The sequence below is a fragment of the Lactuca serriola genome, chromosome 1, assembly GCF_051521515.1.
Source record: "Lactuca serriola cultivar US96UC23 chromosome 1, Lser_US96UC23_V15, whole genome shotgun sequence".
Taxonomy (NCBI): Eukaryota; Viridiplantae; Streptophyta; class Magnoliopsida; order Asterales; family Asteraceae; genus Lactuca; species Lactuca serriola.
In genome coordinates, this window is record NC_136408.1 from 12,969,419 (window position 1) to 13,030,366 (window position 60,948).

A 60,948-nucleotide genomic window follows, 5' to 3' on the forward strand; every position below is an offset into this window, starting at 1 on the left:
AAGATGGAAGATAGTAGTGGTGGCGGATGGTGTTCAAACAGTGGTGGTGGTGAAAGATGATTTTGAATTTATGAAGATGTTCTTGGGTGTTTATCAAAGACATACCCAAATTGAGAGGGAGAGGTGGGCCCCATGTTTTTTTATTAATAAATCTTTTAATTAAATAGAAAAAAACATTAAAGAAAAATGAATCAAAGGGGCATTTTAGTCTTTTTTTTAATTTTCCGATTGACCAAAACCACATACAAACATGATCAAAATGATCACCAATTCAAAAAAGTTGTGGTTTGGACTAAATCCCGAAAAAATACATACCATATTGGACCATTTTTGCAGTTTTGTCTTTATTTTATTTATCAACATAGTAAGTTATATGAAAGAATTAAATTTAAACTTTTGAAGCCTTCAAAATGGAAAAATCATAAACAAGTTTAATCAAAATACATAGAAAAAATTGACCATGATAGCCATCTTTTCTAAAGATTTTTTCACAAATTAAACAAAAATTTGAAAAATAATAAAAATAGTCATGATTTCCGCAGGTGGCCTTGAGATTTTTATAGGTGGTGACCTACGAAAATGTAACGTCGAGGATTCGCCAGGTATTATATTGCTTCTTATTCAAGTTAATTATGAAATGTTGGGATTTTGGGGCGGAGTGTACGCTGGGCGTATAGGGTGTACGCACAACGTACATACAAGAGGCGCGAATCGAGGAGTCCCCATGCGTACGATGGGCGTAGGTTGATCAAATGCAAACCCTAAAATTTAGGGTTGCACCCTATTTAAACAACTTATAACCCTCTAAACCCTTATCCTCTCAACCTCCCTTGTCTTCTCAATGCCCAACTCGAACCCTAACCCCATTGCATGTATTTTGAGCTTACTTTGAGCATTTTGGTGTTATTTTGGTGGTTTTGAAGAAGAAGGAGATTGAAGAAGGAGCAAGAGCTTGGAGAATGTTTGTAGATCCAGAAGTTTGGCATCATTTCTGACCCATTAGAGGTATAAAGCTTTAAACTTGATCATTGCATGGTTAGATCTAGTTTTTTTTTTTTTGGGTATTTTATGTCACATTTTGGTCCCATACTTGAGGTCCTTTGAGTTTTAGAAGATTATGTCTAAATGAGTTGTCCTTTTTGGCTCTTGGAGGTGTTTAAAACCATAAAAAATCGGATCTTGATGGTTTAGCCTCAACCATTCAAGTGCTAGATGACCGCTAAGTGAGCCTAAGGACTTAATGTGTGTCTTAATCCCCATCCATGCATGTAAAAGCATAAAGTTCATAACTTTATGGTTTAGAATGTTGTTAGAAGCCTAGATCTATGTTTTGGACATTAGGACTTAATGGATTAAGTCAAAAGAAGAACTTTAGGATAACTGGAAGGAACGTTGGGCGTACCCCTAGTACGATGTACGTTCCGGTTCAGCTTTTCGTTTCTGGTCAAGGCCAGCGTACGTCGAGCATACGTGCTAGGTACGCCGTGCATACACATACATAATTGTTAACATGGGTTTTTGGGCCTTTGGAAGGTTGGGCCTGATATTATTGGGCCTCATGGCCCACTGTGGAGTAAGGCCTATGGACCTAGGACTAGGGTTTATTGTATTGGGCCTTAACGTTTAAAGTAATGGACTTGGGCCTTAAATTTATTATGGATTGGGCTTTAGGGAAAAAGGCCCATTAGGGCAAGGACTATGGAACCTTGCCTTGGGACATGAATTAGAAGTTGGGCCATGAAGGAGTCATACTTAGGCCCAATAAATAACTAAGGGACTTGCTATTCTTTAGGGAGAGGAGTCCCGAGCCATCTGAGGAGTACGATTTTGGCACACCCGGTTGAGGTGAGTTACCTTCTTGTATGAGTGGATAGAAGACACCAATGTCGGTCTACTAGTAGTTGTTTATTGTAGAGACGATTGCCTGGTATGCCACTATCTGTTATGGTCTATGTGTTTATTGCTATGTTATATGTGGTAGTGGTAGGGGTGAAATATACCTCGTAACCGGTTGGAATACACCGGAGGGTAGGTCGGGCACCCAGATATGCATGACAGTATGTTTACGCTATGTTATTATATGGTAGTGGTAGGGGTGAAATAGACCCCGTAACCGGTTGAAATATATCGGATGGTAGGTCGGGTACCCAGATATGCCTGACAAGGTAGGTCGGGCACCCAGATGTGCCTGACAGCGTAGGTCAAGCACCCAAATATGCTTGACATGATAGGTCGGGCACCCAAATATGCCTGACGATATGTGATTATGTGGTATGATAAGGGGGAGGAAACTCACTAAACTTTGTGCTTACGGTTTTCAGTTTTGGTTCCAGGTACTTCTTCTTCGAAAGGAAAGGAGTCGGCATGATTGTAGCGCATCACACCAAGTTTCCGCACATGAGATCTTTGGGAGTTATACTCTGATGTTGTTTTATTATGGCATGTTTTGATTATTGACATATTGGTTTTGACATGGGATGACACTATGGATGTTTTTAGACTATTGGTTTTATAACTGCTTTATTAAAAATGAAATTTTTGTTCTTGAATTTTTGGGATGTTACAGAAAATCTCATTTTTGTGTTAACTTCAAACTTTTATAATTTTTTCATTTGAACTTCATTTGAGTTGATTTTTTTATTATGTTATTTATGACAAGGCTTTCCATGAACATATTACACATAAAATTCGGATGTCGGGAAGTCATATTTTTTAACTCCAAAGTAGGTCACTCTGTAAAAATATGAAAAAAAAAACAACTTTGATCTTTCATAACTTTCGCACACGGACTTCATTTAGTTTTTTTTTGGATGTTGAAAAGTCATACTCCCTCTGTCCCAAATTGATAGTCCACTTTTCACTTTTTAAGTCTTTTTTCTTTAACTTTGACCTTAAATATTTTTATTTGTGTTATATATTACTTGATAAAACTTAAAACAATGAAAAAACATTTAAAATACAATCCATTCATATATTTTGTATCAAGTATTATCTATCAAAAACAAAAATATTTAAGGTCAAAGTTGAAGAAAAAAAGACTTCAAAATTCAAAAGTGGACTATCAATTTGGGACAGAGGTAGTATTTGTTTAACTCCAAATTCGGATGTCAATAAATCATATTTGTTTAGCACCAAAATAGATTATTCAGTGAAAATTTGGTTGTGGGGAAAGATGTTCTCGCATAGATGTGTCTAATTCATTACAAGGATTATATACAACCCGAAAGTTGGGTTGATATCGAAGAGCAATAAAAGATGGGATTGATGAAGACCTAAACATAGAAGCGGTTGGCCCATCTTTTTTTTTTTAAAAAAAGTGGTTATTGTTTAAGTTTGAATGACACTCCTTGTGTATCAAGTATAAATTGAAACTTATTATTTGTATCTAAGTTAGCGAATGTTGGCTATACTTTTACATTGGATACAATGATGTAACTATTAGTTTCAACTTCCCGTATTGTTGGTTATGATTGTTTGGAGGGAAACCTCTATAAATAATAACTCAACCACCATTTTGTGGAATCTTTAATATCTTTTAATATTGACGAGAACTTAAGTAAATGAAGTTGGGAAGTAGACACTTTATCTACGCGGTAGCTTTAATACTAAGGTTGCATATCACAAATTAGAATGATGTATCTCGCTTCTCTATCAAACACATATTAAAGCTTCCTAGACTCACCTTCTAGGATTCTTCTCATGCATATGCGATCTAGCATGTACTAACACTTTTTCTTAGTTCTCTTTGAACTCTACTTCTAATTCTGCATATTTCTTCCAACTGAGTGCCAATCTGTATGGTATACTATATATGAATGTACTCTAATGGTATGAAGACAAACGATATTCAATTATTTATACCACCTTTTAACACACGCAAGTCACTATGCACGTCCTTCTATGTCTTCAATTCATCATTATTTACTTTATAGGAGTCAATCCTAAAAAGTTTGTGTCTCAAACATGTGCCTTTCACGTCTATTTTAATATTAAGAAGTCTGCATTTCAGTTATATCTCAGCATGTTCTACTACTTTCCACTTATTTCTTTGTCATCTACTACAATACTATAGATGTATCACCTATTCATCTAAATACTCTAACTTTACTAAACGAGTAATTTATTTAGCACTTCCCAAACCAATAACTAATTTCACCATCCTAGTCATATATGTTAATATTAGGGTTGTGCATGCGTCAGTTTTAACCTAAAACTAAACCCAAACCGATAGCATAAGTTTTAAATAATTTGAACCCAAACCCAAACCGATGGGTTCAGTTTATGGGTCCAAAGTTTGGTTTTCGGTTTTCTGGGTTCAGTTCCGGGTTTAAAAAGCTTTCCAGGTTCGGTTCCACATCAGCAGGTCGCCACGTCGTAGCCTCCCATTGCCATGACATGGGAGGGAAACAACAAAATATACAGGTATCCCCCAGTCGCCACGTCGTGGGAATGGGGTCTCAACAACTTAAAGTATTAAGTTGTTTTCCTTCAACCTCAAGATCTCCAAAGCACCAGAGGCCTCACGGCAAAATGCAGCCGTTAGACATTCCCGTGTGGAAATGGGAGGACATCACCATGGATTTTGTCACCAAGCTTCCCAGGACCGCACGAGGAGTAGATTCGATATGGGTAGTAGTGGATCGGTTGACGAAGAGTGCTCATTTTATCCCGATTCAGGAGAGTATATCGGCAAAAAAGTTAGCCGATATCTATGTGCGAGAGATCGTGGCACGTCATGGAGTGTCGGTATCGGTGGTGTCAGACCGAGATGTCCGTTTTACATCCAGATTCTGGAAGAGGTTTCACGACGAGATGGGTACCCGTCTTCATTTCAGCACCGCTTTCCACCCTCAGACGGATGGGCAGAGCGAGAGGACGATTCAGACCCTCGAGGACATGATCAGGGCGTGTGTTCTAGACTTCGGTGGCAGTTGGGATACGTATCTTCCGTTAGCGGAATTTTCGTATAACAACAGTTATCATGCGAGCATTGATTGACCTCCCTTTGAGATGCTTTATGGGAGGAAGTGTAGGACCCCGATTTGTTGGGCGAGGTCGGTCAGCGAGTCGTTGGGAGCACAGAGGTGGTGCTCAAGACGACCGAGTTGATTCAGCAGGTCCGTAGTAGACTGCAGACTGCGCAGAGTCGGCAGAAGAGCTACGCCGACAGGAGGCGTTCAGACCTGGAATTTCGGGTGGGTGATATGGTCCTCCTGAAGGTCTCACCCTAGAAGAGTGTCATCAGGTTCCGGAAGAGGGGCAAGTTGGGCCCCAGATTCATTGGTCCCTTCAGGGTTTTGGCCCGAGTGGGTCGGGTTGCTTATCGGTTGGATCTTCCTGTAGAGCTTAGCCAGATCCACAACACTTTCCATGTGTCTCAGTTGAGGAAGTGTTTGGTGGATGAGTCAGCAGTTGTTCCCCTAGAGGATATTCAGGTTGATAGCAGCCTGAATTATATTGAGAGGCCGGTCGCGATTCTGGACCGGAAGACAAAGACCTTGAGGAACAAGGCAATTCAGTTAGTGAAGGTGCAGTGGCAACACCGGAAGGGGTCTGAGTGGGTGTGGGAGGCTGAGGAGGAGATGAGGGAGCACTACCCGGAGTTATTTGCAGATTCAGCCGCAGCAGACTTCGAGGACGAAGTCTGAGACAAGTGGGGGAGAATTGTAACGCCCCGTCTCTGGTATGTTGTTTTCGTGGCATTTATTTAGAAGTTTTATTGAGGGACTCAGCGAGTCTATGGCCCAACTCGTCGAGTAGGGTCGAGTTTTCGAGCACGTGTTAGTAGGCGACTCGGCGAGTCCATATTCGGGACTCGGCGAGTCTGCCTGTCTGGAAGAAACCCTAAATCCCCGGGTTGCTCACTATTTAAGCAATGCTTTGTGCCCCAAACTCGCCTCCTTCACCCTCAGAGAGCTGTGAGAAAACCCTAATCCATCCCTTATTTATTTTAAGTGCTTTTGTGTGGATTTTGAAGGCTTGAAGAAGAAGAAGAAGAAAGTAGCAAGGAGAAGAGGTGTAGAGCAAAGATCCAAGGGCAAAATCAGAGTTCATTGAGGTATTTCTCGGATTCCTTCTGTTTTATGCTTTAGATCTTCATTAGAACTCTTTTAGGGCTAGTTTGATGCATTCTCCAAGCCTTATAGTTGTTTGGATGCCTTAATAGGTCGAGATATCCCTAGATCTGTTCATTTAGGAATTGTAGAGCCCGGATCTATTGCCTTTTTGAAGATGCTTTGCATAAGAACCCTAGATCTACTCTTCTAAGTGCCTTTTTAGCCTTTATCTCCTTTTTCATGTGTATGTACACGTAAAGTTGGAAACTTTACGTGGTGAATCAGCTTATTGGACTCAGATCTATCATTTGTATGCAATGGATTCAAGCAGAATCGAGTTTAGAGTAGTTGCATGGATGTGACTCGGCGAGTCAAGTCGCGAGTCCCGTTTTTTCCCCTTTTTGAGTGATGGTGAGTGGAAGCCTGTGAGTAGTAGAGTGGACTTAGTGATTTGGAGAGCAGACTCAGTAATGGAGGGACTCGACGAGTTGTTCATACAACTCGGCGAGTCCAAGGCCATCTTCTTAGCTCAAGAACAACTCGTCAAGTTGTTCATATGACTCGGCGAGTCGGAAGAAGATTGTCTGAGTTCTTGGATCGAGAGGGTATTCGTCGAGTCAATGCCATACTCGACGAGTAGCCACGAGTAGGGTTGAGAAGTGAGACTAGAGACTCGGCGAGTTGGCGGCCCAACTCGGCGAGTCAGGTCAACTGTGGGTTGACTTTGACCGAGAGAGTTGACTTTGACCAAGGGTAAAAGAGTCATTTTACCCCAATACAGTGTGTAGCTTTTGATTGAGTGTGTTTATGGATTTGTAGCCGGGGAGATACCGGAGCAGCAGCAGTTAGCTTCCAGAGCCATTCTTACAGCAGCCAGTTCACGAGGTGAGTCTCCTTTCAGTAGGAACGGGTCTACGGCCACAATGCCGGCCCGTTTAGTTAGCAGTAGTCCCAGACTTTGGTCCGATGCAGTAGTTAGAGTGCTTGATGTCTTTGTGATTCAAGCATATTTGTGTTATGTGTTCCGGACTCTGTTCCGATGCAGTATGCAGTATATGTGATTATAATAGTTGATATGTGTTATGCTATGCCATGATCAGCCAGTTCCGAACTTCGGTCCGATGCAGGGGACAAGGTCCCAGTCAGTTCCGGACTTCAGTCCGATGCAGCTAGTTCCGGACTTCGGTCCGATGCAGTCAGTTCCGGACTTCGGTCCGATGCAGTTAGTTCCGGACTCTGGTCCGATGCAGGGGACAAGGTCCCAGTCAGTTCCGGACTTCGGTCCGATGCAGCTAGTTCCAGACTTCGGTCTGATGCAGTGGGCAAGGCCCAGTATGTGTTTTATATGTATTGTATGGTATATGGTAGTTTGGGGGAGCTCACTAAGCTTCGTGCCTACAGTTTCAGTTTTGGTTTCAGGTACTTCCGCAAGCAAAGGGAAGAGCTCGGGATGATGGCATCGCACACACCACAGCTTCAGTTTTATCCTGGGAGTTGATTCAGTTTTCTTAGACATGTTTTGATACAGTTGTGACACAGTTTTCTCACAGTATTTTAGTATGGTTTTGAGATACGCAACGCATGGTTTTATTATGTTATACACAGTTTATGATTTTTAGTTATATTAAAAATGAAATTTTCGGGTCGTATTTTTGGGTTGTTTCAAGTTGGTATGAGAGCCCTGGTTTGAGGGATTCGAATACACCTCCGGGTGCATCTGAACTCAAACTAAGGGAAAGATAAAAAGATTTTCAAAAAGAAAAATGTTTTCGAATGAGATTTTGAAAAGCACTTAGAAAGAAAAGAATTTTTAAACAAGATAAGGGTGTGGTGCATGCGATCAGCCGAGCTCAAGTAAGTACTCCCAAATTACCAATACAAGTTTTATTATTATGATTAATTGTTCCAGTTTCAGTAGAACAGCATGCTAGTATAGGACTAAGGATCTAGGAGGATGCCTTATGTGCCTGCTATATGTGTTACAGCTTTATGAGAATTGCATGCTAGTATTGAGTAGACAGCAGTAGGATAGCCTGTTTAGGTTATGCCTGGTAGCGCGAGATTAGCATTGTATACTAGTATAGTTTCTTGTTATGAGAATATTTTGCCTGAGTATGTTTCCTTTATCCGAATGCTGCTTGCTTTGTGCTTTGTGGGACTCTGAGTGGTGGGAGTTAGCCATTAGGTGAATACGTCACATCACATGTGAGCAGGGTTGAATAATCTCAGAGTTCTGGATTTGGCCCTATTGCGCAGCTCTTGTCTGAGTCCAACCGTTGTAGGGACGAGTCTTTTACTCGAAGGATTATCCGAGCCTCATTGCATGTGATGGTATTCAGGTGGTGGCTAATTAGCATTACAAGGACGCCTTCAGCAGCCGAGGACTGGTTTGAGTAGAGTCAGAGATTTCCCTAGGGCAAGCCTAGGATGAGAGTAGCAAAGATCAGTAGTAGTAGAAGTGACTTGGTGGAGTCACGGCGGTTCTTGAGGAAAGTACGGATAGATGTGGAAGGTAGTATGGGCCCGTACTACTGAAAGCAGAGGATCCGTACTCGAATCAAGGAAGGCCGAGACAAGACCAAGAAGCTAGTAGAAGTAACAATGATCCCTTAAGATATTTCAGTTTTCTGATATTGCTATGATGTGTTTTAGAATGGTGGTTTTGCGTCCGAGGACAGCAGCCGGCAGTGGAGGTGCCGGGGAGGGATCAGGATCAGCTACTACCAATAACCCGAAGTCTGATGATATGCCTCCATAGCTACTCTGACACAAAGCGGGATCTATTGGTCTTTGGAACCCAGTCCATTTTGAAACTGGGTCGACCTTTGTCATCCTTGCACGGTACTTTCTCCCATGACATATCCTGTTTATCACAAACAGAAGATGAAGAAATATTAGAGTCATTAGTTGATTTGGGAGGTTGAGCCTTTGGTACCCATTGGTAGTTGGGTTTAACCCATTTCTTTTTCGATCCGATGGGTGCCTCGGCACTTGATTTGGCACTTGAAGCCGATCTTCGAGATGACTTTGACTTAGTCGGTCTTTGTTTCACTGGAGCATCTCTTGGATTTGGCTTCGTAGCAGGCATTCCGATCTTGCCATTGGGATTCAGATTCTTTGCCTTGTGGGTTTGACTCTTGGCCTTCTGCACGTTCTAGTCACCATTGTCTGAACGTGACCTGGAAGGGTTTCTTTTGAGGTATCTCCCACTTGGTGCGTTTTGCCATCCTTGAGCATAGTAGGGAACGTATGCGCGATTTGGACAGTTTTTGGCAATATGTCCAGGTGTTCCACAGTGAAAACATGTATTTTTCTTCATTGGAAAGTTGTTTCTTCCTGCCCCTGGTGGCGTATCCATGCCTTGTCTCTTGCTTTTCCCACATGCACACTTGCCACAAGAACTCTGTTGCGTTGGAATTAGTGGCCTGTATTTACCAACGACAGGTTGACTAAAAGCAACAAATTCAGAGTTCAAGGGGTCGTTTGTTTGTTCAGAAGAACTCTCCTTGTTCTCATCCTCTGTTACTTTGCCTACGCAAGAAGTAGCAACGTTAGTATCTTCAATATTAATAACTCCTCGTGACACAAATCTCGTTCGTTTGCCATATTGAAGATGTGGCTCCCTGTCAGTTTCATCCTGTGTCATAGGGATGGATGTGTAGTTATGATTATAAGGAGGATGTACACTATCATACCCTAGACCCTTGTTTTGATTTTCTTTGAATTTTAATTGGGTTTCATATAAGGACTCGACTGTCTGACTTGACGCAGTATAATTTTTGAAACTGACATCTGTTTTTCCACACTTAATTTTTAAAGCGTCAAGTTCTTCAGTTACAGCAGCAAGTTGTCTCTTAATATAATCATAATTTTCACACTTGTTGCTATACTCTTCCTGAAGCTTCCTAAAGTCCTTGGTTTTTGCTTCTAATTCAGCCTTCAGGGGTTTCTGTCCTTTCCTGAGTTGATATCCTTCATATCTTAGGTCCTCAACTTCTCTTTTAAATAAATCAATTTGTTCCCGAAGAAATTTAATCGTGGCTTCACAAGCTGGAGTACATGTAACTTTAGTGTCCGGAATGTTTTCAGAACTCATTGTTTCTCTACACTTTAAAGCATCAAGTTCTTGAATAATATCAGCAAGACTAAGATGATTGAGATCTTTTGTCTTCTTGATGATGGCCACGTTCATATCCTACGATTTCGGAAGTGAATTCAATAGCTTTTTGTTTATCTCAGATTTGGACAAGAAGATCCCAGCTATATTCATCTCAGTAATGAGTGTAGTAAATCGTTGCAACTGAGTTTCGAGGGTTTCTCCAGGGATATAATCGAAAATGTTAAAATTTTGTCTTAACATATCCAGACGACTCTCTTTCATGTTTTCAACTCCCTTGTAGACCTTAAAATCAATTAAAAAACACAACTAAAAACCAAAATCAAACTTAAAAGTCAAAACCTTTGATTATAAACCTCAAAAGTCAACCTTAAAAGTCAAATTTAAAAGGTTAAACTCAAAAGTCAAACTTGAAAAGTCAAACCTAAAAGTCAAACCGAAAAACTAAATTTGAAAATTTGAAAATTAAACGAAAAAGTCAAAGTTTAAAGTCAAAGATCAAACTTGGAAGTCAAAGTCAAAATTTAAGGTCAAAAGTTAAAAAATAAAAGTCAAAAATTAAAATATAATTTTATTTATTAATTTTAATTTAATTTAATTTTTATTTATTTATTTATTATTATTATTATTTTTTTTTTTTTATTATTATTTTTTTATTTTGGATGAAAAAAAGAATTTAGAATTAAAAGGAATTATATTTTGGGCTGAAAGTGTAAAAAATGCGAAACGTTAAGCGAAAAAGACGGGTTATGTTTTAAATTTCGGAGGAATGACACAAGAAGCTTGCTAGTTGAGATGGAAAGATGTTGTGTTATGGAGCTGGAGGTCACATGTTCTATCCCCAGCACCTCCAAAGTCCCCTCCGATTTTTTTAAATGCGAAGCGAGGGTTGTTCTTGCGAAGCGACGTTTGCGAGGCCGAGTAAGCTGATGCGAGGACGCTGACCGCAAACCACCGAGGCCGAGTCCGACGCCGTAAACTCCGAGCCGCAAGCACCGTTCCGAACAGCCGCAAACTCCTCGCAAAAAACACCGATTTTTCGACTTTTTTGCTCCAAAACTCGATCAAAAACCTTTTTTTATGAAAAACACGAAGAACAAACCCCCCTTATTTTTGCGAGATCTATCCAAAAACGCAAAAATATTTCAAAAATAAGATCAAATAATGCCCCAAATCTGACAAAATTGACTGATACAACTTGGCTCTGATACCAATTGTAAGTCCCTAAATTGCCCGTGTATCAATCAGATCCGTTTGATGGTGCGGAATCTCAATCAAACGGATGATGTCAGATAAAAATAGAAGAGAGGGAGAAGAAGAAGATGATGAATCTCAATGTATTGATAATATGAATTAAATTCCTTACACAAGATTCACACACAAACACTCCTTTCTCTCTAGACCGTAAACTCTTTTTGTGTTCATCAATCTCTACTCCTCACCCTAACACCTCTATTTATACTTGGAATATGGGCCAGATAACTCTTGGGCCGTAAATGAGTTTACGGCCGTAAACTCAGCCGTAAACTAGACTATAAATTCATAAAATATTACACAAAAATATAATTGCCCAGAAAAGTAAAGTATAAACCATATTTTGACCCAACAATTGTTGGGTCAAAATATGGTTTATACTTTACTTTTCTAGGCAAATGTATTTTTCTGTAATATTTTTGGAGTTTACGATCATGTTTACGGTTGAGTTTACGGCCGTAAACCCATTTACGGCCCATGTTATCCGGCCCATGTTCTCCAAGTATAAATATAGGTGTTAGGGTGAGGAGTAGAGATTGATGAACCCTAGAGAGTTTACGGCCAGAGAGACAGAAGAACTATTGTGTGTTAGTGTGTGTGTGTGTGTGTGAATCTCTTGTATCCGGATCATCATTCTATTCATTAATACATTGAGATTCATCATCTACTTCTTTTTCTCTTCTATTTTATCTGACATCATCCGTTAGATTGGGATTCCGCACCATCAAACGAATCTGATTGATACACGGGCAAATTAGAGACTTACAATTGGTATCAGAGCCAAGTTGTATCAGTCAATTTTGTCAGATTTTGAGCATTATTTGATTTTATTTTCGAAATATTCTTGCGTTTTTGGATAGATCTCTGCAAAATAAGGGGGGTTTGTTCTTCATGTTTTTCATAAAAAAAATGGTTTTTGATCGAGTTTTGGAGCAAAAAATGGCAAAAATCGGTGTTTTTGGTCGTAATCAGCGAGGGGGTGGCGGCCAGCAGCTAGGGTTTCCGAAGTGTTTGCGGTCCGAGGCCTCGCACGTTTACGGTCCGAGCTTACGGCCTCGGAGTTCAAGGTTCGAGATTACGGGCCTCGCGGTTTCCGGTTCGCAACAGATCCTGGCATCGCGCGTCGCACCTCGGCCTCGCAACCAGCTTCGCATGTAAAAAATAAGACGCAACTTTGGAAGTGCTAGGGATCAAACCTGCGACCTCCAACTCCCAAAGACAGCACTTTACCATCTCAACTACCAAGCTTCATGTTTCACTCCTCCGAAATTTAAAACATAACCCGTCTTTTCCGCTTCAAGTTTCGCATTTTTGACACTTTTAACCCCAAAACTCAATTCCTTTTAATTTTAAATTTCTTTTTCATCCAAATAATAATAATAATAATAATAATAATAATAATAATAATAATAATAATAATAATAATAATAATAATAATAATAATAATAAATTAAAATTAATAAATAAAATTATATTTTAATTTTTGACTTTTTTTTTTACTTTTGACCTTAAATTTTGACTTTGACTTCCAAGTTTGACCTTTGACTTTAAACTTTGACTTTTTCGTTTAATTTTTAAATTTTCAAATTTAGTTTTTCGGTTTGACTTTTGAGTTTAACCTTTTAAATTTGACTTTTAAGTTTGATTTTGGCTTCTAGTTGTGCTTTTTAATTGATTTTAAGGTCTACAAGGGAGTTGAAAACATGAAAGAGAGTCGTTAGGATATGTTAAGACAAAATTTCAACATGTTCGATTATGTCCCTGGAGAAACCCTGGAAGCTCAGTTGCAGCGATTTACCACACTCACTACTGAGATGAATATAGTTGAGATCTTTTTGACCAAATCTGAGATAAACAAAAAGCTGTTGAATGCACTTCCGAAATCGTGGGATATGGAAGTGGCTGACATCAAGAAGACAAAAGATCTCAATCATCTTAGTCTGGCTGATATAATTGAAGAATTTAACGCTTTGAATTGTCGAAAAACAATGAGTTCAGCAAACCTTCCGGTCAATGAAGTGTCGTGTTCTCATTCATGTGAAGTTTCATGTTCTCAATCATGTGAAGATACGATTAAATTTCTTCGGGAACAAATTGATTTATTAAAAAGAGAAGCTGAGGACTTGAGATATAAAGGATATCAACTCAGGAAATGACAGAAACCCCTGAAGGCTGAATTAGAAGCAAAAACCAAGGATTTTAGGAAACTTCAGGAAGAGTATGACAACAAGTGTGAAAATTATGATTATATTAAGAGACAACTTGCTGCTGTAACTGAAGAACTTGACGCTTTAAAAATTAAGTGTGGAAAAACAGATGTGAGTTTCAAAAATTATATTGTGTCAAGTCAGACAGTCGAGTCCTTATATGAAACCCAATTAAAATTCAAAGAAAATCAAAACAAGGGTCTAGGGTATGATAGTGTACCTCCTCCGTATAATCATAACTGCACATCCATCCCTATGACACAGGACGAAACTGACAGGGAGCCATATCTTCAATATGGCAAACGAATGGGATTTGTGTCATGAGGAGTTATTAATATTGAAGATACTAATGTTGCTACTTCTTGTGCAGGCAAAGTAACAAAGGATGAGAACAAGAGAGAAAACCATTGAACAAACCAACATCTCCTTGAACTCTGAATATGTTGCTTCGAACTCAGCTGTTTCTGATCAACCTGCTGTTGAGAAATACAGGCCACCAATTCCAACGCAACAGAGTTCTTGTGGCAAGTGTGCATGTGGGAACAACAAGAGACAAGGCAAAGATACGCCACCAGGGGCAGGAAGAGATAACTTCACAGTGAAGAAAAAGACTTGTTTTCACTGTGGAACACCTGGACACATTGCCAGAAATTGTCCTAATCGCGCATATGTTGCCTACTATGCACAAGGCTGGCAGAACGCGCCAAGACGGAGATTTTTCAAAAGAAACCCCTCAAAGTCATGTTCAGACAATGCCGACTGGAATGCCATGAAGGCCAAGAATTCAACTCCCAAGGCCAAGCATCCTACTCCCAAGGTCAAGCATCCGAATCCCAAAGGAAAGAAGGAAATGTCGACCCAGAAGTCTAGTCCAAGAGATGCTCCTGAGAAGCCAAGACTGGTTAGGTTAACGTCATCTCGACAGCCGGCTTCAAGTTCCAAATCAAGTGTCGAGGCGCCCATCGGATCGAAAAAGAAATGGGTTAAACCCAACTACCAATGGGTTCCAAAGGCTCAATCTCCTAATGATTCTAATATTTTTACATCTTCTATTTTTGATAAACAGGACATGTCATGGGAGAAACTATTGTGTGTTGATGACAAAGGTCGACCCAGTTTCAAAATAGACTGGGTTCCAAAGACCAACTGATCTCGCTCTGTGTCAGAGCAGCTATGGAGGCATATCATCAGACTTCGGTTTGTCGGTAGTGACTGCTCCTGGCATATGATAGGGGACATCTCTCAAATATACAACACTCATAACTTTGTTCGAGAGTTTGTGTCCTTTGCGGGAAAGGAAAGAAGTGAAGAAAAGAAGGGATCACATGGGGTTAGTGCTTAATGATATGAAGAATTTTCGGATCTGTTCTGAGATTATGCGTGCTGTTCTCAGACCTTCTGAATGCAGATTCAATCGGTGAATTACGGTTTGCGTTTTTTTCTCTATACTCCTAAGTTTTTCTTAAGCTGATTCGCTTTAAAGACTAATTTTTGTTTTAGCATAGTTTAAATTTTTGCATTTACTTTCGTTTCTCTCCTATGCACAAATTTAGGGGGAGAAATAAAAACAAATCAAAAATTAGAAAATTTAAAAAAAAATATTCCAAAAACATTAGAAAATTTAAAAAAATAAAAAAAATATGTTGGTTATGAAAAGTGCTTGCAGGAGATGTTTTGGGAAATGAAATTAGCAAGTGATAACGGGCAATCTGAATCGGCGTAACGTACCTAAGTTGAATCGTCTACGCTCTGTGTTCGATGCGTTACTAGGCACGAAAAAAATCTTAAATGGACTTGACTAGGGAAAGTTGAACCTAATGAATTTAAGGACTTGACAAACTTTGACCTAGTTAGATCCGTTTAACCTGATGTCACGACGCTCGGATATGTTGAGCAGGGAGATATACATGGGAATCTACCCGTCACATTAATTAAACCCGTACTTGGAACCATGGCTTAACTTTTCCTCGATGTGCGGATTCTGTCCTTAATTCTGGTTGGATGGGGCGACTGGTAAATTCCGATAAATTAGGTCTGTAGAATATCATTTTCTTTCTTTCCGTCTGTTAGTCATATGTTGTCTCCTTTGCGTGACTTCCAATCCGACCTGGTACACAACATATGCAACTCTATTTCTCTGCAGGCTATATATGTGAAATACTTCTTATCTGTTAACCATATGCTGTGACTTCTAATCCGACCCGGTACACAACATATGCAACCTTCTTCTTCTCAACCCCTCTGAAGTAGTAAGTAATAGAATTCTGAATCTATCCTCTCTCTAAATGGTTGTCTGCTCACCCGGTGTAAGGAGTACTCTGGAAGTTCTTGATGGCTAGGGCATAACAAGAAGCGGGAATCACGTTCCAGTACACTTAAAATTGAACTCATACAGATTGTCTGTAGATCTCGCTGCTCGATTTAGGTGGACAACAATATCCCTGGTTGTAGTCAGTTAAATGGTCTTAAGAAAAATTTATTTAAGGATTAGGGCCAATCATGATAATAAATTTACAATTAGATATATGCTTGAATCATGTCATTGGTAAAATGTCCAAAACTGTCACAAATTTTTCGTGTTTAAGTGGACCACAATACTGGCGATCGGTCAAACGAAGATGTGAAGATAAGGGTACCGGCAAGCAGAATAAGACTGTCCAACAACTTTGATCCCAAATCACTCTTAAAGTTAGCTATCATTTTATTTTTGTTAAGTTTGTTCATAGTGTTCTTCTAATTTAAATATTAGGGGAGAATTAAAATAAAAAAAAATTCAAAATCAAAAATAGTGTTATTTCTGTTTTAATTTGTGTGCTCAGTTTTCTTTTAGTTTTGTTTTGTCTTGAAAAGTGATTTCAGGTATAGATAAGACTCATGGAGTTTGTGTTGAAGATTTCTGAGCCAAAGCCTCGTCCGTGAGCATCCAAGAATTCTCATTCGAAGGAGCAAGAAATGAAGATTATTCTTTCGACATTCAATCTTTCAACCCTAGAAGTAAGGTGAAGCTGAAATTGAAGAATATGTAACGGATTGCATTGAAGCCTCCTCAATCAGTTTGCTGCTATCTTTGTACCTGCTGAAGTGATCCAGAAGATTTGTTGTCTCTGATGTTCTCTCTGAAGATTCTAAAGCTGAAAGCACTATCTTTCAAGAATCAGTTCGTCAAGCCTCCTCACCCAACACGCGTTCAATGCCAAATTCTGAAGAAAAGCCCAACTGCTCAAGATGAAGTCATTCATTGAAGATTCATCAAGTTCATCTTGAAGTCGTGAAGAATTTAAAGATTAATGCTGAAGCCAAGTTCCCAATGAAGATTATCAAGAAAGCCAGCTACCTTTTAGGGGGAGCTTGTTGGATCAATTAAGAAAAGAAATATATAAACCAAGGGGGAGATTGTTTGGTCAAAATATGGTTTATACTTTACTTTTCTAGGCAAATGTATTTTTCTGTAATATTTTTGGAGTTTACGATCATGTTTACGGTTGAGTGTACGGCCGTAAACCCATTTACGGCCCATGTTATCCAGCCCATGTTCTCCAAGTATAAATATAGGTGTTAGGGTGAGGAGTAGAGATTGATGAACCCTAGAGAGTTTACGGCCAGAGAGACAGAAGAACTATTGTGTGTTAGTGTGTGTGTGAATCTCTTGTATCCGGATCATCATTCTATTCATTAATACATTGAGATTCATCATCTACTTCTTCTTCTTCTCTTCTATTTTATCTGACATCATCCATTTGATTGGTATTCTGCACCATCAAACGGATCTGATTGATACACAGGCAGCTTAAGGACTTACAGCGTCAAAGGCATCTTACAGTTGCGTATTTGTGCTTATCGTTCTTCACAGCGAAAAAGGGTTTTCGTTCCAGTTGAAATCTGAGATTTAAGAAGCTTTCGGTCCAAGCTTACGGCCGTAAACATCGAGTTCACGGCCGCAAGCTCTTCAAGCTCTTTCACCGCAAACAGAGTTCCTTACCAATGAATCAAGTTTTGATTTAAGACTGCTAATATTAAAGATCATAGTTAATCAATTAAATCATTAAAAATAAAATAAATTTTTGACAATAAATTTTTGACAGTAAACGATTGGCCGTAAATCGATTTCTGATTAATTACCGTTGAAAATTTTGTTCAGAAATGCCGAGTTTACGGACGCAATCTTTTTTCGACAGTAAACTGAGTTTTGCTCGACAATAAACAAATTTTTGGAAGTTAATTATTAACTTTCGGAAGTTGACTATTGGCAGCAAACGTTTTTTTTTTGAAAAATATTTTTTTTGGCAGCAAATTAATTTTTTTTAAAATTAAAATTAATTAGTTATTAATTAAAATAAAAATGGAATCACAAAATCACAATCAATATCAAGAACTCGATGTTGTGATGGGTACAACCACACGCATTCCAAGGCTTATGTCCGCTAATGGTTTCCCTGAGTGGAAATATAGAATTGAGAAATACATAAAGATGAAGGACTTTAAGATTTGGAAATGTGTCATAAAGGATCCAGTCAGAATCACCACTACAGTTGGGGGGCAGGTGGTTGACAAGAAAATCGAAAACTACACTAATGAAGATTTTGAGAGTGTAGAAGAACAAGAAAAGGCATTGGCCATTTTGACTATGGCCCTATCTCCAGACATTGCTCAAGGGTTCAGAGAGTACACTTCTGCTAAGGCTCTATGGGAAGCCCTTATTGAGGTGTATGAGGGAAATGAAGACATGCGAGAGAGTCGCCAAGATATGCTGAGGCAACGGTTTAACATGTTCAACTATGTGCCTGGAGAGACTCTTGAGGCTCAGCTGCAGCGATTCACAACTCTTAACACGGAGATGATTGTGGCAGGGATCTTCTATACAAAGTCAGAAATTAATAAGAAGCTACTAAATGCTCTCCCAAAATCTTGGGACATGAATGTAGCTGTCATTAAAAAGACTAAGGATCTCAATCGCCTTTCTCTAGCTGAAGTGATGGCTGTCATCAAAGCATGTGATATTGATGACAAGCAGCGAGAGATCAATCATGTGAACTCCTACTCAGCTGCCAACCTTGGCATTTCAACTAACAATGCTCTTTCTTCTCTCTCCTATTCATCTGCAGGTTTATCGTCCTCAGCACCAGTCACGCCCTACCCACAAAGTCAATCATTTCTGTATACTCAAACTGCTCCATCTTCAAATGTGGCCTCTTCTTCAAAAGGAAAGGAGGGTGATGAAAACCTTGTCTTTGCAGCAGGGCTAGTAAATTGCTACAATGCACTTGTAGCCGGGGAGCTTCCACCTCAATTGTCATTTGCAGATCTTGATCAAATCCATCCGGAGGACGTTGAGGAAATGGACATCACATGGCAAATTGCCATGGCAGTATTTAGGGAAAAACAATTTGCCAAACAGACAGGGAAGAATAATTGGGGAATGAGCATTGATAAGAAGGTTGGATTCAACAAGGGAAAGCTTCGGTGCTTCAATTGCCACGAGCCAGGGCATTTTGCTCATGATTGCCCACATCCCGATAGAAGAGCTAATAATGACAGAACAATGGTTGCAGTTAGGAACAGCCGAAGCAGTGGTCAAGCAAACAATGAAAAGGCTATGGTTACGTAATCTTTCGACTGGGATGATCAAATACAAGCTCTCAACTTATTTGGACCGGAAAATGCTCATCTGGCACAGGTAATGGATGATGCTCCGGCAGAGATTGTAGCAGCTGAAGACAGTGTGATGGAGCTACAGTTTGCTTTGATGGTATCCTCTTCTCATGAACCTAATTCGTCCAAGGTAAGTCTCCTATCATGCTCCAAGGCTTGTATAGATTATGTAAAAACTTTACATGACCAAATTGAGACATTAGGCAATGAAGTAGAAAATCTTAGGATTCTTCATGAACTTAATGAGAAATTAATAAGAGACGTAGAAGACCTTAGATATGAAGGATACCAACTTCGAAAAGGACAAAAACCACTCAAAGCTCAATTGGAATCGAAAATTAAGGACTTTAGGAGACTCCAGGAAGACTACAGTAACAAATGTGAAAAGTATGATTATGTAGTTAAACAAAATGCTGAGCTAGTGGCTGAAGTTGAATCTTTGAAAGGAAAGTTTGAAACCGCCAAACTTGATGTTAGAAAATATGATTTCTCAAGTGAGGTGGTTGCAAATATGATAGACCAAAGCATGCAGTTTAAAAGGAATCAATCGAAAGGTCTAGGGTATAACCATGTACCCCCTCCCTTCAATCATTCATATGTGTCCAAGCCTTTGTCCAAAGAAGAGATTGCCAATGAATCATTTATGGTTTATGGCAAGCCCTCCGGTTTTATTTCGGGAGGATTTATTAATGTTGAAAGTACTAACATTTCTACTTCTCCTGCAGATCAATCCTTGAATCAGTCAAAGCATGAAGTTGAAGGATGTGTTTCTGATAATAAAATCGTGTCTAAACATGAAGCTTTAGTTTTTAATAAAGACAATACGTTTTCTGATATTTCTAAAGACAATGTTTTTTGTGATGGTGTTTTTATGACTTCTGACACTAGTTTGAATGTTTTGAGAAAGTCTGGTTTGAACTTTGTGATTGACAAATTTAATGTTTGTGATAAAGATGTTGAAACACCACTAGTTTCACAACCCTCCCCATCTAATGCACCCTCACTTGCTTCACAACCTAATTTTATTGCTTGTTCTTGTGAGAAAAGCAATGGTGCAGATAGGGAAAACAAATCAGATCAATGCTGTACAAGTTCTAAAAATAACAAGCAGATTTGTTTTAATTGTGGCACTAGTGGTCATATTGCTAGAAAGTGTCTAAATCGCATGTTTGTGAGTTATAATCTTCCAAGAGGGGAGAACGAGTTCAGAGGAAGGCCTTTAAATAGAAACTCCTCTAGAAATCGTTCTCGAAATGATGATTGGGAAGATGAAAGAAATAGAAAACGGGCTATTTTTTAAAGACATAAAAAGGTTTCTAATCACCTTGTCTCAGGCAGTCTGCCGAAAACGAGCACAGCCAAGCCAAGGTCAAGCTCGTCACAAAGCAGCAGTGGGTGTTCAACTAACTCTGGTAGAAGTCACACATGTTTTGAGCAGACTGTCAAACACTCAATGACTAAATCAACTGGGACATTTACAAAACCTAATTATAAATGGTTGCCTAAACCTGCTCCCAATACATCATTTGTGTCATCAGAAAATTTTAAATGTGATAAATCTGAAAAGGCATCGGGATCACCCAGGAAGATAATGACTTGGGTGCCCAAATCTAATTAAACCCGCACATTTTGCAGGGACAGTTGCAGGGAAATGTCATCAGACCCTGGTTCGTCGACAGCGGCTGTTCCCAGCATATGACGGGAGATATCGCCCAACTGCACAACATTCAATCATTTAATGGGGGATATATCTCCTTTGCGGGTAGAGATGGTGGTAAAATCACTCAAAGAGGAACCATCTCAAATGGAGTTTTAAGTTTCGAAAACGTCAATTTTGCTCCCGAGTTGAAACATAGTCTGTTAAGCGTTTCTCAGATCTGTGACAAGGGCTATTCTACGTATTTCACTGACAAGGAATGCATGATTCTAAATCCAGGCTTTGTCATCCCAGAAGAATGGATTCTCGTAAAATCAAAACGGGATGGGAACGCCTATATCATTGACATGAATATCAATCTTCCAGAACAAGTTACGTGTCTTTTCTCCAAGATCTCCGAGCAAACTGCCATGCTGTGGCACCGAAGATTAGGTCATGCTAACGCCAAGAACCTAAATCGTCTTGCGAAGAATGAGATGGTCTGTGGGCTGCCCGTCAAGGACTTCATTACGTTCGAGAAATGAGTGTCGTGTGCTCAAGGAAAGCATCATAGAAAGCCGCACTTGCCAAAACAGGTCAATTCTATTAGCCAGGTTCTTCAATTACTTCATATGGATTTGTTTGGTCCAGTAAATGTTCTAAGCATAAACAGAAGCTCTTATTGTCTGGTTGTGATTGATGACTTCTCTCGATTTACGTGGGTCTTCTTTCTATCCAACAAAGTTGGCGTTTCTAAATTGATCAAGAAGTTCATAGTATTAGTTGAGAACCAGACCAACAATCGGGTGAAGGCACTACGTACCGATAACTAAACAGAGTTTAAGAATTCTGTTCTCGATTATTTCTGTGCGGAAAAGGGTATTTTGCATCAATTTAGTTCGGCTCATACACCTCAGCAAAATGGTGTTGCTGAAAGATGGAACAGAACATTAAAAGATGCTGCAAGAACAATGATGTGTGACTCAAAGCTGCCATTTTTCTTCTGGGATGAGGTGATAAACACTGCTTGTTATGTTCAGAATCGAGTGCTTATCAACAAAGCTCAGATGAAAACTCCGTATGAAATCTACTATGGACACAAGCCATCAGTCAGTTATTTCCGTGTATTTGGCTGTCCTTGCACCCTCCTTCACTTAGATGCCAACCCGAAGTTTAATGCCAAGGCCGATGACTGCTACTTTGTATGGTATGCTGCTCGCACTACATATAGAGTCTACAATAAGAAAACCAAACAGATTGTGGAATCGTATGACGTGCGTTGGTTGGAAGAAAATGAGACAGATGCTAGAGTGGGTCCGGATTGGTTGTTTGATTACACATAACTCTTCAAATCCTTAAATGTGTATTCAAGTGATATGTCTAGAACTGATTCGCACTGGAAGAGTATCTCTGAAGATGAACACGAAGAGAGTTTATGGTCTAGAGAGAAAGGAGTGTTTGTGTGTGTGAATCTTGTGTAAGGAATTATTGTAAGTCCCTAATTTGCCTGTGTATCAATCAGATCCGTTTGGTGGTGCGGAATCCCAATCAAACAGATGATTTCAGATCAAATAGAAAAGAAGGAGAAGAAGAATAATATGAATCTTTGTATGAATTGATTAGAATTGAAGTTACAGATACAAAAGATTCACACAAAATGCTCTCTGGCCGTAAACGCTCTTCTCTCTGGCCGTAAACTCCTTAGGGTTCATCAAATATGTACTCCTCACCCTAACACCTCTATTTATACTTGGAATATGGGACGGATAACACATGGGTCGTAAATGAGTTTACGGTCGTAAGGTGTTTACGGCCGTAAACTCAGCCGTAAACTAGACCATAAATTCATAAATATTATAGAAAAATACAATTGCCCAGAAAAGTAAAGTATAAACCATATTTTGACCCAACAATCTCCCCCTTGGTTTATAGCTTTCTTTTCTTAATTGACCCAACAAGCCCCCCCCCCCCTAAAAAGTAGCTAGCTCTTCTTGTCAATCTTCAATGAGAGCATGGTTTTAGCTTTAATTTTCGATTTCTTCACAGCATCAGGATGAACATATGAATCTGTTGGATTAATGTCTAAGTCCATAACTATAATTGGTAAGACTTGACCCGACCCGGCATGGTCCATTTGGGTTGCATGGCATCATGCATTTGAATAGACTCAAATGAGAGAAATAACACTTAAGGTTTGTTAATATATTATAAGTTCTAATATATTATAAGTTCTAATATATTAATAAGGTTATTTAATTAGTATTGATCAAGAATTAATTTGGAATTAATTAAGTAATCAAAAGGAGACTAATTAAATATATGGGTTGATTGTGTAAATCATTCATTCTTATATATGTGGGCTTGTGATCCAAGATTCCTTATGTTGGACTAAGTCCATTGGGTGACCCATGGATGCTCCATGGAGGTTAAAATCCATGGAGCATAAGGAATGGGTAAAGTCATGAGTTACATGGTGTAACCCTAATAGCCATCATATAAATGAATCCCATGGCTCAAGAAATCATGCACTATATGTGAGTGTGAGGGCTAAACGATTTCAAGGAGTGTTCTACATTTGTCTCAAGGTTATTCCAAAAGCAATTGATGTTGTGTGAACCATTTGAGGTGTCACACTTGGGGCATTAGGCACTCAAGCTTCATGAAGACTTTCTACATCAAAGATGTATGTATTCTATCTTGTTATATTTATTGTTTTTTGTATGCTAGATTAGGATAATACCTTGGAAAGTTCTTATTTGCATGTATAATAGAGAAAACATAGATCCAGGGTATTTAGGGTTACATGTACACTTAGGAGTGTTAGAATGCTCAAAACCCAACAGTGGTATCAGAGCCACATGTTGTTTTCTGTTATATTAATGCAATTTTTTTTTTCAAAGTTGAAAAAAAAGGAAAAAAAAACATGAAGTTTGTCAAATTTTAAAATAATTACTTGTTCTTGTGAAAAACTAGTTATTTGTAAAATTTGAATAATTTGCTTTATGAGGTGAATTAGGTCAAATTTAATAAAAGATAAAATGATATGATTATTTTATTAGTTTTAAAAGTTTGATCTAAAGAGTTTTATTTTTTGAAACCTCCATAAGTTATGGATATGAAAAGGTTTTAAAAAAAAAATTGATTCAAAGTTTTTATGGAGTTACAAAATTTGGTGTTAATGTTTTAAGGATTCCATAACTTAAGAATAAGTTTTGGATCACCAAAAGTTTTTTGTGTTAACTTGTTTTATGAGTGAATTTAGATTAATGAATAAAATTATGTGATAGTTGGTTTTAATCCAAATTAATCTAAAAGAAGTTCATAAAATGTGTTTATGTAACTTATAAGTCACATTTATGAATCTTAAAACTCATAAAAGTTGCCATAGGTTACAAAATGAAGAGTCTTTTTCCTCATTAAATTGTTTTATGACTTCATAACTTGTCCTCAAGTTATGGACGTTCAAGAGTCACTTCATTAAAGTTTTTAAAACTTTAATTAAACTCATAAGTTATAAAAATCCAAGAGTTTTGAATAGTTTCAAAACTTGCCCTCAAGTTTTGGAATTTGTAAAGTTTTCCCCATGAATACTTTAATTCCAAGTTAGCCCTTAGAATTTTAAAAGTTAAAACTCAACCCTTATACTTTATAATATTATAAGTTAATAATATATATATATATATATATATATATATATATATATATATATATATGTATAAGAATGAAGTCAGTCTTACCGTTAGTAGGCCTCATTCACGAAGTCGGTCTATAAGGGAGGTATAAGGTTACTGCCTATAAAATGGCAGTTTAATGGGAGTCCACTCTCACCCACCGCTTCCTTGACCGGTGGAGGGTCGTTAGCCGAACGGGTAGGACAAGGACTAGAATTCTCCCTTCATTAAAAGTATTAATGATAAATAGTAAGTAACTAAACTCTTATAAATACCCAATCTTAGTTACTTAGGAAAATGTGAATAAGGTGCTAATCCATGAAATTACACTTTGCACTTTGTTTAAGTCGGTTAGTGGAGCGTGTGTGGTTAACCAGCACACTAACTCATATTTAACAAGGTAGGAAAAAGATAACTTAATGTTTATCATAGTATCGATGGAGCGTGTGTGGTTAACCGGCACATCGAATGAGGGGTAAACACTTAAGGGTACCAAGTAATTTGCATGGTTACTTCACACCTTGTTTTGTGATCCTCGGCATCCCAGTCACAAAACCTGAAGGTCACACTCGAGATTGAAACATGCCATTGAAAGTTCAATGAATCTCAAAGATCTAGGAGTTTCAAAAACCAATTAAAACCTAATAATACATTTCGTTTATCTTGGTGGAAATTGGTGAATCGTCATTCACCTACCTTCGAATATTTTATAGCTTGGATTACGGCATCCCTCTTCTAAGTTATAAAATAGTTTGTTGGGTCCTGGCCTTAGTATTTCATATTGGGTGTCATATTAAGGACTTTAAATCAACTATCTTGAATATCTCCCAAAAAGATGTCTGGTTTAGACATTTATGATCTTCCTAAATCTCTTGAAACAAGCTTTCCTAAATGAAGATGATGTCCCATGGAAATCATACTTCTTTCACCTACTCCAATTATTCTCCCTAACCCACAAGTTCTTGAAAATTTTAAGGTCACTCAAGCCCTATTGGCAAGCAAAGGTCTATGTGTGATCACATCTTGGAGATGTAGTCAGATATTGACAAGCCGGGAGAGTCGGGTGTCAAAGTGTTGAGAAAGTTGGTGCCTCAACTACTTTTTAAGTCACATAGTGAGTTCCTTTGGGACTCCTATGAAACAGACTATGACAAGACCCTTAATGATCCTATCTATTTGCTAAGATCAACTTCCTAAAACTTGTGGACATTGACAATAATGACATTGGATATCCAATAAAGCTCTCTCTTTCCAATGGAAAGAGATCGGCCATAGTCAACTCGATTGACCAAATAGGAAAGAGAGAGGCTAAGTCTGAGATAGTCCCATTATCAAGGTTCCATAGGTAACTATTGCCAAAGGAAGGGGCATTGGTTGCGAAGCTGCCAAATTTACCTAAGGATGTTAGAGTCAATAAGTTTGGCTCTACTTCAGGTAAAGTCCATTGTCTAACTCTATTAAGTGCATGCTGATTCTGATCGCAAAGATGGATTTCAATCCCATGGTTCGGTGATCAGAATTTTGGGCTATTACTTAAGAGTTATGATATTTATATTGCTTAGGAATAGATAACAACAAGGTTTTCATATGGATTGTAAGGATAAGTTTTCCGTAAAGTTTTAAAATAAAAGAAAAAGGTTTTGATTTTATTTATTTTAAGTATCCTTACAATGGCATTTGCGAAAAGTTGTTGCTTATAAGATTCCACTGATAGCAATATTGGAAAGTGAATTTGATTCTTTCATTTGTGGTAGTGTCTAAATTTACCAAATAAGGAAAGATTCTCATCACCCAAGTTTCAGTTGGATAGAAACTTGGAATCATCCAAGTTGTATAGCATGATGAATGAGAACTTTCAAGCATTGAAAAAAAATTAAGACTAACTACTTGTTCACATGGATGTGTGAGTCAAGTGAAGGACTAAGGGATCGAGTACACATTCTTGTGCACTGGTTAAGTCCACCACAAAAGATCGATAAGACTATTTGTCATGGTTTACTAAAGCTCAGTAAATATGATTATACTTACAAGCTTAAGTGTAACTCTGAGACATTCGAAAAGGTTCCAATGTATGGCATAGCGAATAAGAAGAATCAAATTAGGCAGAAGGATAAAAGTTTCTCAAATCTGAAAAGATGGGAGAGTACTTTAGTATCAGTTTTGTGATCATCTTAATGATTAAGAAACCATAGCACAATTAGTTCTCTAAGGAAATCTTAGTGCATTCTTATGACTAAGACGAGGAATCTTGAATTGTTGAAATGGTTAAATCAAGAAGATGAGGTATACTTCGTTCCAATACAAGTCTTAAAGTCATACTCCAAGATTGTAATTTGAGTGACATGTCTTAAATAAGGTTTAAAACACTTGTCAAATGTAAGAGTAAAAGTTTCCTACTTTTGTACATTTGAAATTGGTAAGTTGTGATGTTTTGGATAAAACAAAGACCAACTAAGGCCAATTATGTGAAGTGTTTGTCTTGATTAGAATCCGCACTATCTCTTGGATGTTTGACAAGGGAGTCTTATAGGTCAAGAGGACAGTGGGAGTCTTAAAGGTCTTGAAAGTCTCAAGAACTAATCAAGAATAAAACCTGAAGTTCTTCACTAGCACACGACTTGAGGTTTATAACCTATCATGTTGACATATTATGTGCCCATTCCAGTTAAAGTTGGCTTTGAATATGAGTTTTTAGAGTTCTCAATTGGTTTCACAACAACTTGGAAGCAATGGCAGGCCCTTGAGCTGCCAGGTGGCAAGAAATTAAGATTGAGCTCAGTCTATATGAGTTTGGATTTGTCATTATCCTTGTCTTGTGATTATGGTTTTGACAAATTCATATGGGTAGGAACTCATACACCATAAAAATCTAAGTGTCATAAGGTTTCTCTCCGGTTCATGAAAATGATGGTGAGGAAACACTTTCACTAAGTAGATTTTAGCTAGATAGCAATTGCGATATTTGCATTCTCAAAGTCGTTAGTGGAGCGTGTGTGGTTAACCGGCACACTAACCTGGAATTTGTGAGAAGTGGCAAAAAGGTCTAACCATTATGATTACGGCATCCCTCTTCATAATTGTTTAGACACACCTATGAGCTATCTAAGGAAAGGTGTATGATTATGATAAAGTTTTATCAAAACAATCTAGTATCAGAAATCTGAACTTTGGTAAGAAAGTCACCTGATTTCTGAGTACATGTCAAAGCTAGTGGGAGCATAAGTGTCATGTTAATAATCATCATGTTAGTGGGAGCATGATAATTATGATAAGTATTGCAAGTTAGCAATGTTAATTATAGAAAAAAAAAAGTTTCAATTGGGAAAGAGTTGTTTTGCTATAATTAAGGGAGAGGAAATTATACTTCATCTCAAATCTAAAAGCTTAGATTGAGGTTTTAATCGTATTTAGTCTAGGATATATATATATATATATATATATATATATATATATATATATATATATATATATATATATATATATGAATTTCATGTTGGAATGGCTCAACATAAGGAAATTCTATATATGGGTCCATTATTTGCGTTCTAAAATTCGATTATGATTACGGCATCCCTTTTCATAATCTGAATTATGAGAACTTGGCAAATTGAAATGGAAATATTATAGCAAAAGACTGGTTTAGTCTTTATGTGAGACATCATGAATCGTGTCCCATATTCTTCGGATATAGGATCGATTACATGTGCTATATTCATCCTTTCTAAAATTTTCCAAATGCCTGGGGCATTAAGAAGGGAAAAGGTCTAGAATTGGATATGACTAAAAGGATTAATCAATTTTCAAGGACAATCTAAGTTTTACCAAAGATTGGTTGCTCAAGGACAGTTGGAAGTATAGTGATGATTCTGGAAGGACCATATTGACATAATCTGTAAGGAGGCAACTCTTGTTCAGAAGTGATAGTCAAAATGGAATCTGGAAATGTTTCAAAGTTAGAAATTTCAATCTGTGTAAGATTAAGGAAACTTAATGCAAGAAGGATATTTCCAAGGAGTTGATCTCCTTTGGAATGCTCTGTAATGGTTGTTGTCAAGTCTTTCTGACTTTGTGCATAATCATTACAAGAGGATCAATGCATATAAGTTTAGAATCTAACAGATTTTAGTAAATGACATGAATTTGGAATTCTTGCATTTGCAGTAAGGATTTGGGACTGTGAAAAGAGGATCATTGGAGTTATGTTCAGTTGATCTATTTCACAAAGTAAAGTCATAGACAAACATAGTATGCATACTTGGTGTGTGGCATGACTATAGTTTAGAAAACATAGTGTACATGCTTGGAGCATGGGACAACTATTGTTTTAAATTCAAGGATAAAGTTGATAGCTGAAACATTATATAATGAATAATGTGTAATCATATGGTGATAAATAAAAGGTGTTTTCTTTATGTTCATAGGTTTTGATACCATATTGGATTCAATTATTCTTGTGTTTCATTTTGCATGTTTTGACTTCCAGAATAAACTAGGTTATTCTTCCGGAATGACTAAGTTATTCAAACCATCCACAGTCGGTAGTATGTTAGAAGTAGATATGAATCAAGACTGTCATGGGTTGGCTTGTAGAGGTCTAAGGTGTTGGACAAAAAGCTACAACACTCATGAGTGCTCATAAGTTCTGAGTATTGGATTCAACCCGTGCTCATTGGAATCACTTCATGGATTTTATCACGAGTGATCATGAGACGATAATATCTTATATTCTTCAAAGCTAGAGATATGAGTTGTTACTATAAGTTGGTTGTACATTGATTGCACGAAAACTCATTCGGTAACTCGGTGTCATAAAACGTGCCTACGAGTCGAAGTTTATCCATTCCTTTTACCTTCGGGATAAAAGCGATATTTGTGGGCCCCTCGATGATTTGATGATGACAAATGGAAGTGCTCGGTCGGGCCATGACTGATTTGATTTGTTCAATTAGTTAGTCGTCATAAATCAGAAATCGGGAAACAAGAGAGAATGATTATAATCGATGTCTTAGTCCATATGATATCTAGAATGGAGGAATATATGATCCCTTATCTAATGGACAAGTCATTGACAAAGGTCAGAGTTCGACAGAAGCTTTTGAGAGCTACGATTGCCAGTCAGTTCTTGAAGTCATACGCAATAATAGTTTTAGACTTATCCAAGTGGGAGACTATTGGATTAATGTCTAAGTCCATAACTATAATTGGTAAGACTTGACCCGACCCGGCATGCTCCATTTGGGTTGCATGGCATCATGCATTTGGATAGACTAAAATGAGAGAAATAACACTTAAGGTTTGTTAATATATTATAAGTTCTAATATATTAATAAGGTTATTTAATTAGTATTGATCAAGAATTAATTTGGAATTAATTAAGTAATCAAAAGGAGACTAATTAAATATATGGGTTGATTGTGTAAATCATTCATTCTTATATATGTGGGCTTGTGATCCAAGATTCCTTATGTTGGACTAAGTCCATGGGGTGACCCATGGATGCTCCATGGAGGTTAAAATCCATGGAGCATAAGGAATAGGTAAAGTCATGAGTTACATGGTGTAACCCTAATAGCCACCATATAAATGAATCCCAGGGCTCAAGAAATCATGCACTATATGTGAGTGTGAGGGCTAAACAATTTCAAGGAGTGTTCTACATTTGTCTTGTGACATCCCCAAATTTCACGGCCAGAAAAGACCGATTTGTTTATGCTTTGTTTTATAAATCAGAGTGATCGTTTAAAGAAAACGGTTGCGGAATTTGTTCCCAAAATAAAATATGATAACCATTTATCAAAACATTTCTCAAAGAGAATGTATTTTCATTAAATAATAAAACCTCGGGATGTCATGTTCCGATACAGACCAAAAGCATAAACAATATAAAATAGACCATACAATAGTTATTTATAACTACTGATCTATAATCCAAAACCTCTCGCCAAGTCCACCAACTTATACTCTTGTATCATTACCTGTAATGCAAAGAAAACTGAGTGGGTCAGGCTTGGGAGCCTAGTGAGCATATAGGGTTTTCAACCCACAATAATACAATTATTATATTCAATCATTAAACAAACAACCCAATTACCCATCCCCATTATATTCTTTACTCTTAAGGTTTTACCCTAAGAATCAATTATCCTTTATTCATTCATTCCTAAGGATTGACCTAAGGAATTGGCACGAAGTCCATTGCTGCCAAAGTTTATCTATCAGCTACTAAATCCATAGTTATCAGACGCCAACTCCATAGTCGTCGGGGTTTACTTAAGCGGCGCTAACTCTATAGTCACCAAGGTTCACTTAACAGTAGGCGCTAACTCCATAGTTGTAACGCCCCGTCTCTAGTATGTTGCTTCCGTGGCTTTTATTTAGAAGTTTTATTGAGGGACTCGGCGAGTCTATGGCCTGACTCGTCGAGTAGGGTCGAGTTTTCGTGCATGTGTTAGTCGGTGACTCGGCGAGTCCATATTCGGGATTCGGCGAGTCTGCCTGTCTGGAAGAAACCCTAAATCCCCGGGTTGCTCACTATTTAAGCAATGTTTTGTGCCCCAAACCCGCCTCCTTCACCCTCAGAGAGCTGTGAGAAAACCCTAATACATCCCTTATTTATTTTATGTGATTTTGTGTGTGGATTTTGAAGGCTTGAAGAAGAAGAAGAAGAAAGGAGCAAAGAGAAGAGGTGTAGAGCAAAGATCCAAGGGCAAATCAGAGTTCATTGAGGTATTTCTCGGATTCCTTCTGTTTTATGCTTTAGACCTCCATTAGAACTTTTCTAGGGCTAGTTTGATGCTTTTTCTAAGCCCTATGGTTGTATGGATGCCTTAATAGGTCGAGATATCCTTAGATTTGTTCATTTAGGAGTTGTAGAGCCCGGATCGATTGCCTTTTTGGAGATGCCTTGCATAAGAACCCTAGATCTAGCCTTTATTATGCTTTTTGAGCCTTATTATCTTCTTGGTCGCTTTTGGGCACGTAAAGATAGAATCTTTACGTGCTAATCGAGTTAAGGAAGCCCAGATCTATAAGTTTCAGCCGCTGGATTCAAGGAGAATCGAGTTTAGAGTAGCTGCATGGCTATGACTCGGCGAGTCGGAAGAACGACTCGGCGAGTCAAGTCGCGAGTCCCGTTTTTCCCCTTTTTGAGTGATGACGAGTGGAAGCCTGTGAGTAGTAGAGTGGACTCAGTGAGTTGGAGAGCAGACTCAGTAATAGAGGGACTCGACGAGTTGTCCATACAACTCGGCGAGTCCAAGGCAATCTTCTTAGCTCAAGAACAACTCGTCGAGTTGTTCATAGGACTCGGCGAGTCGGATGAAGATTGTCTAAGTTCTTGGATCGAGAGGGTACTCGTCGAGTCGATGCCATACTCGACGAGTAGCCACGAGTAGGGTTGAGAAGTGAGACTAGAGACTCGGCGAGTTGGCGGCCCAACTCGGCGAGTCAGGTCAACTGTGGGTTGACTTTGACCGAGAGAGTTGACTTTGATCAAGGGTAAAAGAGTCATTTTACCCCAGTGCAGTGTTTAGCATTTGATTGAGTGTGTTTATGGACTTGTAGCCGGGGAGATACCGGAGCAGCAGCAGTTAGCTTCCAGAGCCATTCACCCAGCAGCCAGTTCACGAGGTGAGTCTCCTTTCAGTAGGAACGGGTCTACGGCCATAATGCCGGCCCGTTTAGTTAGCAGTAGTCCCGTACTTTGGTCCGATGCAGTAGTTAGAGTGCTTGATGTCTTTGTGATTCAAGCATGTTTGTGTTATGTGTTCCGGACTCTGTTCCGATGCAGTATGTAGTATATGTGATTATAATAGTTGATATGTGTTATGCTATGCCATGATCAGTCAGTTCCAGACTTCGGTCCGATGCAGCTAGTTCCGGACTTCGGTCCGATGCAGTCAGTTCCGGACTTCGGTCCGATGCAGTTAGTTCCGGACTCTGGTCCGATGCAGGGGACAAGGTCCCAGTCAGTTCCGGACTTCGGTCCGATGCAGCTAGTTCCAGACTTCGGTCTGATGCAGTGGGCAAGGCCCAGTATGTGCTTTATAGGTATTGTTTGGTATGTGGTAGTTTGGGGGAGCTCACTAAGCTTCGTGCTTACAGTTTCAGTTTTGGTTTCAGGTACTTCCGCAAGCAAAGGGAAGAGCTCGGGATGATGGCATCGCACACACCACAGCTTCAGTTTTGTCCTGGGAGTTGATTTAGTTTTCTTGATATGTTTGGATAACAGTTGTGATACAGTTTTTCTCATAGTATTTTATTATGGTTTTCGAAACACGCAGCATATGGTTTTGTTATGTGATACTCAGTCTCGTGGTTTTATTATAATAAAAATCGAAATTTTTGGGTGGTATTTTTGGGTCGTTTCAAGTTGGTATCAGAGCTCTGGTTTGAGGGATTCAGATACACCTCCGGGTGCATCTGAACTCAAACTAAGGGAAAGATAAAAAGATTTTCAAAAAGAAAAATGTTTTCGAATGAGATTTTGAAAAGCACTTAGAAGGAAAAGAATTTTTAAACAAGATAAGGGTGTGGTGCATGCGATCAGCCGAGCTCAAGTAAGTACTCCCAAATTACCAATACAAGCTTATTATTATGATTAATTGTTCCAGTAGAACAGCATGCTAGTATAGGACTAAGGATATAGGAGGATGCCTTATGTGCCTGCTATATGTGTTACAGCTTTATGAGAACTGCATGCTAGTATTGAGTAGACAGCAGTAGGATAGCCTGTTTAGGTTATGCCTGGTAGCGCGAGCTTAGCATTGTATGTTAGAGTAGCTTCTCGTTATGAGAATAGTTTTGCCTAAGTATGTTTCCTTTATCCGAATGCTGCTTGCTTCGTGCTTTGTGGGACTCTGAGTGGCGGGAGTTAGCCATTAGGTGAATACGTCGCATCACATGTGATCAGGGTTGAATAATCTCAGAGTGCTGGATTTGGCCCTATTGCGCAGCTCTTGTCTGAGTCCAACCGTTGTAGGGACGGGTCTTTTACTCGAAGGATTATCCGAGCCTCATTGCATGTGATGGTATTCAGGTGGTGGCTAATTAGCATTACAAGGAGGCCTTCAGCAGCTGAGGACTGGTTTGAGTAGAGTCAGAGATTTCCCTAGGGCAAGCCTAGGATGAGAGTAGCAAAGATCAGTAGTAGTAGAAGTGACTTGGTGGAGTCAAGGCAGTTCTTGAGGAAGGCACGGATAGATGTGGAAGGTAGTATTGGCCCGTACTACTGAAAGCAGAGGATCCGTACTCGAATCAAGGAAGGCCGAGACAAGACCAGGAAGCTAGTAGTAGTATCAATGATCCCTTGAGATATTTCAGTTTTCTGATGTCACTATGATGTGTTTCAGAATGGTGGTTTTGCGTCCGAGGACAGCAGCCGGCAGTGGAGGTGATGGGGAGGGATCAGGATCAGGCTCGGGGGACGAGCACATGGATGAGCATACCAGAGAGTTTCTTTCTTCAGAGATTACTCATATCATTTTAGAGCAGACTCCTGTGATCTTCGGTTCGATCAAGGAGGGTATCCTAGAGCTTATGGATGAGAGATTGGGCACCTTCCGTGCCGAGGTGGCGGCCATGATGGGGTCGCGCACACTTACCTTCAGGGAGTTCAGGGCATGTGGAGCTCCAGACTATCATGGGGCGCGGGACCCCATAGCGAGTACTAGATGGTTGGCGGATGTGGCCAACGTATTCCGCACTAGCAAGTGTCCCGAGGGGGACAAGGTCAGATTGGCGTCCTGTCTTCTGAAGGACATGGCACGGGATTGGTGGGAGGAGGTCGGACATACCATAGGAGATGATGCAGCATTGGATGCCATGACCTGGGCTGATTTCTCTACCAGGTTTGGGGCGGAGTTTGCACCAGTTATTGAGGTGCAGCAGTTAGCCAGAGAGTTTCAGGACCTCACCCAGACTACAGAGACCGTGGCGGAGATCACCGCCAAGTTCAGGGAGAGGGCTCTTCTTGTTCCCCAGTATGCGGCCGATGAGGAAATGAAGAAGGCCCGTTATCATGAGATGTTGCGGAGCGATATCCGCCAGTTTGTGAGCCGGTCCAGCCGTAAAACGCTGGATGACATGATTGCTAGGGCTCGGGAGAGGGAGATTGATCTCGAGATGGAGAAGAAGAGGAAACCGGAGGCGGTTTCGGGTTCAGACAGTTCGGGCAAAAAGCCCAAGGTTTCTGATCACAGATCCAGGAGTCAGCAGAGCCACGGTCGATATGGCAAGTGTGGGAGATTGCACGAGGGGGTGTGCAAGGCAGGGAGTTGCGGTTGCTACAAGTACGGTCAGACTGGGCATTTGAGCAGGGATTGTACGGCCCCTGCTACTGCCGTTGCAGCATCAGATCTGATTTGCTTTCAGTGCAATCAGAGGGGACATAAAAAGTCTCAGTGTCCGAGTTTAGCTGTAGTAGGGAAGGTGGCTGCACCTGCCCTTGCTACTTTGAGGATTACAGATGGCCGGCAGGGCCGAGCCGAGACGCCAGTGGCGAAGAGTAGGGCTTTTCAGATGACAGCAGAGGAGGCGCGAGCGACTCCTGATGTGGTGACGGGTATGTATCTTCCCTTCATCTCCTTATTATTATTGATTGATTATTGCTTATGATTGTATGTTTTATATAGGGTCGTTCTCTGTGAACGGCATTTCTGCTATGGTATTATTCGATTCGGGGGCTACCCGATCATTCGTATCGCTTGCGCTTAGCAAGAGATTTAGCAGAGCTCCAGGGGAGCTGGATTGTCCATTAGAGGTTGAGATAACAGATGACAGGACCGTGAGGGTCGGCAGAGTGCATAGAGGGTGTTCTCTTCAATTGTTTGATGAGCAGTTTTCGGTGGACCTGGTTCCTATTCCCTTGCGAGGGAATAAGGTTATTATGGGCATGGATTGGCTAAGCCCCAATGGGGCGGTGATTGATTGTGAGCTTCAGCTAGTGAAGGTTCGCACTCCCAGTGGGGGAGAGTTAGTGATTCAGGGCGAGAGGCCACAGCGCGGACCAACCTTTTGTTCCGCCGCAAGGGTGAGGCGCTATTTTCAGCAGGGTTGCGTTGGTTATGTAGCTTATGTCTTGGATGCCCGGGAGAAGGGCAAGGCGACAGTTGATGATGTTCTGATAGTGCGAGACTTCCCGAATGTATTTCCCGAGGATTTACCGAGAATACCTCCTGAGAGGCAGGTTGAGTTTGGGATCGACCTGATTCCTGGTGCGGCTCCGATAGCCAAGGCACCGTATCGCCTAGCTCCCCCTGAGATGCAGGAGTTGTCTACGCAGCTGCAGGAGCTGCTAGAAGAGGGTTTCATTCGGCCGAGCAGTTCGCCTTGGGGAGCGCCGATCCTGTTCGTGAGGAAGAAGGATGGGTCGCATCGTATGTGTATTTATTACCAGGAGTTGAATAAGGTAACGGTGAAGAACCGTTACCCACTTCCGAGGATAGATGATTTGTTTGACCAGCTTCAGGGAGCGTCTTGGTTCTCCAAGATCGATCTACGCTCCGGGTATCATCAGATGCGGGTTAGGGATGAGGATGTGCAGAAGACTGCTTTCAGGACCAGGTATGGTCATTATGAGTTTGTGGTGATGCCATTTTGGCTCACCAATGCCCCAGCCGCGTTCATGGATCTCATGAATCGCGTGTGCAAGCCGATGCTGGATCGGTCAGTGATAGTATTCATAGATGATATCTTGGTATATTCCAAGACGCAGGAGCAGCACGAGGAGCACCTGAGGGAGGTGCTGCAAGTTTTGAGGAGGGAGAGACTTTTCGCAAAGTTCTCCAAGTGTGAGTTCTGGTTGCGCGAGGTGCAATTCCTTGGTCACCTCGTCAACCAGAAGGGTATTTCGGTGGATCCGGCCAAGATAGAGGCTGTGATGCAGTGGGAGGTCCCGAAGTCTCCATCTGAGATTCGGAGCTTCCTAGGGCTGGCAGGGTATTACCGGAGGTTCATTCAGGATTTCTCCAAGATAGCAGTGCCGCTCACCCGACTGACCAAGAAGTCGGTGGTATTTCGTTGGGGGCCTGAGCAGCAGGCACCGTTCGAGACCCTCAGGCAGAGATTGTGCGAGGCTCCGATCCTTGCCTTGCCAGAGGGAGTAGAGGACTTCGTAGTCTACTGTGATGCCTCAATCACAGGTATGGGAGCAGTGTTGATGCAGCGAGGCCATGTGATAGCTTACGCCTCGAGACAGTTGAAGCCTCACGAGGCTAACTATCCTACCCATGATTTAGAGCTGGGGGCGGTTGTGTTTGCCCTCAAGATTTGGAGGCATTATCTTTATGGGGTCCGGTGTACTATCTACACGGATCACAAGAGTTTGAGGTACCTTATGGATCATCCGAGTCTGAACATGAGACAGAGGAGGTGGTTGGATGTGCTGAAGGATTATGATTGTGAGATCCTTTACCATCCAGGGAAGGCCAACGTGGTGGCCGATGCCCTAAGCCGCAAAGTGTCGGCAGCCCCTATCAGATATTTGTGTTTGAGGATGACAGTGATTACTCCGTTGTTGGAACGGATCAGGGAGGCTCAGGTTGAGGGCCTCAAAGAGGAGAGGCAGAAGTGTGAGAGGATAGTGGGCCGAGCATCTTCGTTTGATTATGACAGTCGGGGATTGCTGACACTTCATGGGAGAGTGTGGGTACCGTACTGGGGAGGAGTACGACAAGTGTTGATGGATGAGGCTCATAAGTCTCGATTTTCTATCCACCCAGGGGCGACGAAGATGTATAGAGATCTTCGACCCGATTATTGGTGGTCGTGCATGAAGCAGGATGTCGCTTGGTATGTTGAGAGGTGCCTAACCTGCAGGAAGGTCAAGGTGGAGCACCAGAGGCCTCACGGCAAGATGCAGCCGTTAGACATTCCCGTGTGGAAATAGGAGGACATCACCTTGGATTTTGTCACCAAGCTCCCCAGGACCGCACGAGGAGTAGATTCGATATGGGTAGTAGTGGATCGGTTGACGAAGAGTGCTCATTTTATCCCGATCCAGGAGAGTATATCGGCAGAAAAGTTAGCCGATATCTATGTGCGTGAGATTGTGTCACGTCATGGAGTGCCGGTATCGGTAGTGTCAGACCGAGATGTCCGTTTTACATCCAGATTCTGGAAGCGGTTTCATGACGAGATGGGTACTCGTCTTCTTTTCAGCACCGCTTTTCACCCTCAGACAGACAGACAGAGCGAGAGGACGATTCAGACTCTCGAGGACATGCTCAGGGCGTGTGTTCTAGACTTCGGTGGCAGTTGGGATACGTATCTTCCATTAGCGGAATTTTCGTATAACAACAGTTATCATGCGAGCATTGATCGACCTCCCTTTGAGATGCTTTATGGGAGGAAGTGTAGGACCCCGATTTGTTGGGGCGAGGTCGGTCAGCGAGTCGTTGGGAGCACAGAGGTGGTGCTCAAGACGACCGAGTTGATTCAGCAGGTCCGTAGTAGACTGCAGACTGCGCAGAGTCGGCAGAAGAGCTACGCCGACAGGAGGCGTTCAGACCTGGAATTTCGGGTGGGTGATATGGTCCTCCTGAAGGTCTCACCCTGGAAGAGTGTCATCAGGTTCCGGAAGAGGGGCAAGCTGGGCCCCAGGTTCATTAGTCCCTTCAGGGTTTTGGCCCGAGTGGGTCGGGTTGCTTATCGGTTGGATCTTCCTGTAGAGCTTAGCCAGATCCACAACACTTTCCATGTATCTCAGTTGAGGAAGTGTTTGGTGGATGAGTCAGCAGTTGTTCCCCTAGAGGATATTCAGGTTGATAGCAGCCTGAATTATATTGAGAGGCCGGTCGCGATTCTGAACCGGAAGACAAAGACCTTGAGGAACAAGGCAATTCAGTTAGTGAAGGTGCAGTGGCAGCACCGGAAGGGGTCTGAGTGGACGTGGGAGGTTGAGGATGAAATGAGAGAGCATTACCCAGAGTTATTTGCAGATTCAGCCGCAGCAGATTTCGAGGACGAAGTCTGAGACAAGTGGGGGAGAATTGTAACGCCCCGTCTTTGGTATGTTGCTTCCGTGGCTTTTATTTAGAAGTTTTATTGAGGGACTCGGCGAGTCTATGGCCTGACTCGTCGAGTAGGGTCGAGTTTTCGTGCACGTGTTAGTCGGCGACTCGGCGAGTCCATATTCGGGACTCGGCGAGTCTGCCTGTCTGGAAGAAACCCTAAATCCCTGCGTTGCTCACTATTTAAGCAATGCTTTGTGCCCCAAACCCGCCTCCTTCACCCTCAGAGAGCTGTGAGAAATCCCTAATCCATCCCTTATTTATTTTTAGTGCTTTTGTGTGTGGATTTTGAAGGCTTGAAGAAGAAGAAGAAGAAGAAAGGAGCAAAGAGAAGAGGTGTAGAGCAAAGATCCAAGGGCAAATCAGAGTTCATTGAGGTATTTCTCGGATTCCTTCTGTTTTATGCTTTAGACCTCCATTAGAACTCTTCTAGGGCTAGTTTGATGCTTTTTCTAAGCCCTATGGTTGTATGGATGCCTTAATAGGTCGAGATATCCTTAGATCTGTTCATTTAGGAGTTGTAGAGCCCGGATCGATTGCCTTTTTGGAGATGCCTTGCATAAGAACCCTAGATCTAGCCTTTATTATGCTTTTTGAGCCTTATTATCTTCTTGGTCGCTTTTGGGCACGTAAAGATAGAATCTTTACGTGCTAATCGAGTTAAGGAAGCCCAGATCTATAAGTTTCAGCCACTGGATTCAAGCAGAATCGAGTTTAGAGTAGCTGCATGGCTATGACTCGGTGAGTCGGAAGAACGACTCGGCGAGTCAAGTCGCGAGTCCCGTTTTTCCCCTTTTTGAGTGATGACGAGTGGAAGCCTGTGAGTAGTAGAGTGGACTCAGTGAGTTGGAGAGCAGACTCAGTAATGGAGGGACTCGACGAGTTGTCCATACAACTCGGCGAGTCCAAGGCAATCTTCTTAGCTCAAGAACAACTCGTCGAGTTGTTCATAGGACTCGGCGAGTCGGATGAAGATTGTCTAAGTTCTTGGATCGAGAGGGTACTCGTCGAGTCGATGCCATACTCGACGAGTAGCCACGAGTAGGGTTGAGAAGTGAGACTAGAGACTCGGCGAGTTGGCGGCCCAACTCGGCGAGTCAGGTCAACTGTGGGTTGACTTTGACCGAGAGAGTTGACTTTGATCAAGGGTAAAAGAGTCATTTTACCCCAGTGCAGTGTTTAGCATTTGATTGAGTGTGTTTATGGACTTGTAGCCGGGGAGATACCGGAGCAGCAGCAGTTAGCTTCCAGAGCCATTCACCCAGCAGCCAGTTCACGAGGTGAGTCTCCTTTCAGTAGGAACGGGTCTACGGCCACAATGCCGGCCCGTTTAGTTAGCAGTAGTCTCGGACTTTGGTCCGATACAGTAGTTAGAGTGCTTGATGTCTTTGTGATTCAAGCATGTTTGTGTTATGTGTTCCGGACTCTGTTCCGATGCAGTATGTAGTATATGTGATTATAATAGTTGATATGTGTTATGCTATGCCATGATCAGTCAGTTCCGGACTTCGGTCCGATGCAGCTAGTTCCGAACTTCGGTCCGATGCAGTCAGTTCCGGACTTCGGTCCGATGCAGTTAGTTCCGGACTCTGGTCCGATGCAGGGGACAAGGTCCCAGTCAGTTCCGGACTTCGGTCCGATGCAGCTAGTTCCAGACTTCGGTCTGATGCAGTGGGCAAGGCCCAGTATGTGCTTTATAGGTATTGTTTGGTATGTGGTAGTTTGGGGGAGCTCACTAAGCTTCGTGCTTACAGTTTCAGTTTTGGTTTCAGGTACTTCCGCAAGCAAAGGGAAGAGCTCGGGATGATGGCATCGCACACACCACAACTTCAGTTTTGTCCTGGGAGTTGATTTAGTTTTCTTGATATGTTTGGATAACAGTTGTGATACAGTTTTTCTCATAGTATTTTATTATGGTTTTCGAAACACGCAGCATATGGTTTTGTTATGTGATACTCAGTCTCGTGGTTTTATTATAATAAAAATCGAAATTTTTGGGTGGTATTTTTGGGTCGTTTCAATAGTCACCAAGGTTTATACAATAGGCACGAAGTCACATCGTCACCAAGGTTTACTCGATAGGCACTAAGTCACATAGTTGCCAGGGTTTACTTAATTGGCACGAAGTCACATCGTCACCAAGGTTTATACAATAGGCACGAAGTCACATTGTCACCAAGGTTTACTCGATAGGCACTAAGTCGCATAGTCGCTAGGGTTTACTTAATAGGCACGAAGTCACATCTTCACCAAGGTTTACTCGATAGGCACTAAGTCGCATAGTCGCCAGGGTTTATCTAACGGTAGGTGCTAACTCCATAGTCACCAACTATCCCATCTACCCTTGTTCTACCCAACATTTTTGTAGATATAAATACTTACACAGTTTAAATCATTTAACACTTGTATAAAACATCAATTTCATGCCCATTTCAAATAGACAAATAATATATAACACATAGCACGTATTTCATAGCTAATACTTTATATTTATGTGTTAGAAGAAAGTAGCTATACACTCACACGTATAAACAACAATATATATACACATAGCACGTATTTTATAAAATACTTCATATCTATGTGTAAGATGAAAGTGACTATACACTCACTTGATCAGAAGATGATCAGACAGCACTACGGCTTGTAGAAGTAGTATTCTTCGGTGAAACCGGAATATCTTCACACACCGGGTTTCTCGCGGGCAGAGCTTCGGCTCGGAAACTCTTTTCTTCTCGGGATCTTCGGGGCTTTGGGACTCGCTTCGGGTCTCGGGGTTGATACCGGGGCTTCGGAGGGCTTAAAATAGGGCTTAGAGGGTGTATCAGGAGTGGGAGAGAAGGGATGGAGCAACCATAGTCGGCTGGCCCTTCAAATCTATTTATAGGGCAAATTTGGCCCTTGCCACGTCGTGGCACTCTTTTTCCACGTCGTGGGCTTGGTCGTCATTGCATACGACATTGCAAGTTGCATCTGGGGGACTCCCGGAGGTGTCAGGAGACTTGCCACGTCGTGGTCTCTGACAGTTTTGGGGTTTCGCGCCCCGAACTTCAGAAATTCATAACTTTCGCATACGAACTCCGTTTTCGACGTTCTTTATATCGTCGCGAAGGTGAGATTATGCTCTACAACTCTCGTTTAGACTCCATTGGCTAATTTTGAATTTATTTTTAATATATTAAATTATATTACTTATATATTATTTTTAGTAGACCGAGACAGGAAAACTCCGTTATAAACTCATAACGCCTTCGTCTGACGTCCGTTTTCGTCTGTCATTCCGTCGTTGCACTACTATCGATGAGATCTTCAATTATCATTTAGATCACTAAGGATATATATCTATCTACCTTAAATTCACTATTTACATCGCGTTGGGTCGTGCCGGTTCTGTCGCGAAACTTCGACAGGTCACAACTTCTTCGTTATAACTCGGATTTTGGCGTTCTTTATATGCACGGAAACCTTGTGACATATACTAAAACTTGGTTAAGATTAATCCTTCTAAATAATCTTCCATAAAAAAGTCATTTTTGATGCTTATCGTCTTTAAATTGACTAGCTCGGATCTATAGGCGTTACATGTCTCAAGGTTATTCCAACAGCAATTGATGTTGTGTGAACCATTTGAGGTGTCACACTTGGGGAACTAGGCACTCAAGCTTCATGTAGACTTTCTACATCAAAGAGGTATGTATTCTATCTTGTTATATTCATTGTTTTTTGAATGCTAGATTAGGATAATACCTTGGAAAGTTCTTATTTGCATGTATAATAGAGAAAACATAGATCCAAGGTATTTAGGGTTACATGTACACTTAGGAGTGTTAGAATGCTCAAAACCCAATAAAATCTTCAATGAATGACTTCATCTTGAGCACTTCAACTTTTATTCAAGATTTGACTCTGAACGCACATTAGGTGAGGAGGCTTCACGTACTGATTCTTAAAAATTGGTGCTTTCAGCTTGAGAATCTTCAGAGAGAACTTCAGAGAGAAATAATCTTCTGGATCACTTCAGCAGGTACAACGATAGCGGCAGACTGATTGAGGAGGCTTTAATGCAATCTGTCACATAATCTTCAATTTTTGCTTCACCTTGCTTCTGGGGTTGAAGGATTGAATGTTGAAAGAATAATCTTCATTTCTTGCTCCTTCGAATGCGAATTCTTCGATGCTCACGGACGAGGCTTTGACTCAGAAATCTTCAACACAAACTCCATGAGTCTTATCTATACCTGAAATCACTTTTCAAGACAAAACAAAACTAAAAGAAAACTTAGCACACAGATTAAAACAGAAACAAAAATATTTTTGGATTTTTTATTTTTCTGAGCAATAAATAAAACAGAAATAACACTATTTTTGGATTTTTAATTTTTTTTATTCTTCTTTGATTTTTGAATTTTTCTGATTTTTTTTTATTTTATTTTCATTATTTTTAATTTTTAATTCTCCCCTAATATTTAAATTAGAAGAAACTATGACAAATTTAACAAAAATAAAAATGATATTTAACTTTAAAAGTGATTTGGGGTCAAAGTTTTTTGACAGCCTTAATCCACTTGTCGGTACCTTTCATATTCACATCTTTGTCTGGTCGATCGTCGGTATTGTTGTCCACTTAAACACGAAAAATTGTGACAAATTTAGGACATACTATTTGTTACAAGACAAGGTGAACTTAAGTTCCTAGATATTATATCTGATCCTAAGTTCCTAGATACTATATCTTAAGGACCATTCAGCTGACGACGACCAGGGATATTATTGTCCACCTAAATTGAGCAGCGAGATCTATAGACAATCTTTGAGTGTTCAATTTTAATTGTACTGGAACATGTTTCCCGCTTCCTGATATGCCCCAGCCATCAAGAACTTCCAGAGTACTCCTTACACCGGGTGAGCAGACAACCATTCAGAGAGAGGATAGATTCAGAATTCTATTACTTATTACTTCAGAGGGGTTGAGAAGTAGAAAGTTGCATATGCTGTGTACCATGTCAGAATAGAAGTCACGCAAAGGAGACAACATATGGCTAACAGATAAGAGGTATTTCACATATATAACATGCAGAGAAATAGAGTTGCATATGTTGTGTACCAGGTCGGATTGGAAGCCACGCAAAGGAGACAACATATGACTAAAAGACAGAAAGAAAGAAAATGATATTCTACAGACCTAATTTATCGGAATTTACCAGTTGCCCCATCCAACCGGAATTAAGGACAGAATCCGCACATCGAGGAAAAGTTAAACCACGGTTCCAAGTACGGGTTCATTTAGTGTAACGAGTAGATTCCCATATATATCTCCCTGCTCAACCTATCTGAGCGTCGTATTGTCAGGCTGAACGTATCTAACTAGGTCAAGATTTGTAAAGTCTATAAATTTCCTAAGTTCAACTCTCCCTAGTCAAGTCCATTTAAAATTTTTCGTGCCTACCAACGCATAGAACCAGAGCATAGACCCTTCAACTTCGGGTACGTTATGTAGACTCAGGTTGCCTGTTATCACTTGATAATATCACTTCCCAGAACATCTCCCTCAAGCACATATCATAACCAACATATTTTTTTTATTTTTTTGATTTTCTATGTTTTTGGATTTTTTAAATTTTCTAATTTTTGTTTTGTTTTTATTTCTCCCCCTAAATTTGTGCATAGGAGAGAAACGAAAGTAAATGCGCAAATTTAAACTATCCTAAAACAAAAATTAGTCTTTAAAGCGAATCAGGTTAAGAAAAACTCAGGAGTAGATAGAAGAAAATGCAAACCGTAAGTCACCGATTGAATTTGCATCCAGAAGGTCTGAGAACAGCACGCTTAATCTCAGAACAAATCCGAAAATTCTTCATGTCATTAAGCACTAACCCCGTTTGTGATCTCTTCCTTTCTTCCTTTCTTCCTTTCCCGCAAAAAGACACATACTCTCAAACTATGTTCCGAGTGTTGTACAGTTGAGAGATGCCGCCTATCATGTGCCTGTAACAGCTACTACCAACAAACCGAAGTCTGATGATATGCCTCCATAGCTGCTCTGACACAGAGCAGGATCAATTGGTTTTTGGAACCCAGTCCATTTTGAAACTGGGTCGACCTTTGTCATCCTTGCATGATACTTTCTCCCATGACATATCCTGTTTATCACAAACAGAAGATGAAGAAATATTAGAGTCATTAGTTGATTTGGGAGATTGAGCCTTTAGTACCCATTGGTAGTTGGGTTTAACCCATTTCTTTTTCGATCCGATGGGTGCCTCGGCACTTGATTTGGCACTTGAAGCCGATCTTCGAGATGACTTTGACTTAGCCGGTCTTTGTTTCACTGGAGCATCTCTTGGATTTGGCTTCTTAGCAGGCATTCCGATCTTGCCATTGGGATTCAGATTCTTTGCCTTGTGGGTTTGACTCTTGGCCTTCTGCGCGTTCCAGTCACCATTGTCTGAACGTGACCTGGAAGGGTTTCTTTTGAAGTATCTACCACTTGGCGCGTTTTGTCATCCTTGAGCATAGTAGGGAACATATGTGCGATTTGAACAGTTTTTGGCAATGTGTCCAGGTGTTCCACAGTGAAAACATGTATTTTTCTTCACGGGGAAGTTGTTTCTTCCTGCCCCTGGTAGCGTATCCTTGCCTCGTTTCTTGTTGTTCCCACATGCACACTTGCAACAAGCACTCTGTTGCGTTGGAATTGGAGGCCTGTATTTCTCAACGGCAGGTTTGTTAGGAGAAACAGAATTCGAAGCAACAGATTCTGAGTTCAAGGTGTCATTGGTTTGTTCAGTAGTGCTCTCCTTTTTCTCATCTTCTACTACTTTACCTACACATGAAGTAGAAACATTAGTATTTTCAACATTAATAACTCCTCCTGACACAAATCCAGCTCGGTTGCCATATCGAAGATGTGGCTCCCTGTCAGTTTCGTCCTGTGTCACAGGGATGGATGTGTAGTTATGATTATAAGGAGGAGGTACACTATCATACCCTAGACCCTTGTTTTGATTTTCTTTGAATTTTAATTGGGTTTCATATAAGGACTCGACTGTCTGACTTGATGCAGTATAATTTTTGAAACTGACATCTGTTTTTCCACACTTAATTTTTAAAGCGTCAAGTTCTTCAGTTACAGCAACAAGTTGTCTCTTAATATAATCATAATTTTCACACTTGTTGCTATACTCTTCCTGAAGCTTTCTAAAGTCCTTGGTTTTTGCTTCTAATTCAGCCTTCAGGGGTTTCTGTCCTTTCCTGAGTTGATATCCTTCATATCTCAGGTCCTCAACTTCTCTTTTAAATAAATCAATTTGTTCCCGAAGAAATTTAATCGTGGCTTCACAAGCTGGAGTACATGTAACTTCAGTGGCCAGAATGTTTTCAGAACTCATTGTTTCTCTACACTTCAAAGTCGGAGATATAACAAGTCCTTAGCCGAGCTTGATGAAGAACTTCTATTGTAAAGGATACTTCTCTATAAAAGCTTTAGCAGAGCTCGATGAAGAACTTCCACTGTAAAAGCTACCTTCATAATTCTACCATAAGCTTCATCAAAAATCTTCAAATTTGGAAAGTCACAAATCAGATTTCGAATGGCCATACCAAATTCTCCCCCGATTTATAATCGAAAACGTGATTATAAAGCCTTCAAATGGTCATGAGAATGATCTTGAATGGATAAAAAAATAATGTGCTCCCCCGCGACAAAATGATATATACAATGAAGTATAAAATCCGAAAAAGTTGTGAAAATTTGAAATTATCACGAAAAATGACTTTCCGAACCGCCAAGAGTTGATGGAATCTTTAATTTTTCTATTCACGAAAAAATAGGTGTGTTAAAAAATTCAAAACTGTTCACCAGCCCTTAAAATTGCAAACTTTTTCGAAAAATGGGCTGAAATTGTCACTTGCTGAAATTCTGGGATTAAAGTAATAAATCTGCATCATATTCCCCTTCATTTGTAACAGTTTCTGGAATTGCACCATCAAACGATAAAACCTTAAAAATCATGGGTTTGGACCACCACACTTGCCACATCGTGGCGACCAACTAAACACATGATCATTCATAAAATACGCCACGTCATGGTGCTCCAACCACCACGTCATGGCATCTAGTTTTTCATAACAATCAGATCTCTAATCCCACCAATCCCTCACCTGATGCATTATGGTAACAGGTGTTACAATATCCATCAAATTATTATTAAGACACCATTACGGGAAGTGAAAGGAATCAAAATAAGGCATCATCTCCAATTACATTGAATAAATCAATCCTTTCAAGAAAGTATTCTTTAATTAATCTAGGGTTCTTCATGTTTATGATCATGTTATTATACCTATAATTCAATACTTTTTCCTCTTCATAAAGAGTATGCAATACTTATTTTGTACAAAAAATTAAGGTTTACCATAAAAAAACTTATTTGCAATTATGTTCTTGACAAATAGATTAGCCATGTAACATCCCAAAAATTTCAACGAATTTAAACTTTTTCAAAAAAAACATTTACTAATAGAAGTGTTTACAAAACCATTGTTTCCAAAACATTATTTAAAATCAGAGTCTCCCAATATCCAATCAGTAGTAATTGCCACTGTCACGCCTTCGCCTCGCCACGGTCCTCTAAAGAACCTGAAACCATAAACTAAAACTGTAAGCATGAAGCTTAGTGAGTTCCCCCAAAGTATAAACACAAACAGATAACATATACAAATAAAAACATGTACTGGGTCCACAACTAAAAGACTGGATTACCCATGAGCCCACAGTATGAGTCTGGCTTGCCTATCGGGCCCACAACTCATATCTGACTTGCTCTTGAGCCCACAACATAAGTCTGGTTTTCCCTTAGGGCCTACACCTTATGTACGACTTGATCCCTAGTCCAATCAATCATCGGACCAGAATACTAATATACAGCGGGTCCACTCAGTCATCAGACTAGAATACCCTCAAGCCCTCAGTACGAGTCTGACATCCCAATCGGTCCTCAACTCATATTTGGAATGCTCGTGAGCCCTCAATATGAGTCTGGAATGCCCGAACCGACCCTCAACTCATATCTAGAATGCTCTAGGGTCTATTGGCTACAACACAAAGCAGTACAACCTCAACCCAACACAATATGTCGACAAGTAATCTATAAAAATTATATTTAACAGACAGATAATCATGCAGACAGAACCACAGACAGTCCTACTGATCTACCAGACTAAGCATATCGACAGCTAGCATATAATCATGCAAATCTATTCCATACTCATCATATCAATGTATAGCAAGATATCAATCCAATGGGTCATCCTTGGTGCCTTCGACCCCTAAGTATAGTGAGGAAAACTCACCTCTCGATCTAATTAATAGTTAATGAGGTCTTGACTCCAAATCTCAGCTCTGTCCGACACTTATCCATCGAAAAGACCAATTCTAAAACACCATCCAAAAGACCAAAATACCCATTGGTCAAACTTGGTCAAAGTCAAAGTCAAACTGATCAAATTCCATAAGTCAACTCACCTGGGTCAACCCAACTAAGTCAACTCAGTCGAGTCGACACAGAACGCATACACAGGGCGTACTCCAAACGTATGCAGGGCATACTCGAGCATTGACCACCATCGGGGAGGTTGACCACGTACGCGCTCCGTACTCAGATTAAGCGGGGCGTACGCCCAGTCTTCATAAACACACATTAAAAGCTTAATGCCTTAAGCTCTTACATTCCACTTCCAGATCCAAGGTTAAATCATCCTCGAGAGTCATAAAGTTTCCAACTTTATGACCTTACATTTCCATTAAGTGCTTAACTTAACATATTAATACTTTAAGACCTTCTAAAGAATACATGGAGCAAAACCAACCATTAAGACCCCATTTTTATGACTCAAGACCCTTCCTGGGGTCTTAAAGGACGGCTTAATGGGTCAAGAACATGCCATGCTCAAGAATCACCAAAAGTGACTTAAAAGAGGAGAAGGTCTAGATCTACAAGGTAGAGTGGTAAAGTTTCAAGATTTATACCTCCTGGAGGTTGCAATCAAGGTAGAAATCCCACATCCAAAGTGCTCTTAAACTTCAAGATCTTCTCACCACCTTCTTCTCTCTTCAAAAACACTTCAAAACTCTCTAAAGGTTCCAAAATGCACTCTTGCTCTTAGGGTTTGCTTGAGGGGATCGATCTCACAGAAAGAGGTTGAATAAGAATGAGACGTGAAGCTATAACGATGCTTAAATGTGAGCCAGAACCCTAAAAATTAGGGTTTGCATGAACCTCCCATACTGTCACACCCCAAAACCAAGAATGGAGGAAAAGTTCTGGGGCGAAGGACGTCATGTATAGTATCACAACAATGTAAAGTAGTAAACAAGCAACAACATCATCCATTGCATTAATAAAATAATTATTATACAAGTGTGTTCTGTCAAATAATAATAGACACTAAAGCATAAATCAAAATGAAAGATGAGTCTTGAACGAGCTCCATCTTCTATAAACCGTGCATCTGTACCTGTCTATAGATGACCTGAGGATACAAGTAATTTTGAAAGCGAGTATCAGCTTTAAAGCTGGTGATATCATAAGTATTTTAGTGTCTTAATTTGTAAGTAAGTATATGTATGTATGAATTTGTATGTAAGAACTTGTAAGTAAGTATTTGTATGTATGAATTTGTATGTATATGAATTGTAAGTATTGAAAGTGTATATGAACTGTAAGTATGAAAATGTTTGTAAAACAACTGTAAACGTTTGAAAAACCCTAGAAATCCCTATGATTCCTATTAGTAACAAAAGGAGTCTTCTACCAAGACTTAACTGTTCCCAATGTAGTCTTCTACCAAGACCTAACTGCTCTAAATGTAGTCTTCTACCAAGACTTAATTGTTCTCAATGTAGTCTTCTACCAAGACCTAACTGCTCTGAATGTAGTCTTCTACCAAGACCTAACTGTTCTGAATGTAGTCTTCTACGAAGACCTAACTGTTCTGAATGTAGTCTTCTACCAAGACCTAACTGTTCTGAATGTCGTCTTCTACCAAGACCTAACTGTTCTGAATGTAGTCTTCTACCAAGACCAAGCTGTATTAGTATTACCCTTTGGAACAAGGGCAACTAACAATGTTAACCGAAGACATCCGTAGATGTACATTTACCTCTGTTGCTAACAGCTGGGTATAGGAATCATCAGTCCCCAAAAGTATACCTGTAATGGTATCAACCGTTGACATCCGTGGATGTGCTTTTACCTCTGTAGCTAACAGAGATTCTAGGAATGGTCAATCCCGCAACGTATCCTTTGGTACTAGGATATTAAATCCAATCTATCTCGTCGATTATGTGATTGAATCACAAGGTAAAGATAAGAATGAGGATTATATAACAGAATCTATACATATAAAATGTACTAGTAATTCTTGTAAGGCTACTCATGTAAATGTGAGCATGTGACCATATCTATGTAATAGTATGGTAATGTACTGTAATGTTCTAGCTGTAGTGTACGCGCTCTCTATCTAGCAAGTATAGTAGTGTACTTTAATGTTCTAGCTGTAGTGTACGTGCTCTCTATCTAGCAAGTATAGTAGTCTACTGTAATGTTCTAGCTGTAGTGTACGTGCTCTCTATCTAGCAAGTATAGTAATGTACTGTAATGTTCTAGCTGTAGTGGACGTGCTCTCTATCTAGCAAGTATAGTAATGTACTGTAATGTTCTAGCAAGTATTGACTCATGAATGAACTAACTCATTGTATGGTATCGCGTTCTAGTAATAGTTCTAGTATCTTCCTAAACTACCCATATGGTAGTTTACTAGTAATCTAATTGGTACGTATGAACATGGGTGTATACCCTTGCTACCCAAGGGCATTGGATGAACTGGAAGGGCCTTTATGACTATATATGTACATATGTTATATAACTAATATTTAAACGACCTTCGGACGAGTACCCGATATCCCACCAGACCACATCTCAAGCGCGAAAAGGAAATAGGGTGGATAGCCTTCCTAAGTTTTTTAAACATTTCTTATATAACTATACATATAGAGGCATGCAATTTATAATATAAAAGCATAAATAAGTTTTGTAAAACCTTTGAACATAATTATTATCTTAAGAAAAGATCGACTTGATGTCAATCTATAAAACGGTTTGAGGGCATGGGTTTGATAAAATGGTTTAGTATAAAGAAACATTTGTTTGAAACACAATTGTAAATAAGTTTGAAAAGTAATATACAGAGTAAAATGTACAGCGAAATAAGAAGTTTTAAACACATAAAGTGTTTATGAAAGACATTTGAAGGAAACTGTTTGGTAAAACGGCTAATGAGTAGCCAATCATTTGAATGCTGCTTATTAATCACATGTGATTGATATAATAATTAGCATAATTCTACTTGTATCCCCCCCATAAAACATTTAAAAACAGTTTAAAACATTGATTAAGGGGTATGAACTCACCTGTGGTAAGTGGATCGGAAGGAAGTGTTGGATAAGTGCTTGGTGTCAAGTGAAGACTTAGACATGCACAAAGATCCTAATAACATATAAGGATATATGTATATGCACAATTAGTATTTAAACAACTAATAAACAAAGTTAAGACACTCTAGGACATGCTAAACACTTTATACAAGTGTTATACCTCTCAAGGGTTGCACCTAAGTGTTGTAGGGAAAGGCTAGTGTGTTTGGGGTCCAAGGGTAAACTCCCTTGGAGTTTACGGTTTTGATGGTCATGACACCAAGAGTTTACGGCAGTAAACTCTAGAGTTTACGGTCATAAACTCTAGTCCTAATGACTAGGTGTTGTTTGGTGGTTTAACAAGCCTCTTGGAGCAATACTACTAAGTGGTTTGGCCTTTGGAATGGACTAGGGCATCAAAACACCTCATTTGAGGAGTTTACGGCCTCATGGCGTTTTCCCTTGGTTTCATAAACCGTAAACCCATATGGAAGAGTGTAAAGCCATGTTTTCAAGTCCCTAACACAATTAGGGAAGTGTATGAGCTAGTTTCTAAACCTAAGGAAGGAAAATGACCAACTTAAACTCACTTTAGGGTGTTTACGGTTTTTGGAGGTCCCCAAACCGTAAACCCCTATATTTGATGGTCTTTGATGTTTTTCTAGGTTTAAAATCAATGAGGAAGGGTTTAAACATGTCAAGGATGGTTTAAACATCAAACTAGGGCTTAGATAAGGACTTAGGCACACTTTGGTGCCCTTTATGGTGTTTACAGCCCAAGAACATTCTTGGACCGTGAACACCTTCAATCTTGTGTTCTTGACATATTTTCTTGATGTTTAAATGTAGTACTAGCTTAAAATCACTCAAGGATAGAAGCACTTACTATTGGAAGGCTTGATTTGTGCTAAAAGGCCAAGAACACTTAGTGTGTGTTCTTGGTGTTTTGGAAAATCTAAACAAAACACATAAATGAATGGATGAATAGATGCACAAACACTAGATTAAGTGTTTTACTAACTTGAAATGGTTAGAACACTTACAACTTTGAAAATTTGGAATTAAATATTGGATGATACTTGAGAGGATATTTTGGAGTTTACTCTTTTGACTTTTGGGGAGTAAACACAAATGACTAACTTTTTGGGGAGTAAACTCATACATAGGCATGAGTTTATGGTTTTGGTGATTTCTAAACCCAAAACATAAAAGTTTGGTCGGGTGTTTCTAATACGCGAAGTGTTTGCGGTTTTCAAAAATCAAAACCCGAGACGACACTTTCTTTCACCCGTTCGTTTAAAAATAATATTAAAAAATCAAACGAACTTTATATTTCTTAAAAATAAGAAATAATGACATTAACTTATGATACGAAGGGGTTGACTTTTAGGGTTTGACCGAATGGAAATTTCGGGTTGTCACACGTACATCATGCGTACGAGGTGTATGCCCAATGTACTGAGGCGCGCCCTAGTAAGCTTCGTGTACACACGTATGTGCATCGTACTCTCAAAGTCTGTTATTTACCAAAATGCCACAATGGCCCTTTTGCACTCTTTCTTTTACTTAGGAACCAATATGCAATAAATGACAATATAAGGGTCAACAATAAAAGTGCCTAAAAACAAGATGTTACAAACCAAATTGACGGTTCACTATAAAAATTAAGGTTTACTTTCTTCTCTTACCCTACACTTATCACCTTATCGTTGTTTTCGAGTTTAGGGATATTTATTATAAACATTTTGGTGTTTTACATGTTGATGTTGTTTTATAAACTATAAAATTGTGTTTTTGATAACATTTAATTGTCCTAACTTGTTGTAATTTAATACAATTAACTTTATAAAGTGCAACTTGCTGGGAGAAAAATATTTTAAGGTGATCTTGAATTCTTGATGAAGGTATGTTGTATCTAAAATTTCGAACAATGTGTAATGTTGAACTAAGGGGCTATTTGACAGGATCTGAATTTTTAAGATCTGAAACTATAAGAGGTTTGAATTTCTAAGAGGATCTGAATTTTTAACAAGCTGTTTGGTTGGAACCTCTGAATTGCTGTGCTGAATAATGAAAATGACCATTTTACCCTTTTGTATTATTTTTTGCTAAATTCAATAATTCTATTTTATAAAATAATTTAACCAACCTCTTAAATAATAATACAAAAATATAAACACCATATAAAATCAAAACACCCTACAAAATCCAAATATAAACACCCTACAAAATCCAACACGCATGAGCTACACATAACTACAGAATGCTATAGCTGGAAGAACTCTATCACCATACACCAACATTACCATAACCAGAGTTCCCATATACACCACCATAGTCACCACCACCATAACTTCTCTTGACGAACTCTATCAACACATTTTCTTTGATAAATGAGATGATATGCAATCACTTGAGAATAATATTTCAAGTATGAAATGTTAATTTTAAATCAACAAAATTTGCAGTAGCACACAACAGGCTACAACTATGAAATCCACCTCCAAAACCAACTACATAAAACATGATAAGGGCAACATCTCCAACGGGAAATCGACCACCATGTTGTAACTTTGACTTTATTTGAATCCAAAACCATAACTTTGACTTTATTTGAATCCAAAACCATAACTTTGACTTTATTTGAATCCAAAAACCACATCAGGTCAAAACTGAAATATAACCTAACAAGTACCAATCACTTTGATGAACAGGGGCTACAACATAAGGGGTAGGATCGACAAAATCAAGCCAAAAAAATTAATGGGAGAACGACACCAATCGTGGCTAAAATTAATATATATCGAGTTTTAGGGAAAAAAACTTGAATGCTTGTTTGGGATTGGGATTAAAACACGGTTATATAATATCACGTTTTCATTCTCAACATACAAAAAAAGATCGGTCTTCTTCCTGCTGTTTCGACGACTTTGCTGCTTCGACAACCATGTTGCATCTTATTGTTCAAATCGGCCCATCATCCATCAGGTTCCATTCTCCCATTCTTCTCCGTGGATTTTTTTTGTGAGATCGTGTTCACAATATATGTTACAACCTTTTTTTTCTGGTTCATTATGATTTGTTTCTTCTTCATTATTATTTAAAGTTGAATTGATTCGTTAGGTTACCTGTGATTATAGGTTTATAACATCATTATATATAAGTAAATATGAATGTTAATTATATGAAAGTAAATATGAAGTTAAACAGGAGGTGCTTATGTCAAAAACATTATGTGATTGTTCCTTTCAACAGCAAATACATGCAAAAACTATGAATCAATGCATAAACTGTGAGTCAATGCAATTCTCAAAATTACATTCAAAGAAAGACGGAAATTAGTGAACCCATTAATTGTAAAGAGAAGCTTTCTTGTATGTACATCACTTACCACAGGAAGGAAAAAAAGTCTTGTTTTGTGTACCACAATACCAAGAATTTGTTCGAGGAGGTTGTAAAGGTAATTAATTATGTTGAAGAGTATACATCTAATTTACATAATCAAAATTAAGCATACGTTATTTTATCATATTTCAAGATCTTTCCTGTTGGACTATTTTGCCCTTGCTTTTATTTTGGATGTGTGGATGTTTTTGCTGCTGTTAGGATGACCTCTTTATAATCCTTCACATTTTGTACATATAATAGGTCACATTGATTTCAATGGATAATGACCTTCCTTCACCCGCTTATATTCTTAAAGCAAGACAAATGCAAGTTGTTCATCTAATTTGCTTGTTGATGGCTATTTTGGCACAATGCAAACTTACCATCAACAATGGTCCTAATTTACCTACTAGAGAAACTCTTTTAAAACGTCGACGTGTACGGGAAGAGTTGCTACATAACCTTTCAAATGGTGGTCAATGTCGTGAGCTTATTCGTATGAGTGTGCAAACTTTTAAGAAGCTATGTGTTATCTTACAGCGTGATGGTGGTATTCGACCTACTCAACGAATGCCTGTTGAAGAACAAGTTGCAATATTTTTGCACATTGTAGGTAATGATTTGAGAAATACATTTGTCTCTTGGATGTATCGGCACTCGAAATCCACAACGAGTAGGTGCTTCCATAGAGTTTTGCGCTCGGTTATAGCATTAGAACGTCTTTATATTCAACAACCACAAGGTGATGTTGTCCCCAAAGAAATTCAAGAGAAAAGGAGATTCTTTCCTTACTTCAAGAACTATGTAAGGGCAATTGATGTTACAGATGTTCGTGTCAAAGTACCTAATTGAGATGCCCCTAGATACCGTGGCCGCAAGGGTTACCCAACGATAAATGTCTTAGCTGCTTGTTCATTTGATTTAAAGTTTACGTATGTTTTAACCGGTTGGGAGGGTACTGCATCAAACTCAAGGATACTGAAGCATGCCCTCAATAGAGATGATAAACTAGTAATTCCAAATGGTAATTTCTAGTACCAACTTTTCATTTTTTTTTTGTTTAAATTATTATTAAAAAACTAATTACAATTTAATTATAGGTCGCTATTATTTAGTAGACGCAGGTTTGCCTCACTCAACTATATTAATGGCGCCATATAGAGATGTTAGGTATCATTTAAAAGAATATTCCACTCGGGCACCACAAAATGCTAGAGAGTTGTTCAATCTTCGTCACGCATCATTACGTAATGCTATAGAAATGACATTTGGTGTTCTAAAAAGAAGGTTCCCAATCATTAGAAGTACACAGGAACCTTTTTATTCTTGTGTAACACAATCAAACATTTTTTGGCGTGTTGTATTTTACATAACTTTTTGATAGCCGAAGATCGTGACAAAGATCTTGAAGATGAGGTATTACAGGAGGTGTTAAGTACACCAATAGAGGAAGTGAGACATAATTTAAGTAGTGGGCATAAGGGTAACAACATGACAGAGCAACTGAGGAACTCAATTGCAAATCAAATGTGGACTAATTACTTATTGAATCCAAACAATGAAATAAATATGTCAACATAGTTTAAGCGTATTTCGTTATATTACGTCATTTGCAATTTGGTCTTTTATTGAACATTGTTTTGTGAATTTATTTGTGTTATTTATTTCTGTAATGTTATTTTTTATAACTTGTACACTTTATAACTATGTTCTTTTTATAATAATGTATGTTTCTTTTTATGTTATGTAGAAACCGATAATGAACAAGCAAGAACCTTTTGTAAATACCGGTAAGAAGTCACTCTTGAACTGGACAAAACATATGGATGTTGCATTTGTTGATGCAATGGTACAACAACAAGAAAAAGGAAATAGGCTTCATGGAAATTTTACTTCACAAGCGTATGCGAATATGGTTGAGGAGCTTAATAAGAAACTTAACATGAATTTAACTAAAAGTCATCTAAAAAATCATTTGAAAACTTTGAAATCTGGCTTTTCACAATGGTATGACATGTTCAATGAGATTTCCTTGAGTGAGTTCGGTTGGAATGCTGATACCCAACTAATTGAAGCATATGAGCAGGTTTGGGATAACTTAATTAAGTTTAGTGTTCATCTAAGGTTGTATTTAGTTTATTTTTATATTATGTTATTAATAATAATTTTAATTTATTTTGGGGTTTTTAAACAGTCAAGCCTGAAGCAGTTATACTAAAGACAAAAAAGATGGCCCACTTTGAACAAATGTTGGTATTATTTGCAAGAGATAGAGCTTCAGGAGAAAATGCTGAAACAACAAAGGAGAGAAATGCTAGGTTTAACAAGACTACAAACATCAAAATAGAAAGTATTTTAGAGGTTGATGATTTATTAGCAAGTATGGATGTTACACTGGAGAACCAACGTATAGATGATGATGAAGATGACATTCAAGTGGTATCTCCTACGCCTGAACAAAATTCAAGTGCGAAAAAGTGTAAACCTAAAAAAAGAAAACTCATAAATGAAGAAGAAAAGGAAGTTGAACCTCAGCCTCAATATGAACTTGAAACATTTGAAACAAAGATTATGAATGTTGTTGGTGATGTGGCTAATGCTATGAGGGAAGGTAACAAAATCTTTGAAAGAGCTTACCATCATGAGTTAACAGGTGATGAAATTTATCAAGAATTGCAGCCAATGGGTTTGGAATCCCATGAAATACTAGGTGCTCTCATGTATTTGACTCGTAACCAAGCAGATGTGACGACATTGTTTACTTGTCCAATGAACATACGGAAGAATCTACTAAAAACAATGATGAGCGCAGGTAAATGATGAATTGTAAGAATAAATGTTTATTTATTGGTTCTTTGTTCAACTTTTTTTTGGCTTCACGAATTAAATTATGGTTTTTGGAATCGTAGTTTGATTAAATTGCATTGTTTTGGATGATTTTTATAATTTGGTTTCTTTTCAATTAAACAATGCAATTAAAAGATATGCATAGGTGTTTTGATTTTAATATTATTTATGTTTTGCTACTCATTGATAATTTAGTTTAATGTTATATGTAGGTAGTATTTGACAAAATATATATGTATGTGTGTAAACGAATATGAAGACAAAAAAAAAGTAAAGATAAAATTATAATGTTGTTATTTAGCTTTCTTTTCTTTTCTTTTCCTTCGAACTCGGGAACACATTTTTTAAAAAACTTCATTTTCTTTCTTTCGGACTCAGGAACACGAAAAAATTAATCACTTCCTTCCCCTCCCTTTCTTTTCTCTCCATATTTTCCTTCATTTTTTTTCTTTCGTTTGCTTAAACTCGGAAACAAGACGTTAATTTTTCAATTAAAAAATAAACAAATAACCCTAAAATGTAAATAAGTTTTATTTATAGCTTAAAATGTGCCAAACTAAAACTTGAACAAGTAAAGTGTAGATAATTTTTTTTTTTATTTTTTTTAATTTTTTTTATACTGAAATAGTATGTGCTGGACGTTGGATAAGATAGGAGTCGGAGACGAGTTGTGAGACAAATCGAGCAACCAAAGCTTCGAAAATGGCGATGAGCTTCTCTTGCGCCTCATCTTCCTGCTCTCCTTCCATCACATCCATCTTTACCCACAAAAAATCTCTTCCAGCAACACCAACTCCCTTCAGTTTTCTCTGTCATTCTCTTCCTCATTCATATTCTTCCCTCAGTTTCACTTCTCCTTCATACCACAGACCATTATCTTCATCCACGATTGTTCCAAGGCTTTCCGTAACTGAAACTCCATCTGTTGAATCAGAAGCCGTTGCCGAAGATTTTGTACCCGTGGAGTCACAGCCTGTCGAAGAAACCCCGCCGGAATCGAAAGGGGAAGAAGTCTTCGCCGTTGTCATGGTGAGTTAATTTTTTAAGAGACATTAGTATGTAACACTGCAATTTCTGTTATAAGCAAAATAGAACACCAAGAACACGAAATATAGATGGAAACCTTGTTGACGATATGAGAAGGGTTTCCAGGCACTAGACTTTTTGTATATAAAATCGATAATGAGAAGGGTTTCCAGGGTTGATAGAATCGACGATATGGGAGAATGATAGGAGATGATGGAATGAATTGATCTAATGTCTAAAAGGCTTATGTTTATAATACCTTGTGTGGTTTTCATGTAAATAAGCTGCATTTTGCTTTTGTTCATTTCAAATGCAAAATTGATGTGAATTTGTTGAATTCACATCATCTTATTCTATGATCATACCCCTTCGTTAAGCTCTCTCTGGATTTGTTTGAATCAAGTTTCAATTTTGGCTTCGTGAATTCCTGCTTGTTTGACATTCAAATTCAGATGTCGTTTCGTGTCCTTAGCTATTATTGTAACAACTTGAAAACTAGAGTGTGTGTGTTCTAGAGTGAAACTGAGAAGTCTGACTTCTGTACTGCTTCTAGCTTTTTTAAGAACCATTTTAATTGCATAGACCCCCTAAAACAACACCACACTCTTGACATTTTTGAAATTGAGGCTATCATACCAAACTGATTTTTGTAAAAGGCAAATTCAAGTATAATGGTTACAAATGCTAATCACTCCATAAAATCTTGCCTTACAACATACATTTTATATGTCTGTAATGTGTGCTTTTGTAGATTATGGAGGTTTTGGATGATTAATTGTTTTTGTTTTGATTGCTGTTCAGATTGGGGGTCGACAATATATTGTTTTTCCAGGGCGTTTTCTGTATACACAGAGGCTCAAGGGTGCAAACGTTGATGACAAAGTAAGCCTTAAGCACAATTTCTTATGGACTCTTTCTTCTTTATTAATTCACTTTGAATTGTATTTTTTTTTCCATTTAGCATCAAATATTTCTTTTATTGCCTTCATTTGGACTTGGCTTTCTTTTTTTCAAGTTTACTTGTGTCGTTTGCAAGCACATGAACTTCATTTTGTGAAAAGATATTTACCAAAACATAGTAGTTTTGAATTTATTTATCATATAATTGTACTGAAACATAGTAGTTAGAAAAGATATCCACATTCAACTTTAGTATTTAACTCAAATTGGTATATGTAGATTATTCTGAACAAGGTGTTGCTCGTTGGTACAAAAACTAGCACATATATCGGGAAGCCCGTGGTGCCTAATGCAGCTGTACATGCAGTGGTAGAGGAACAGGTATTTTGTCATCCTGTTAATTTTCTTTCTATGTCCCCATTTTTTCTTTTTTCAATTAAGTAACGTCTGGATAAATGATGAATTTGCAAACAGCTAGGACTTAATGGGGAAAGATTCATTTTCATGACTTTTTGTATTAAGTCGTTCTTTCTGCATTGAGTAAAAAAGAAGCACTCATATATAGCTTATTGCTTTAATTGCACACTGTATAGGGTTTGGATCCAAAGGTGGTGGTGTTCAAGTACAAGAAGAAGAAGAATTACAGGAGGAATATTGGCCACAGACAGGTATTGTATTTGTAGGCATGTCTAGCAATATTATAGTATCTGAGTAAATAAATTTCATGGTCTTCCCATTTGAATTTTTTTTTACTTTGTATTTGATTGTTTGTACTTGGAACCAATCATGCAGCCAAACACTCGAATTCGGATTGTGGGCATCACGGGGTATCAAGATTCCCCAGCATCAACTCTCCCCTGATTTAGGAACTGCGGTGACTTGTTTTATTACATCTTTGTACTTGAGAAATACTTGAATCATTAGTGTAGTTTGTATTTTTTGTTTTCTCTTTGATGTATGCTTTCTTTGCAATCTACACAAAATGAGGATAACTATCTCTAGTGTTTTGTAGTTGGTAATGATCTTACTTGCATGATGAGGTGGTCTGGAGTATTTATACTATAAAGCTATAATCGAAATGCCATGATTACATGTAGTTTACGCTCCACAAGATAGGGTACAAAGAAAATTTTGGAACTTGCTTTTGGATTTTGTTAGGCGTTGTTTAAGTGAATATGTGATTTTTTGGAGTCTTTAATGAAGTTCCGGACTCTAAGGAGAGGTTGGGTTTGATGTATTGTCAAAAACAATCGGACCAATTTAATACTTTTTATTGAGTAAGTGGATTTAATTGATGTTCCTTGAAATGGGCGGTCCTTTACTTTGTCAAACAAATAACAATGAACATAAATTAATTGATAGGTTTTTGCTTTCATAGAGATTGGTGATTTGTTCTCCAAGTTACTGTTTAGTCTTGGAGTAGGAGTGTTCTGACCAGTGACCATAGACCGGTCTTACCAAAAGATTTGGTGGTAAATTATGAACCCTCCATTTGACGATAGTCCGATCCAATCTTTACCAAAATAATTTGTCTTCTCCTTTTGGCCCCATATGTAACTTTATTAACCATGAACGCCCATCAAGAATATTGTTGTTTCTTACTAATAACCGAAGGCAACACTTTTTTGAATCTCATGACAAGAGTCTTGGAGATGATGTTGGTAACACACCCTATAAGAAGGATCGGTCGAGAGAGATAGATCCTTCACCTTTTGGA

General features: G+C 39.1%; 2 protein-coding genes across 2 annotated transcripts; both read left to right on the top strand.

Moving 5' to 3' along the window:
* The first annotated feature begins 56,370 nt into the window (after nucleotides 1-56,370).
* LOC145051718 (uncharacterized) lies at nucleotides 56,371-57,959 on the top strand. The gene is made up of 3 exons (XM_078999558.1): nucleotides 56,371-56,571; nucleotides 56,658-57,270; nucleotides 57,934-57,959. The coding sequence occupies exons 1-3, from the start codon at nucleotides 56,371-56,373 to the stop codon at nucleotides 57,957-57,959; spliced, it is 840 nt and encodes a 279-aa protein (XP_078855684.1).
* RPL21C (Ribosomal protein L21) lies at nucleotides 57,948-60,267 on the top strand. Its single transcript, XM_078997696.1, has 5 exons — nucleotides 57,948-58,334; nucleotides 59,133-59,213; nucleotides 59,511-59,612; nucleotides 59,825-59,899; nucleotides 60,024-60,267. Exons 1-5 carry the CDS (start codon nucleotides 58,008-58,010, stop codon nucleotides 60,090-60,092), a joined length of 654 nt encoding a protein of 217 aa, XP_078853822.1. The 5' UTR covers nucleotides 57,948-58,007; the 3' UTR covers nucleotides 60,093-60,267.
* The last annotated feature ends 681 nt before the right edge of the window (nucleotides 60,268-60,948 follow it).

Coding starts and splice junctions, on each gene's coding strand:
- LOC145051718 (XM_078999558.1), top strand. CDS start 56,371: ATGGTTGAGGAGCTTAATAAGAAACTTAACATGAATTTAACTAAAAGT. Junction 56,572..56,657: donor ATAACTTAATTAAGTTTAGT/GTTCATCTAAGG, acceptor TAAACAGTCAAG/CCTGAAGCAGTTATACTAAA. Junction 57,271..57,933: donor AAAAACAATGATGAGCGCAG/GTAAATGATGAA, acceptor ATACTGAAATAG/TATGTGCTGGACGTTGGATA.
- RPL21C (XM_078997696.1), top strand. CDS start 58,008: ATGGCGATGAGCTTCTCTTGCGCCTCATCTTCCTGCTCTCCTTCCATC. Junction 58,335..59,132: donor AAGTCTTCGCCGTTGTCATG/GTGAGTTAATTT, acceptor ATTGCTGTTCAG/ATTGGGGGTCGACAATATAT. Junction 59,214..59,510: donor GTGCAAACGTTGATGACAAA/GTAAGCCTTAAG, acceptor TGGTATATGTAG/ATTATTCTGAACAAGGTGTT.